The following is a 72,089-nucleotide window of genomic DNA, read 5'->3' as shown; positions in this document are numbered from 1 at the left end:
GATTTAACGAGGTGTTACACTTTGCAAACTTGTAAAATTTGGTTACCGTCAGGATTTCCGACAGGATAGGTGTGCTACAAATTGCGGAATTATCTGATGGGTTGCGGTTCCATCACATTAAATATTCTACACCGCTAGAGGAAACTTATTCCCTGGTACACAGGCCAAAGTTTTAAAGTATGAGAACTTTCTAAAACTCTAACCCCGTATGAACTTGATGCATTTCGTCTTTGCGTCTGGAATATTAAATCGAATATATCACAATAATTTGCTTTTCTCGTTGTTGGTTTTGGTTCTATGTGCAAATTATCCGTTCAAATGTTCAAAGTAATTTACACGCATTATTCTGGATCACGGAAAGTGAATGCAGAAAAGCATTATGCACTGTTTTAAACAAACAAGTGGATTTAAACGTGTGCTTAACGCTGTAACCGCTAATCCAATAAATAGTGGTTTTCGTGTAAAGCTGATTTACTTTACAAGATAAATAAAAAGTGTGTGAATATTTTTTTTTCTACAATCGATATCCAAAGTAGGCATTTGCGCTCGTATTTGACAACGCAAACGTCATAATTTTCGAGGAATGTCACTTTGTCGCTTATAAGCGACAAAATAGAAAAAACGCTCGCTCTCCCAATTATTAACTATAAATCAAATATGCATTGCTCAGAGTATCCAATGACAACGAGTAAATGACATCTTTCATTTGGGCATAAGTTTAAAATGATTTGAGTGAAAAATTTAAATTTCTGGAAATATGTGAACTGCTCGATTGTAGAAAAAATCTTGTGTGTAATTCGAGCGCAAATTGATTGTCGATTTCAAGAGATTGCCGCGCTCCTTCGTCGCGCGTCAACTGTCTCTTTCAATCGACCAATATATCATTTTGCGCTCTTAATACACAAATAGCTATTTCCGAGGCTATTTCGTATTCCATACACTAACAATTGTAAGTTATAAGTTTAAAGTCAATGTCACTTTCTGAATGAGCCACATAATCAAACAATGTCTAAAAGTCACATAATTTTTGTGCTACGGTATCCCAAGCAGCACAAATACATATTTTGATCGCCATTAAACCGTTTTGCTAAACACTTCATACCGTTAAAAATGCGTGAGCGACATTACGGAATTAAAACGTTGTATTTGCCGCTTCTTTTTACTGAAAATATCGGTAAATAAAAGTTAATATTACTATTATACGTTTTTTAAACGTGATATTCACAAGAATAATACCAAGGTTGTAAGCGTAAATTTTAACGCTATTAAACGAAATTATCACTTAATTAAACTTTTTTTATGTATTTTGATACCACGTTTATTGCTTATGCGACCCCCTTCCCGCCGCTTTCCATTTCAGGGTATATAATTATTATATATAGGGCTATGGAGTATGCAATACAGGGTGTGAAATTAAATCATGGTTTATTATAAGATCTTTGAAGCCGTTGAATAAATTTCAGTTTAAAATAGTTTATTTTCTTTTTGTATAGATGGAGTATGCATACATTGATTTTAATTTTAGTTTGGGAAATTTTGGGTGATAACATTTTTCAATTTCAATAGTTTTGTTGTGGTAAAGTTCTGTTGCGTGTGAGGTGTATCTATCTACAGCGTCGTCATTAATTAAATCAATTAAATTAAAATTAGCCATCCTGATCTTTTCCTTTACCTCGCCATATTCTCCTTGCAACATAAGAAAAAGAAAAATAGCGATTGAACGACGACAGGTGGGTGCGATTTTTTTCCTATTTCAATTAACTTAAAACAGATCAAAACGCTTCTAAACAATATTCTGTATTACGCTTTTACAATTTAATAGTGTAGTATCTATAAAGAACAATTTTTTAATCGTGTTAGTCTTAAAATAACCTCCATTTTAATTACCTTGAATACTAAGTTTTTCCTAGAACACTTCCTGTACTGTGTGTGGGTATACCAGCTGACAACTTTCACAATGCCCCAAAAGGATTTCAATGCAAAAACTCTATGAGCAATTATTGGTTCCCATAATTATTTTGAGCAATAATTTTCGTAAGTTCTCTTAAGTTTCTAATTTTCCTGGAATAAAATTGAAAATCATACCTTGGATTGGTGGAAAACAATTTTCCGTAAATTAAAACTATTACATCAGTTATTCGTCTAAATTAATTGAGAGACCCAATAATTAGCTGTTAAGAGTTTTGCATTGAAATCAGGACGATGGATTGTCAAAGCTATCAACTGGTATTCAATATACCTACGCATAAAGACATTTTGAAATTGTGACTTACTATATAACAAAAAAAGTATTTTTGAATGTTTCTTTCTCTCCATGGACTATGCCCTATTCTGTTTTTCAAAATTCCTATCGCGAAAGGACGCATCCCTACTTGGGGGTGCGAAAAAAATTATGATTTCGACGAAATTTGGTATCTGGGGATTTTTGAACATGAAAATGACGAATCTGGAATTAGTTTTTGAAAATTCGAAAAAAAGTTCCACTGCAATTCTTAGCCGGACAACGAAAACGGAGAGGATTCCACGAAATTTGTTATGTACATACTTATTATACGCATATAGTTCGACAGGACTGTATCTAGGAACTTTAGCCCACTAATAATAGAAACAAACAAGAAAAAATCGAATCGAACTGAGGAATTCCCATTACAAGTTGAAAAAGACTGTCTAGTGGATGAACAAATAAAAATTTCCTGTTCTGCGTATCTAATCGACCAGTTAGGTCTTTAAAACAGTCACCAAAATACCAATTTTGCATCATAATTTATAAACATGTTTTTAAACAATTGGATAATGTAATGTAAAGATCTTGGTAGAAGAAAGGGAAAATTTGGACACTGTGTGCAACGACATATCATTTGTTAATGATTTTTCTAGAAAAGAGAGAACTGGCAAAAAATCCTGTCATTTTCTGACGAATTTCGAAACGCGAAGTACTAGATTTTTAAACGCTTAATTAATAAGTCAGGTTGCTCTTGACAACGTGCGCGAAACCGTCAACAATGAAAAAAAGTATTTCGCACACATGACAAAGTTGAACTTGAACAGCAAATTTAATTAACAATCGGTTCAGTTGTAGAAAAAATATTGTATATAACGCTAGCGCAAAGTTATTTCGCGCATTTGAATGATATTTTGACTCGGCTACGCCTCGTCAAAATACCTTCGGTCTCAATGCGCGAAATTGAACTTTACGCTCTTGTTATATAAAAGGTATTTAAAAAGAAATTCAAGCTGCTTAAAAGATGCTGATGTCTTGTATAAATAGCGTACCACCGGCGGCTTCAAAGTCGTGTCGCTCAGGTTTAATCCAAGGATGGTTTACTTATAATTTCTATCAGTCTATCAGGTTCGGCATTATAAATATTATTATTACGCAGTTTATTTATTTTCCCGAATTCTTTAATTAACCGTACAGCCAAACAGAAACCTGCCAACGGCTAATTTATTTATTTGCTTTTCTACTACGTGCATATAGAACACCGACTCTATTAGCCTTTTATTTCGGCGACCTCTTTAAAATTCTGTTTGGGTAATCAATCAAGGAGCATACGTGCGATTTGTATAAAACAAAAAATAATGATATGGAAATGTGATTTTGCCTAAAAATACGCAATATTTATGAACCGAAATATAATAAAGGGAAAGAATTCAATACAATTTATACAACATTGGCATGTAAATATTTACCACAAAATCCAATTTAGATTTTACGGGCTTTCCTTTACAATGCACATGCGAAACTCAAAAATTCTCTCATAATATAAAAAATATTTAGCTTAAAAAAGATATCGACATAATATCAATTAATTTTCATTTATAAGTCGTCCCGGGCAGCATATTTGTAAACAGCATACATGCCAAAATTGAAACCCTTCCCCCCAACTATTTCGGAACGCGAACTCAGTTTTGTAACGATTGAATGTGTGCCACAATGATCTAGTAGTAAGGATACTCGGCTTGCAACCGGGTGGTTTGGGTTCGATTCTTTGCGTGAAAAGTTTTATTTTTATTTTTCCACACAAATGCGTACCCACTTCAGCAGAGCTGGCCATCAGGTTATTTGTAGGTTTAAGATCGTCTTCACAACTTTTTTTGAAAGGCAAAATGCAAAATGCTTCGTAGTTTTTCGCAGGAAGAATTTTTTGTCTTAATTAAATTTACAAAATGGCTGGTATAGGAAATTTTATACGTGTACCGCTTCATAAAGAAGGATAATAGTCGAACTGTGACAGTGTTGCCACGATCTCACAAAGTTTCGTTCCGTTTTGCGAAAATCCGAGCACGTGGCAAAAATGCGGGATTTCTGTTGGTCAAGAGGGCACGCTTTTCACAAAAGTTGCGTTCAGGAAAAAGGGGGTCGTTTCGTAAATAGATTCGGCGAGGTATTTAAGTAAAAATTTCGTGGGAGAGCGGCGTTCTTACTAAAATATTCGAAAAGAATCTATGCCGGTAGAGCGCTATTTTATCGATCGTGCCCATTCCTTGTTGAAGTCATAACTAACATTTTTTCCGCTTTTATCTCCGGCCTCCTGTTTAAAATTTTTTAATTCATCACATAATATAAAATTCATTCTAGCAATAGAATCCAACAAAATCTTCTATTTCCTTGACCTTTCCATTGAACATACTCCAAATAAACTTGATATCAGCATCTTCAGAAAACCTACTCATCAATATCTTCCTTTGCCTCCCATATTGAAAATGTTTATGGTTTCTTATAGATATGTGGTATATGGGTATAAAGTTACGAGTTTCGTTCAAGCAAAAAAAAGACAACGGTGTCGCAATAAGTGATGATTATACCGTACTCGACCGTGATCGGTAGGTAAAGGAAATGTTGCGGATACTGTCGATACGGTACTTACTTACGAGCATGTCACGACGCTGACTATTCAGAAGGGTTTGCGTATGCATTTACATATGGCGTTATACGGTTGTAATTTCCAAGTCTTCAATAAAAATTGTCAATCTTTTTCTTTGGGAATTATTGGCGAAATTAATTGAAAAAAACCTTTTCGTTTTTATTCCTAGGTCCGAAAATGTTGAGTTTTGTCACAGATGTTACAATAATTACTTAATCTTCATTAATTTTAATTAAATTTGGTGTGGTTCTTGTTAGGTAATCATATGTAAATATGGCTAGCTGCCAGTCAGTAGTCTAGGCTCTTAAAGAAACGGGTAAAGGGATAAATAATAATTCAATATTCTTTATTAAAGTATGAAACCGTTCTTATTTTCTTTAAGATGTCTCATAGCTGCAATAGAATAACATATTAGTACATGGCGGTTTGAGGCGAAACAATCATGTAAAACAACTGGTTGAACGACATTCGTTTCGAAAAACACACCTTATATCGATAGGAAATCGTCAACTTTATTTATAAATGAAATAAACACACTGTATAATGAATGTCCATCAGGTGCTAAGCGAAAATTAATTGTATTTTTAAACAAGCTCTATCCTACGTTAAGACAATAAGAATTTTCAGGAGCAAGTCTGAATTTTACTGGCAACTGGTATTCAGAACCAACTTTCTGCAAAATTGCAAGAAGGTGGTTAAATCGCCTTTACATATGTAGGAATGCTTAATCAAATAGCGATTGAGCACGAAATTCTCTTCCATAGTTTTTAATATAAACAAACGGATATTATGCCTGAACTCCCTAGCGAAGTGTTTAAATACCGACAATTTCTTTGGAATTGAAATTGGACTGGTTCCTGCACGGACCGGTTATAGAATCCTATGGCGTGTTTCGCCGTGAAAATTATCACCTATCCTGTTTTCTTTTTCGGAAATGCTGAGAAAATTTTCACCTCAGCATGACGATATCTAGATGCAGATGATTTCTCGCTCTTAGATTAATTTCTTTCTTCTGGATCCACCTAGTGGACGGATCAAACTTAAAAATTGACAAAACGCGCTCTGCGACATCGACCAACGCAGATTTAGCACTGCGTATCGCCGCGTAACGAACTTTAAATTCGGGTTTGATAAAAAATTATTTAAAAAAAACAGCAAACTTTCCATTTTAACGAGATAACTATGTACCAGTATTAAATCAACGATGATGTGATGTTTCACAATTAATAGGTTTGAAAATGATACCTCCACGTTTGGTACGCCAATGATGTTGATTTTTCTTACGGTCTCATTACCTTGTAGTTGCCCCTATTAACTTATTAACTCGTTGCATGATTTTACCTTTGTTGCTTTGCCTATACATATCTAATACCTGTATGTATTATGTGTTGATATGTCTAAAACTTAATTTAGATACATTGTTGATTATACAAATTTGGAACGTTGTGCTTACATAAAGCCCCAATTTTAATATCCCCTTAAAATCAAAACGATACGTTACCCGTATTATATCTTCAAGTCAATAAATACTGTCAAATGCAGGTTATACATCGTCTGCCTTATTTATGATGCAAACGTTATACGTTACAATGTCAACAATATAAACATTTCAATGTAAATTTAGAATCGTAAATGAAAAAATCGTTCTAAAATTTTGGTATACAATTTGAAACAATTTGAATTCTTACATTATTTTCGACAGTCTTAATTGCTTTATGTTTTGTCAATTTAGCCTGGGGAAATACTTTTTCAACAAACAATTTGTTAACTATGAATTTGGAAATGATTCTTTGTAATTCCCTTAATGTTACTTTTTTACCTTCGATGATTTTTTACCGATCTTCTAATTTAATAGACGCTATGGAATCAAGGCAGAGTGCCAAGAAGTCAAATCTGTACGCAAGTAGAGTGACAGCATTGCGGTAACTGAATGTGTAACTTCCTCTTTGAGGTGCCATTTAGTCTAATCTCCGCTTTTATAGCAAATTGGCGTTGTTGTACCGAGAAAATTACTCAGTAGAGCGAAAATCACACAAAGAAGTAAATATTTCCACTTTGACATTACAATTACGCCTTCTTAAGCGTACAATTGCCTACCCTCGTCAGACGATTTAATTTGTTAGACCCGTAGCAGCTTTTTATGCTAAAAATACCACCCTTCACCCAGTCCAGCTTTTGTTAAGGAGGCATAATGGAATATGTAAATCCTGTAATTACGCCATATAATGGATTATAAATAGAGGCTGCCACGTTAATGCACCAAAAACTCTGAAATAAATCCGCCTCGTCCGTTAAAATTGATTATTAATACCTTGTAAAAACTGATAGGGATGTAATTACCGTCGTTTTTGCTCCGACAGAATCTCGGACATCTCTTGTAACGAGAGATGCCATTAGAGTATCTCGAATATCGAGTCAAGTGAAATGACCCGACAATATATCATGGTGGATACAGTAGGATTGTCATCTTGACAAATCACTGCCCATTTTAGAGTTGCGGAAACCATTTAATCATGCCGTTTTAATTCCGCTAGCTTTTATTCTCATTGATACACACCATTTGCTTCAATTCCGTTAGTTAAAATCGTTTTTTTCTTTCAGAAAGGATAGATAAGAGTGTGTGATGTTTACAGCAATTCCCAATTTGTTCGATTTAATGGTTTTTCGTCGTGAATCATTTGTTCATTCAGGTGCTTGCTACAACACTCATGGCGATTCCTCTGTTTGCTATATACCTATATTAGATATCATACGCTGCTTGAGGGTTGTTCGTGTTTCACTTGTATTCGCTTAAAAGAGTTTAATGAAAACTAGATCCCTCAAACTAATTTTCAAGCAGCATGTTTTTATTCTCCCTGATGTGTCTGTACTACCAACTATTTAAGCAAAGAAAAGTTTGCTGAAAGCTCTCTTTGAAGCAACTACGCTCGATTTATTTTTTTTTAATTAAGAAGCACTGCAGATGTGTACTAGTTTTTCCATTATTACAACAATTTATCGTTTTACTAGTTTTTGCTTACAAAATTAAAACGCCTTTCTTCCGCTTTTTATGTGCAATAAGTGCACTTTAATGCTTCAGCTATTCAAGCAGACAAGTACAGTCTATAGGAGAGATCCAAATCAAGGCTGTGTTTTTATTCTTATATAAACATCGCGAGAAACAACTTAAGCGCTCATTTACGCTTTTCAAGCTTATAACAAATTGCTACCTACCTCTTTATTGCTGAAGCAGGTGTACTACGATTTACCTTATATATTTTCCATCCTTTCTTTTCTTATGGAATATTTAGCTCAATATGAACCGTTAATTTCACAGCTTCGGGAAAAAAATGTCTTTAACAAAAGGGGCCAAGAGAAATCGCTGGAAATGATATTCAAGTTTCTAGCTTCGCTGCTAGAGGGCGTACGATTCATGGTTAAGTTAAAGTCGGTTAAGTGAAATATACGCAACAAACATGCATAAAAAATACATGCATCAAAGGTTCTGTCAAGGGACATTCTAAAAAAGTTCTCCATTCAAATATCTATTGGACAGGAATCTGAATGGTTAAACAAAGTAAAAATCAATTACAACAGGGTTGAGGAAACGCAATACATTGATCTTCCAGAATCCACCGTCTGCAAGTACACCACTACCAAATCAATCAGCTGTGAAGAAATGAAAGAGCTTGGTGGAAGGAGAGGCAGCATCACGTCCATAATACGAATCACAGCTTTACGTTCTTTTTATGAAAAATTCAAAGAGTGCTAATACCGTCCAACTCAGTGGTCCATTGAAAATTCATGAGTTAAATGTTGCTTTCTACTCCATCATCAGGAAGCTACAATCAGGCATGTTTCCTGAAGACATAAGCTAACAAAGAATCGTCGCATTTGTCGGTTGATACTAGAAAAGGAACGCCGTGATCTTCTGGACGCCGATCTTGCACAAATACTTTCAAGCAGCAGAAAGCGAGATTTTGGATACTCTCAGGAACGGATATTAATAATTTACGAATATCACTATGTTACATTTGTGTATATGCATGGGCACAATATGTATACACTTGTAAACTGTCAGGGTCCGACTGTGAAATAGAAATTATTGGAACTACGCAAAGGTACGACCACTAAACTGAAAATGTAGTGGCCGTGAAAGATTTCATAATAAAAGGAAATAAATACAGTGCGTTGCAACTATAGTGTAGTGAATACATTGCATCGATCGCGGGATTAAGTGCACTAATGTTAACAACTGCGTTTCACCATAAATCAATAACTTTCCATTTATGAATGGACAGGCCTTGGATAACTTTAACGAAAAATTCGGGCGTTTGGCTGTTTGTTGAGAATCGTATATCCAATCAACACTATTTGACTTCTATTTCTTGAAGGAGGTGGGAGTTTGACCTAAGACGAGGAGACAATTAACTTGGATGAATTCAAAAGAGATAAGGTACTGACAATCTTTTTTTATTTCCGTTTCGTGAAAATTATTGGTGAATGAAACCACGTATATATTGCGTCTTACTGAACGTTATGTGCCTAATGATTTGAATTTGATTATTTAAACATGTTTTAAGCTTAATTAGGAATTACGATTTTCTTTTTTGGAGTGACTATAAGAATTTATTTGATTTAAGTATTTAGTCATAATAAATTCAGTAGTATTCCGTTTGAGGGAATCTCTTGTAATTTTGAATAGATTTATAACTCCTTTCAACGGTTTTCGTTAGGGCGTAAGGGTTGAAAACCCCTCTTGTATAAAATAAAGTGGAAGCTTTACGGCACTGGCATAAATTTTAATATAGATCGCACACAAAACACCAAAACAAAAACCTAGCTAGCTCTTTACCTTCACTTATTATCACGGCACAAAGCTTCTCCCCAGTACAGAGGAGAGATTCGACTCTGCTCTCAGTTAACCTGTTAACTTCTAACAGATAGTGGGTCAACTCAAATACTTTAAACTACAAACTGAACTGCAAAATTTTGAATAATTAAAATGGACCTTGGGCAAGCATCCAATAAAAAACACAGGTAAATTAGAAATGTTACACGCGGAAAATTAATGTAAAAATCACAAAAGTGCGATTTAATCTTAACACACAAAATGAAAATGGTACAAAAACACAAACAATTATTACAAATAGACTAAAAATATGACTTAACTACATTACTTGTTCGAGAATTGGAATATCCAAATAAAAGGTGTCCGTACACAGTTCACACAAAAAATTTTCATTTAACACAAATGAGCCTTTACACTAACGACATCGGATAATCACAGCATCTTCTCTTCGGGTAGACAAGGACGTTCCTAAAAACTCAACTGAGTCACGTTGAAAACACACTTAGGGAGGCGCCGACAAACACCTCTCCTTTCAGCCCCTTTGATGGCCAAAACTTCAAAAAGTAGAAAAATAATTGGCCGCTAATTCGGCTTCCGGTTTCACACACGACACTTTTTCAATCTTTAACCTCACATTGGACGAATAAATCTTTCGATACTGGCCGTGGCTTCAAAACAATTAATCAACGACGGAACTTGCAAGAAGCGAATAAATTCTTCAACGAAACGTAATGCTGAACTTAGCAAAAAGCCGATTTAAATTTTCAAAGAAACGTAGTTTTGGGTTGACTGTGGCAAAAAGCTCATTTTAAATCTTCAACGGAACGTATTTCTGCGTAGACTGTGGCTAAAAGCGACGCTTTACTTGTTAACGATCTATTTAAGGCTAAACGCTTCTTTCAAAATTAAAATTACATCAACTAATCATACACAGTTGAGAACAAAGAGAGAAACAAGACTATCTTATCAACGAACGTTACTAGGTCAAGAAATTAGAGATAGATTAATTTTTCTAAATCAATTTGTTATCAGAAATTAAGAGATAAATCCAAACTTAAATTTTAGGAAAAAATAAAATTTCATCTCTCTTAACTACACAGAAAAGGCAATAAATCACACCCACCTGTCAATTAAATTAAGCATTTACATTTGATAACAGATAAAGACCTAAACAAAATTCCCGGAACTTTATACGTTTAAATAAAATAAAATGTAAACAAAAATAACCTTGACCGCTTTCTCGTTTATTCGTATGAATGGCGAATCCAAACAAACCAGCTTCTAAATTCGAGAAAGTAATACTCCAGATCGTGCTTATCTATGCACAGAGGTAACATGTCAACTGTTCTTCTGTATTGACACTAAATTTTGCCCAAGTTATTAAAATGCATAAATTAATTGTCTTCCCTGCCACGTGTCGTTGTGTACAAAATGTTATTTATCGCACAAGGCCCGAATGTGTCACTCAAACATTGAGAAAGTTGCTTGTCCTGTTTGACGTAAAGGTAATCTATCAGGTAACTCGCACATCTAATTTTACTTGTACCTTTTTAAGTACGGGATTGGAATTTAGCAAGAACCAGCTGGTTCTGTAGTTTCATTCAAAGGGAAACTGGTTATACTTTACAGTAACCATATAAATTTGTCCGAAACAACCGTCCGCAGCGCCTCCTGGTCCTGTTCTCCGCAAATCTTCGTAAATACGTCAGATAAGACTTTTTATATTTAAATTGATTCATGTTTGCTTTTATTATGGTTCACGAAAACCAACTCATGCACAAACAGAGTGTAAGTGATCGCTGGCGAATTGGTCACAAATATGAGAAAATAAAGAAAATTTTCGCACACATCTAATACGTGCTACCTCTTCGAAAATCTAACCTCGTCTAACTAACTCGGGAGGACTCTAGTGGTTTATTTCAAAAATACACGTTTTTATCGGAAATGCATACGTTATCACTTTTAAAGTCTAGACATATTTTTGTTCCTGTTTCGAACGAAGCGGTATCGTGTAAATTTTCCTACGTTGACCAAATACAAATTTGAAAGAAAATAAATACTTTTTTGGTAATATCTCCAAATATACTCGAGTATTTAAATTTTTCAATATTCTGCTAATAAATTTGAACTATTGAATATTAGTAATCACGATTAAATTGGCTTTCAAATAATGTGCCATTTGCCAAAGGATTCCGTTTAAAATTTTAGGGGTTAAGCTCCCTACGTAGAGGGGTGAACACTTGGGTTCGTGATTTGTATTCCAAAAGTTGTCCCCCTCGAATACAAAATTGACGTGTTCGAGGACTTTTCGAAATTTCTAAATTTAATACCCTAAAAGTCCTTTGTATATTTCTCGTTGGGCCACTCTGTATTTAATTGAAATATGTTCTAGCCTGGTTCTAGCATATGTAGGTTTCAATGGTTTCAAACCAGATCTGTTACAAATTGTATTTTTGGACGTGTCTTTACTTGTAAAACTATTATCTGCACCATTGTACAAAATGTGTAGTGCAGAAGTTATAAACCAAATTCATTTTTAATATCTATATAGATATCTAAGAAACTAAACTACACTCCCTAAGACTATTGATATATCAATTCTTTGGACAAATAACTTTGGGACAGCAATCCGGGTATGGTTTGCTCAAATCTGTAGACCCAACATGACATGGTGGCTTGGTTAAAACGGTTCCGCATCTGTAAAACGCGTGAATTTAAGTTTCTAAACTCTACATAAGACCTAGAATTACCCAGCCTTCGATACCATTCCCCTTTCACATGTTGCCCTTATACATTGTTTGGGATGTAGTGATTTGGATTCCCCAACTCTAAATCTTCCTATTGTCTCGTGAACGCAAACATCTGGATCATCTGAAATTAAGGTTAGATAAACAGATGAAGCGTATTTGTATAATTACTTGGATCCATCTCAACTTGTTCCCTTGCGGTCCAGCCGTGCACGATTAGACACATGCTGAATATTACGAAGGAAATCTGTAACAATTTCATTCTGTTAGATCTGGGTAGGTAAGTACTGGTCTTATGATAGCGTTTGGGGAACTAAATCACAAGTAGGTGCCTAAAGTTATATTTATAGTAAACGTGATAACCTTCCGATCAAATTTTGTAATTGCAAAGTTCCAAAAATTTAACCTTTTAAGCACAATATCAAAGAAAAACATTATAAATCGCTAATTAAGCGCTTATAATCATGCGGATATCCCCGGGTTATTTTTTAAAAAATTAATAATATCAAATCTCAAACTTTTTGATAATATTGTAACGGTTGAAGGGGCGCACCTTAGTTTAAAATGTGTAATAATGAGTTACATGAATTATTATGAAATGGTTTTGTACAGCAAATTCAAACAGTTTTCATAGTTGATCTGGTGCCATAAACAAGTACCATACGTGAAGAGAGCTTCCCAAAGCTTTTTATTATTAAGCAATATTTATAATTTAAACAATGGTGATCACACAAAATGATTATCAAACCTTCACACAGTGGGTTGTCACTAACTCAGAAACAAAATTGAGCATTTTTTTCGAGATCTACAACAAATAACATATTTTTTTCACGGAACTTTTTGTATTTGCGCAATTCCAAAGAAAATTGAATTCTGGACAAAATTCCCTTTATGTGATGGTTTTGTCAGTCTGTCCGTCTGTCTGTTTCTCGAGAACGAAAAGCGACAACGATGTCAAACCTTCCCTAATCCATTTTTACGAGTTCAAGGGTTAGTGCTATTGAATATGAGCTGGATCAAAAGTCTGGTTTCCGAATACGAGGAATAGGATGACAAACAATTCCCTTACTGAAAATCGTATGCGATTCTTAGTGTCTTTTCGTTTCACGTTTCCTTGAAGGTCAAATTTCCCGTTATATTTGCCTAAAATGCCTTCAAAACTTCCCTTTCTCTCAGTAACAATTTGCAAATTACAGTGTCCAAATCTAAATGGACATTCATAATTCTTATCCTTTTCTTTGCTGCTAGCGGTGAAATCGAACACCGGTTATTACAACGTTACCACATTGTTGCCAATATCACTTTTTTTCTCACACATGTCGTATATTTAGTGAAAACGATATAACATCTCGTTTGGCAATTATTAGGGCTTGATCTTTTAGTTGCGCCACACTGTATAGGCACATGCGTAGTATGAATTCTAGAACATCTTTCCAAGTGATAAAGAAGTTCGCATGTATAACCCCTCGTATAACCCTGAAAGAAATCTGCAGCTAGTTCCAAAAATGAAACCTCCTCGCAATAAACAATCTTTTAGATTACATTGTTGTTGTCGATTCTCCCTGGGATTTTGAATCTCTTTTTTGCCATTAAAAATTCTGCAATTTGTAAATTTACGGTCGCTCGTCGGACTATAAAATGTATTTGCGGGGATACGTTAGTCCTCACTTTTCAACGCATTGTTTTGAGAATTTAAAAAAATGTGGTACTGTTTGAGTTTTGTCCGTCCGTATGTCTATCGGGACCCAATTTTGCGATTTTCTACTTTTAGGGGGTTCTAGAGTCCTTGAATTTTATTGGAATAGCAAGGGTCGATATAGAGTTAGCGCTGCGTTTTCTAAAACCCGCCGCATAAACGGCTAACTAGCTCAGGGTTAAATAAGAAAATACAAGGTTCAGATCTGTCACAGTGGTAGCTTGTTCTGGGAATTTGATATTCGTCCTTTGTTACACTTACCAACAGTTGAGCGCCACTCATTTTCTAACTTAACTGCCCCCCTATGAAATTGAGACGGTACGAGGGTAGTAATAACAGTAACAATCAATTTCAGTACCATTAGAAAAGTAAAACCCAAAAAGAAATCAAAGGTAATCTTCGTCGGTGATGCCATAGAATGTAGAGGGCTAGTTGTAGATGAAGCACCAAATTTCGATGGAAAATTGTATCACACAATTATCACCCGAACTTAAAGAAACGTACACTTCAATTACGGGAAATGAAACTGGCGCCAATGGCGGTACCTACGATAAGAAAAAGAAATCCTATCTTCTTCTATCTTCAATTCTATCTTCACTATTGGAGGTATATAGGTGAATTCGTCCTAATTATTGCGGAATTCCCAATTAAGAATCCAATCGGCAGAGATTACTATATATTGATGACGGCAATTAAAATTCCATGCGTTCTAACTAACGCGTTCAACTGATTGAGTAAAACGATGTGTAACTGGCTACCGTTTTTGACAGAAAGGAAGTGAAAATGGACACGCACTGCGCGGTAAAATTGCGTTGTTAATTTTCAGCAATAGCTATCTATTCCAAAGTTATGAGGATCTTTCAACAAGTAAACATACCGTGAACAATAATGAATGCTTTGTCATGAAGAAAATAAATCGTTACAGTTCGCAACTCCAAAGGAATACCAAAATGTAATGACTGGGCAGCAAAACTCGGAGGTTCATGAACCACAGTATTAAGATTTTTTTCTAAATTCGGAAGTTTTCATTAAGGCAAAAACTAATGACAGTGTCTCATTTTAGGGAACAATGCACCTTCTTTCAGAGTGTGACACCAATCGACTGGCGTAAGCTATCACTTTTCTTTCGCCGTCAATGTCTTGATAAAGTTGAGCCCCTAGGCCGTAATCATAGGCGTCAACCTGTACATAAAAGCGCACTCAGCAAACGAAGGGTAAACACTACGGTCAAAGTTATAGTCCTAAAAAACTTTGAACCTGCTTAAATATGCCGAAGATGGCTTCTATTGGACTAGGATCCGGGCTGATTCCATACTGCATCACTAAATATCCTAAGTAGGCCATTTCCTTCTGAAATAAGGTGTAAACCGAAGTGAAAATATCTCCAGAACGGAGTATATTGCAGGAGGGTACTCCCAAAGGGTGATTGGAACGTCTGCTCAAGACATATCTAATGAAGATGTGAACCTTAAGTATGAATATTGCGGAGATTTTCTCTAACGGCTTGATTATTCTTGCAAGTTATACAGTAGATTTTGAGTAAGAGTTCGAATGGGTTTTGGGGGAGATTAAAAGCTACCCAAAAATGAAAAAAAAGATTTAGATCCGTATTTCAAAAAATCAAATTGATGTTGGTATAATCATTTTCTTAAAAGCCTTAAGTTGGCTTAAGTTGATTATTCCACATAATAAAGCTATAAAGAAAGCAAAAAAGGAAATCCCCCTAGCTCTTGGTTTTATCGAAGGTATTATATTTCAAAGCTGCACAGAAAAGCGCGAACGTAGTTTACGTCGTGGTCAGATGTCAAAAGCTTTCAACAGGAAATCATTTTACCTGAAATATCTCGATTAACGTGGAGGTATTAGGAAGACTGACGATATTTGTTACATGCGGAAGTTTTAACAAGTAATTTACTTTGTACCGAGCTGTAAGAGGTTGCGCAAGATTTTCAATTTTCTCTTCAAAGGAAAATTTTATAAAGAGTAGGTAACCGTTCTTTCGCTCTCTTCAAGTGGATAGGTATCTAGAATTAATTGGCATACACCGACGTGGTCGGCTAAGTGTAGGTTGGATTTAGGCGAATTACGAAAGTTGCAAACAGGAGGATTACCCTTGATTTAATTAAAGTGTAAGCTGCTACAACCTGTCAATAGAAACGACCATGTCGATATAATCACAATGGGATTAAATCTGAAAGATATAGGCCCGTTACGCTGTCGATTTGCAATTTCCTTTTTCTCGTTCACATGTTCCCACTCTCTTCATGCACGTATATAAACAAAAATTCGTGATTTTTACGGTCTTAGGGGTAGGTTAATACTAATTTAAGAGCTCCAATGTCGATAATTCAAGCAATTTTTATGTTCATAACATTGTAGCCCGAAGTGAAAATCATAACACAAATAAAGACATTCTCGTAAGTACGTAATACGAGAACTCGTTTCGTAAAAAAATTGAAACTGATAAAATCGATGGACTGTCAAAGGGGATGCTTCAATAAAAATGGCCTCAACGTCCCAATCAATAGTTGGCAATGTCAATACTTATCGCTAAAAGGGAAACGCAATCTACACTAGAAAGCTCTGGCAATGATTTTACGATGGAAAGCTGTAAAACGTTTCCGCATAAATAATAAAGTAGAAAACGTCATAACAATCTTCATTAAGGGAAAACTAGGAAAATAATTACGGAAAAGGTTCCAGAATTTCGCTTCAGTCTATGTCTTAACATTGTCAATATACTCCCGCGCTCATAATATTTCTTACAGTTTTGGGCGCCACCGAATGAAAATTACGACGATATAAACCGGGTGGAATCTCTAATCATGAAATTGCGACTAGAGCCCCGAGGATGTAAATTTGCCCTTCCGCTCGTATGCACGCATTTACTTCTTGGAACTGGAGGCCTATAAACTTTAGTCATTCGCTGTTGGAATTACAGACGGAATCGGTACGGAGATAGATATGGGCGAATGATTGGCGTAAATTAACTTCATCGTCTTTCGATTAGTTCCTCATTAAGTTGAATTCACCGCCAATCAGTTAATGTACAGGCGGAATTAGACTTTGAGATTTCAAAGTTAAAATACACTAAACTGATGCAAATTGGCGAAAGCCCTATTTTCTTGCCTCAAAGTACGAATTGTGTGGATGGAACAAGACAGGAAATATCAATGATGACAGGGTTTTTTTACAATTAAAACACAGTTTGCATGGAATAAATAAGAATTTAATAGATGCTATGTTAACAACGGACCCAAACGTCAGAGATAACGGTAATAACTTGTTTTATGCACAGCAATTGAGATAATATAATGAAACAGAATACACAAAGGCGTGCTTTGACTTTCATTTTTTTTGTAAAAGTGAAAGCTTTCGAACTATACGTATATTCCTGATTAAAATTCCGTAGAATGTTCCTCAAATTAATGAAAGATTCCTTTGTATAGCGAATAAAAATAGTACCAAAAAATCCTTTCTGCTACCTATAATGAATGACGTTTGAGAAAATAGATAAAAAATAGATTGAAGCATTGAAGTCATACAAAACCAACCCTTTGTAATTTATGGCTTACTTAGATCATCAAAAATAAGTTGATGAGTGTGCAATGTTCAAATCTCTCAATGTAGAGATGCATCATTCAGATTTAGTGTAATCTTTACCGTATGATTAGACCACCTTTGACATAGAAGTCCAATAGGCGACGGCATACGAATTTGAATTTTCATGAAAACCTGACTACATGAAGTTAGGTTATAGGACAATATTCGCGCCGAAGACACCCATGTTAATTACGAAACCGCGGTATCTTATCAAGGCATCTGTATACCTGATGGCGGTCATGTTGTGAGGCTTACACAAAAGCAAGGTGAACCCGCACTCAACCAGAAATCTCGACACGTGAGCGTACATAAGGAACATTTCATTGGCACTGAAATTAAAATAAGTAATAATAATAATAATTTATTTTATTTTATATATATAATATAAGTGTATACGGTTACAATAACATTGCAAAAGAAAAATAAAATAATAGTACCCACAAAAGCAGAGCTTGTGCGTGGGGGTTCAAGCATGGTATACATCGAATTGAAACAAAAAAAAAATAAAAAATAAACATGTACCAAATCTAAAAATAATGACTGACTGATGCTCAACCTTTACCCTATTATCATATCAATAACAACGCTTATAAAATTCTTTCCTATTTAAAATAAATTTTTTGACACTATTTTTGAAACTATTGAAGGAAGTTTTTCTTTTTATATCCTCAGGCAAATTGTTAAAAAATCTAGATGATAAATAAGAAATAGATTTTTGACCAATCCTTTTTCTGGCTGCACATGTTACTATATTACTCCGGTGATTTGATGGCTTAATATGTCTCAGCGTAGAATGTTGCATTCTCTAGTTCTTTACCATAAGGTTATTATCACCCAAACACCAAGTTACCTAGCTGATCGTTTAGAATATAGAACGAGCTTACATAATCTAAATTTGCGCCATAGAGGTCTACTAAATATCCCTTTCCATCACACTGCTTACTTTGAAAAATCGTTCACATATAATATATGTAAGCTGTATAACATGATTCCGTCTCCTCTTAAAAATCTTCAACCTCTCGGCTTCAAAAATAAAATCAGACAATATCTGAAACTTGAGCTACCCAAATGAACTGGTGTGTCTTAAGATTTTAGTACTTATACTTGTATTTTTATTTTTGTTTTCTTTCCTCTCTTTGTATTCAAGTATTAATTTGTTTCTGAGTGCTAGCGTAATTTAATTTATATTTTATTTTCCTATAACGAGTTGGGGTTACATGGAAGAACAGGGTTGTCAAAACACTGAATGTAGTCCCATTTCCCGTATACATTATGTGTTACTCATTTATATATATTATATATTTTATACTTATTTGGTTTTGGTATTACGTGGAAATAAATGTCATTATTATTATCGGTGTTTCTTGTGAGAACTCAGGTCTAGCCTGGTTAACTAATCGCACGGATTAAAATCAAGTAACGATTAGTGTCTGTGTCTGTGTCTGGTGAAGTTATGTAGGGTCCTTAAAAAAAAAAAAAAATCACACACGTACATTGGACATCTAGGGATTATTATTATTATTATTATTATTATTATTATTATTATTATTATTATTTAATCTAGTGAAATGCGGATGGTAGATAAAGTTTGCTAAGTGTTTTTCACGGAATTGTTTCATTACTATTTTATAGAAAAAAAGTTGTTTGATGTCGTATACACCCGCCTCTTCGTATAACAAACTAGAAGAATACAAGCGACTCTTTTTATAGATTATTTTAAGAAACCTTTTTTTGTAAAACTTCTAACGTGTAGAGTAACGTTCGGGAAGCGCTACCCCAGACGACAATTCCGTACGAGATTCGCGACTGAACTAATCCATAATAAATGGTTTTCATTTCCAGTTCGTCTAAAAAATTGGATAAGTATTTAAATTTGTATAGTAACGGCCGTAAATTGTTCAACACGTGATTAACATGGGTATTCCACTTTAAGTTCGAGTCTACTGCTATTCCCAAGTACGTGGTGCTAGTCGCAACCCGAATGTTTATCATACTGCCATGATTATTAATTTGAGTGCTGTCAAATGTTGGTAACGATTTAGCATTGCAGGAAAATGGGGTTATCACAGTTTTGTCATAATTTATTGTTAATAATTTATGATGAAAACTATCAATAATTTTATTAAAATCATGTTTTACGCAGTTTTCAAGATAAGTCCAAGAAGAGTGGTTGTACAACACAACTGTATAATCAGCAAAACTAAATACTTTACCACTAGTGTGAATGTCAAGTATGTTATTAATATAGATATTAAAAAGAATTGGTCCCAGCACAGTTCCTTGGGGAACCCCATATTGCACTACCTCTGTGTTACTCAAACTGTTACCTATTTTGACAATCTGTCGTCTGTTCGCAAGATAAGACTGCATGAGACTAAATGCGACACCCCTAAACCCTAAACCCGACAATATATTGAGCAGCTGAGAGTGACAGACCGTATCGAAAGCTTTGGCTAGATCCAGAAAAATACCAAGCGCATAGTTACCTTCATCAAGTGCTTTGTGCACGTCATTCATTACAGCACACATTGCATCCTCAGTAGATACTCCTTCACGGAATCGAAATTGATTATTTGATAAAATGTTGTTTTCCAAGGTAACTCTCAATTCTTAATTTGATTAATTTTTCCAGTATTTTACCAATGTTGGATAGCTTGGATATAGGCCGATAATTACAGGGGTTTGTTTTGTCGCCCTTTTTGTGTAGGGGTATAATTACTGCACTTTTAAGTTTCTCGGGGAAAACGCCCTGCTCAAATACCTTATTAAATATGTAAGTTAACGGTTCGGATATTTCGTATTTAATTTCCTGTAAAGTTTTTACTTGAATTGAGTCTATTCCCCGGGCTTTTTTTCTATTAAATGAGTTTATTAGTCGCAATACTTCTTGTGGTAGTACCTAATTAATTGAATATTTCCTCTTCAAGGAATTGATACTGACAACTTTCGTACAAATTTAGATCAGAGTTGCCCTGTAATTCATAATTTGGTCAACACGTCACGGATATAGATATATTTTGAACTTAAAACTTTTGAATGTCATTATTTGGTTCGTAAATTATTGTGTTCTTTGTGAACGCGTCATTCTTTTAATTGGGTACACTGCCTTGTTTAACAAGAATGTGCATGTTAACGATTTTGAAGCTGGACCAAGACCCATCAGGTATTAATTCATTCATTACCGAGAGATATGACTCGGGTTTTCGGTTTTCTATTAGTTGTTTTAGCCTGGTTCCGTTGGAAGAGAGAGTTATTTTCTTGCGACAGCATTGACTTCATTGAAGGTAATATTTTACCACTTTTATACTGTTATTTGTACCTACTTTAAATATCGATGCGAATTTGTGGTCGAGATATCATTTTACTTTTTGTGAACTTACTCAATTATTTTTGAGTTAGGAGATTCATTGGGGGTTACGTTCAATTTTCACGTAAAAGTTTTGATGTATGGATTTTAATTTTGTATGGGTAACGAAAGTTTAATTTACATTTAATTGAGTTAGTAAATTGGTTTTGATTGTCGTTGAAATAGTATATTAGAAACAAGTGTATAATCCAGTCTTTAAAGCACGCGCAACGTGCAAGTGCTTTAAAAACCACTTCGCGTTTCTCATAGTATTTTTTATTATACCTGCAATTTACTTTAATATAATAAGGGAAATAAAATGAAATTATATTGACGTTGTACCCGGATACATTTTTAATTAAGTGGGCTGATTACTTGTAATTCGATGATTGTCATGGAAATGTCACTTGACGTTTGCTTATAAAAATCACCGGCTTTGTAAATAAAATCACATCGGTTGAAGATCATTCCTCCATTCAATGGCTTGTTGCAGAAGCAGAAAAAGTTTGTACCGGCAAAATTCAAATGCAAAAACCTATTACAAAGAATATGAAAGGCTGTTGGCGTGGAATCATTTAAAGAAAGTCTTAAATGCATAGTTAATGCTGGCATATATGTAGAAAATATCAAACGTATTTTAAAATCTTCTACCCTTTGGTGCGTTCATTCAAAATTTCATTTAATATTGCAACTAAGTTTGAAGAAAGCGATCTGAAAAATTTTTTTTATTTCAGTCCTAGATTATAAATTCATATGTCATATTTGATGGCCAGCTAGTGACGGTGCTCGAAACTTTATCGAACGATCAGTATACCGCGGACTTTGTACGTGCTCGGTTGCTCAACAAGAGTGTGAAATGCGCGAATAGTGGATTCTTCGGTCCTAATATTGACTCGGCCGCATTCGTCGTAAAAGGGAAGCAGAACAGGAAGAAGAAGTTTAAATGCTACATTTGCGGAAGAGTTGGACACAAGTCGCCGGAGTGCTCTGGCCGAGAAATGTTGCAAAAGACACAAAGAAAAGTGTAAATATAGCAAAGGAAAATGTAAGAGAAAATGAAGGAGTGTTCATGAATCAGTTCACCCGAACATGGCAAGAGTCAAATGCCCTGGTGTCTGAAGAACCATGAGCAATAGAGAGCTCTGGTACATGATCTTTGACCACATCGGAAGAAATGGACACTTGAAGATGGTGGACAACGGTATAGTGAAAGGCTTTGCGCTGAAGAAAGGTGAATTGATGGAACGTGAGATTTGCGAGCCTAGTCTGAAAGAAAATCAGACGAGGAAGCCCTTCACCGAGATGCCCTTATCTCAGAGTATCCGTCCTCTAGAGCTGATCCACAGTGAGGTGTGCAAAACCATGACACCAACGGCGTGGAAAGCGATATTTTGTCTCCTTCGGTTGACTATGTATACTTTTGAAAAAACCGATCAAATGCATGGGAATCATGATACTAATAAATAAATAAATAAATAAATAAATAAACAAATAAATAAATAAATAAACAAATAAATAAATAAATAAATAAAAAACTAGGCAACGGATTCAAGTGATCGTCACCCCGTTTCCGGTTATGTGTCCAAACGTATTGTGCAACAACATCTTGGACCACAAAGAACCAACGTACGATTACACTAATACGAAATGTAGTGCTTTGGCGGATTGTTTGTGTGAAGCGCTATGGATCAGCGAGTACTGAAGATCAGTGAGAAGCATCCTATCGTCGTGTTTGAAGATAACCAGTCAGCAATGGCCAAGGCTGAGTCAGAAGCGCCCTCTACAAAACTGCAGCACACGGATGTGAAGCGGAAGGTCGTCGTTCATTACAAACATAGCGGTGGCCAACCGGCGGATCGACTTAAATCGTTAATTTTTTGTTATTTGCGAGATTTTCAACTAACCTAATGCAAAATTAGACGACTCACTAGTAGGCGGGGGACACTTTTTGAGCCAAAGGAGAAAGGACCAATCTTCAAATCAGCATAAATCTGAAATTTTGAAAAGTGATTTTAAAAAACCGTTCGACAATTTTGTTCCTTAACTCATCAAGTATGTACACAACAAATTTCGTGAAATTCTCTCCACTTGCGTTGTCCGAGTTTTTAAAAACTAATTTCAGATTCGTGATTTTCATGTTCAAAAACCCCCAACTACTAAATTTCGTTGTATCAACCACGTTTAGGGGTGGGTTCGTGGTAAAATTTTTTCGCAAAATCGGAAAGAGCATATCTAAAAATCAACTCAAAGACGTGCCACCAGTCATTCACTCTTATAATGGTTGCCGAGAAAAAAATTAAAGAAGAAGAAGAAGAAGAAAAGAAGAAACCTCCCAACTTTTTTACATACCTGTATTTCATCCCTGTAAAAGGTGCAAGTAACTTTTTCCGCTGTCAAAGTGGCAATTGCATTACAGCATTATGCGATTTTTTATGCATGAGTTAAATCGTCAGTATAATCAACTAGTAGCAAATAGGTAATCAGTGTAATGTTGACTGTACTGGTCGATTTAAAATTTTTTTATCATTACGATTGACGAATGGAACCGTTTACAAAATAATCCCAGATCTTAATCGATCACTTCTTCAAAAATGCCACACCAATTTATTTAGTTGACTTCCAACTTTCCAAGTTTCAAGTAAAATTTAAAAATCATCCCTCATTACTCATGAGACATCCACTACTGCTTGATAAGCGTACCTAACTGAAAAACTGGGCCTTCCTTGTTTCTTTTAAGAATAGCAACTCATTCATGCATCCGGCCATAAAGTTATGTTGGTATCTCAAGCATCATTTGCTTTTATGGAGGGCGTTTTGACGTTTTTGAATACCCACAAGAGTTCACAGATTGGAAAATAGTACATGGAAATCTCCAAAAAAGCTCTATAATATGAGTGTTTTAAACATTCGCGGTGTTATAATAGAAATTGAGATGTCGTGTGCCGAGATGAGCTCAAAACATAGGAGCTAGTCTACTTTGGAATTTTAGTTTGTCAGAACTGGCCTAAAGAATGTACTTAATGCATTTCTTCCAAGTTCATTCATGAGGTAACCAATAGAGCTTAATTATCTAAAAATGCTCAAAATTAAGCTCATACTTGTCAATCCAACTTCAGGAACGTTAAATTCCGGTCGAAATGTAAATATAAAATAATTGACGTTTGTGGCGGTAACCGAAATGTTCAATCCAGAATTTTGTTAATAAATTAGAATATGCCGTACTAAATATTTAAATAATTCATATCAATTAAAACACTTGAACTTTGCAGAGCTACGAAGGTAGAGTAGATAAATAACGTCGCGAACGTTATTGGCGTTCCATCTACTTCTTATTTTTCGTGCCGTTAAATTAAATCTGTGTTGGTTTTAGCGAGCACATTTTCAATTAAATGTCAGAATTAGCAGCTTGTACTGGAATTCATTATTAATAATACACATTTGATGAACTTGATCAGATTAAAACGGTTATGCACATAAATAGATCCCATTCTTGTAGTAACAGTAAACAATCAAACTTTGAGAAAGTATGCATTATAAGTTGGTGGTCAGGAAACATTCACCGTGTCCTGTTATGTGCATAATTCTCAAGTTGCGTTGACATATTATGCTCGGTACCTCTGAAGGGGTGTGGTTTTCTTGGAAATTTACTTGTATTATAATCAAATACCATCAGCGATACATTTAACTTTCAGTTAGTTACCTTCTCCGTGACTGCTTCTTTGCTTTAAATGTTCAAATATTTTAACATCCTACACTTTCAGCGAAATTTTAAGCTCAAATCAAATTTCAAATAGAAATGTGATTCCGTAGTAAAATTTATTAATGTTTAATCTTTACGCAGAGTTTAATTAAAATTTAATTTTCGAGAAGATTTAATTTCAAAGTTTGATTATTTTGCTTTTGAAATTCATTCCTTTAATTGATTAAACATCAACTTCTTTCAGTCAGGTTTGATGAGAATTATATAAATTTAGTACACTGTTTATTTAGTCAGTTAATATCTGTTGAATCTGTTGATCAATATCATACATCAGTGAAATTGCCTCATTAGAAATTGACAAATTATACGACAGGAAAACGTATTGCTAAACATTTTTCATTCGAGATAAATCACGTATTATCTTGTACTAATATTGACATTTCATTTTTTTTGTTTGAAGGAAGAAAAGTTATATTCGTTTATTGTGTTTTGTTTTTTATCGCTGTAGAAACTGATGATTTATTGGTATAAAAAAGTGCTTGATTGGTTTATAACAATCCGAATCCGAAGGTATTTCGTCAATTTTTAATATTCAAATACAAATTTGGTTCTCACGCAGTATTTACAAAAGGATATTTAGATCAACTTACTATACTACATATATAGTAACAATGATTATCCAAAAATAGCGATACATCTAGAATATTATCTATCTTTCAGTCTGAAACGAAAACGAAAACCTTCACTTGTTTTAAATTTTCAATTAAATTATTTAAAATTTCGTCTTTATGATTAACTTCTTTATTTTTTTGAATTTTGATTTGTTTTGCTATTATTTCTTTTTCATTTTCTTCTATTCTGGTTTCCTTCTAATTTCTTGATAATCATTTTTAATGTAATTGGATCATCTGAGGGATTAGTGGAGCTGCTAATCCTCTCCTTCGTACTTTTTGATCAAAGTGACAATTGTATTACAGCATAATATGCGATTTTTTATACATGAGTTAAATCGTTAGTGTAATCAACTAGTAGCAAATAAGTAATCAGTGTAATTTTGACTATTGGTCGATTTAAAATTTTTTATCATTACGATTGGCGAATGGAACCGTTTACAAAATAATCCCAGATCTGAGCCAATCTTCAAAAAATGGAACATCAATGTATTTAGTTCATTTCCAACTTTCTTATCTATTTCTTATCTAATCCCCAAGTGTCGAGAATGGCTTAATGGCAGCTCGACAAGATGACCGTTCTCTATCTGATAAGAGCAAACAGGTACGCTGTATATTTGGTTGGTATGCCTTCAAACTGTAAATGGAGTAGGTCAGCAAAAAACCTTCTATAAGTACTACATAACACACCCATCCCTAAATCCCAATCGCACTTACCTCTAATCCACGAGATCAACTGTCACATTGCAAAAGTCTAAAAAATGCACCAAGGTAACACCGGTAGGCAAAATGGCAGGATACTCACCACGTGTGAAATTTCCAAGTTATATCCTCATAAACGAGATAAGTGTAATTCGAAATATAACTCAATTTTGGAAGTAACAAAAATACAGCTGAATCGTCAAAGATAGAAAAGCTTCAAGCGCTATTCAAAGGAGGCAAATCGACAATCATATACCTCTAAAACAAACCTAAATTGATTTCATTAAACAAAACATGTTATTAAATTTTCAAACTTTACTAACCCTGGTACGATCTCAACCCCGTAGTTCACTTAGGAAAAAATAGTTTGAGTGGCGCCCAAAGTGCCACATAAGTTCAGGGAACCCACTGATGATATCCGTAAGAGTCGGCGGTGCAGGTAACCATTTATCATCTTTTATCTCACGGTACATACTTCGTGCAATAAATAAAAAGGTTACAAGTTGGAACCTTCTATCAAACCGCAGTAGATATTATGGGGGTTCTCCAACAAGTAATAATACCGCGAACCGTGTTCTTCGTAATGGAAAAAATAAATCGTTACCCGTTTTTGAGAACCGTTGCTCGTAACTACTCGCGTGACTGGGCTTTTTTTAATTGCAGACACGTGTTACTCGACTTAAAACGATACGATATGGTTAACTGTCTAGTCATTTCTGAACATTGTAAAGCTGCATTTTTTGTTGATAACACATGCTTGCCTCGCATATCTTATATGTGCGATAAAGAGCAACTCTATTCTTATTTAAAAAAGTATAAGCGCAACGCAATAATTGCATTGTACAGTCACTCATAACGCGGACACATTCTACTGAACTGTAATTATTTCTATAATCAAAACGGAAAAAACACAGATAAACGAATCCAACTGTGCATTTGCTCATGGATTCTGAAATGACGAATAAAAGAAAATAGAATTGAATAAAATTTGCCTCGGAAGCACAGCAATACGTAAACTGTTGGTATGAGATACAAGGACTAAAATTAGATAAGGCGTTTCTAGAACCTCGGGCAACAACTGAAATGGTTATTGAGCAGGATAGCATAGAATAACAACCTTAGATTATATTCGACGCGAATTTTTCAAAAGGATTATGACCAATACAGTTTTTCTTGTATTTTTGACAGAGCATCACGAATTCTGATAAATTAGGATGAAAGCGAAGCAGATAGCCCGAATGTGAAAAAGGCCGAATGAGTTACATTCTAAAACAATGCACGAACTCGAAATTCGGAATTATCGATTTTGGATACCTACGTCGCAGAAAGCAAAGCTTGCGTAAGAAAAACGTGGGATTTTAACTTATTACTAGGATTTTCTTAGTAAATTGTGTGCACTTGACATATAATTACGCTCTACGAATTCCAAATAAGGTTAAAATCGGCCCCTCACTTAAGGGTATAAATGTTATAAAAACATTTGTTGGCAGGACTGGGTAGTTCTTGCATTGAAATTATTTGCGCATTACTTAAACTCTTTAAATCACAGTGCTCTAACGATTTATAAAGCAAGGTTTGCAGTATGAAGCAAGTAACGCTTCAAACATCATAAATTCATAACTAAATTACGACTCACATGAATCAGTTTGTCCACTGGGTATGGAAGCGGGAGCACTCGGTATATTACTAAAATCAGAGACGATTTTTACTTCGACTATAATATATCTTTTGACTTGGCGCGTTATTTTTGTACAATTCGAGTTATTTGTTGCCGCAAGCAGTTTTAAAAGTGAAAGGCTTAGTGCTCCGGTTACTCAGTTACCTACTAGAACGGGTAATTGGTACTCCAGTCACAGAAATTTCTGTATGTTGTTTCGGGCGAGATGTAAATTCACCCTCGAACTAGCAATTCACTATTCCTAGTTCCACTTTCTCTTATTCAAATAAAACAAAATATATAACTTTTAACAGTTTAATTTCGCGTTGAACTTCTTCAGCAACTTTTAGTGGTCAGTTGTGTGTGTGGGGGCAGGGTAAAAACGGGTTAGTCGGAAATATTCACAATGAAATTAAAAGGTTCTGGGAAGGAAGACAGGGTCTTTGTTGAATTCAAGAAAATTCTTAGGAAAGGTAAATATGGGTAAAGCTTGATGGACGGAAAAAGGATTAACTAAAATACATTTTCTCGGAAAATCTGTTTATGATGCGTTGAGATATTTTCTAAAAAAAGTTTGCGTTAACATATAATAACCAAAATGGGTTTACTATATTAACCTCCAAAAATTATGCTTGTTCTACTGCAAGAAGAATAGTATTCAACAGCACAATGTATGTTTTAAAGTACGTATAACACTTTATTTTGTAATGAATAATCGTAAAATGAAGGTACTTGAGAATACGTCCTCTTAATATGAGTACTATTCGTTTTCTTAATAAGCAATTTCAGCTCACAAAACGTTAAAAAGGAGCTTTAAGGTATTACGAATGCGAAGTTGGAAACTGCAATGGCTTGTTTTTTTAGCTGCAACGTATAACAACCCCCACGAGTGTGGTTAAACTGGGAAATAACGTAGAATTATATGAAATTTTGCGTTTCTATGTTATACGAGTTGTACTTTCAGAAGCACAACAGCACTGTGGGATAATAACGTAATATCTGAATATTTTAACGTTGCTATCTAATAGAAATTAGACAGGCAATCCTGTTCATTTAATTACTGTACGTAAATCATTTTTGCCGTTTACGCCTTTCTAAAAGATATCACGGGAATACTCTGTAAAGCTGAATTAAAAATACCACTACAGACAAAACAGGCACTTTCAAGAATATTATTCCATGTAATATTTGAAGATTTCGCACGATGAACTGAAAACATCTTTCCACTACATCGAGGAAAACTCATTACATCTAGTACTTCATTACTAACTGTAGCGGATACATTCAAATTGAAAAAATCTTGCATTCTTTTTAATGCAAATGCAACGCCATGGTCTTCCAAAGTTTGGAATGTTGTTGCAGATTTTAATAATTGATCAGGCTCGCCGTGCAGATAGCCAAATTCTATTAAATATTGTATATTTTTTTCATTTTCACTAACTTCATTATGGACATTCAAAACTATGATAAGAATCACAGTAACATCTTCATTTGATATTTCCTTTTTTACAGACTACAGCCTTTTATTTAATCGCAATGCATTATACAGGGTGTTACATGACCGTATGTAAAAACAAAATTGGGTGATATAGGGGATCAAGACAAGCACTTTTTCCAAATAAACCGAGTCCAACGAGCCACCCCCAAAGAAGAGTTACAAAGATGGGTGGCACGCCTTTGCATAGTCAATAATAATGATAGTTTTATTATAAGATATTTTTTGTTTATAATAATAATGCTTACTAAAATATTACTTAGATGCTATCAGTTCCACATAAATGACTGAAATGTCCATATTATGATACAAACATCATTAATGCTTGAAACCCCTCACCTCTTCTTCTTTTTCTTCTTTTAATAATCTTCCTAGTCAATGTCGACTGGTACTAGTTGTATGTTGGAAGAACGTTATATAATCCATACACAAGAATACCCATTTTTGTATGTTCATCATTCAATATCACAAGCATATCATCATCGATTTCCCGTACTATTCGTTGTAGTAAAGATATTCAGGATTCAATATTCAGGAGGTCTAACAAAGGTAACAAAATATTTATGGTGTAAAACAATTTGAAAATGGCGTACAGTATCGTCTAGAAAACAATAAGAATTAGCTTTACATTTGTTTACGTTTGTAACTAACTAATTTACATACTTACGTCCTTACACGAAGGTATGTAATACCGTTGTTTAAGATAAGCGTGTCCCGTCTGTCGTTGTAATGGAAGCTATGTGCACAAGGTCACAGGAGTGTAAAGCTTTGTAACATTTTGAGTAATTGTTTTTGATGCTTTTAAACGTTGTTAGGTAACATTTAAAAATGGCCAAATTATTGTCAAACTTACTTAGATTTTCATTATGAAACCAGAAACGATTCCTTTTACACTGACTTGATGTTTTTTCGAATAATACCAAAATGTAATATGATTTCTGATTTAGTTATCAAAATTCCCGCTATTTTTCTAGTTTGATTTACAATCTGAGTGCTCATTTTTAGAGGCAGTTTGTATTTTTACTGAAATTACTATTTATATTATTGTGATAAAGCATACCTGATAATAATAATTTTTTGCAATAAAAATATCGGTCGCTATTCGTTTTCACAAACTGAAACGTATCCCCCTCTGTGAAATGTGATTAAATAAAACCATTGAATAAAAACACAGTATTCAATGATAAAACTCAACTGTTCGTCATGCAATTCCTATGGTGTATTTATATAACTATTACCACAGACAGTGTTAATCTGTGCTATGCTATCACTGATGACCCCCTTCTCATAATCATCAGTGGAATCTTACATTACAAGAAATACAAACATCCGTGCTTTAAAATTGCCTGCAATCTCGCAAACAATCTTGAATAGCGTTCTAAAATTAAAACTTGTTTGTACATTACTCACGAGATGACAACAAAACCTTAATTTCTTATTACCCTTTTCATACAGCCCCTCTGAACATCACCCTCTAACTAATAATACAATACAACCTACATAATCTACAACCATACATAAACACAGCCGCGCTTACATTTGCATTGCAATTGTTTTTCCTACTACGCATATCAACAAACCCCCCCCGCACATCAACAAACCCCTACACTACTGGAATTCACTACAAGTTAATGCGCAATTGCATATTGGGAAATGGTTGTCTTTATTAGTCCTAAGGGTCGAGTCTTCTGGTATTGCAGATTAAAATGATTACATGGATATATTACCATGGTGCATTTAATCCATTACAAAATACATTATCTTTCGACATTTGGCACACCTGGCCTGTCCAAGCATTGTACCATGTAGCAGGTGGTCGGTTTAGGCTAACGATTTTTTTGTTAAATTTACAATTTATTGTTAACAATTAAGAAAAAATGTGTAACGCTTCATAATAATAATGACGACTACTCCAAGATAAGATAGTATCATTGTAAGTTTCATATTCAAATACTCTGGAACCAATGTATGGGTCGTTTCTAAAGCTATGCTACAATGTATGTGCTGTACAGCTAAGACGGTGGTAATTGCCTCTTTTCATTGTAAGTCATAATTTGTTTATTTCCAAAACGGACACAATTTATTAACAAGTTACAAGTTACAAGTAAAGAAAATATGCAGAAATATGTATTGGAAGATATGCATGAGTTTCCGTTTAACCTGAGAGGTTGTGCCAACTATTTGGAGCATATTTATTTAGTTAACGGATTAGAGAAATAAATAATATAACAATATAATAATAATTCCAGAAATAAAGTGCTTTAAGATAAGAAACAAGTGTTCACTCAGATGAAAGTCGAAACGTCAGTGTGTAAAATGAAATTCTTCCCCAAACTGCGAAAGTGAATATTGTGATTTTGTATACACCATTTTTGAGATCGCTGAATGGGAGAATCGTTGACCTCGGACGGAAGACGGGGTGACCTCATTCGCCAGCCTACCGGTAAAAAGGTTCAAGACAATTAATTTAAGTTTCTGTTTGCTGTGAAAACCCGTAGTTACCAGGGTACATTTTTTAACATTTATACATTGCGGATTTATTACTGTGATAACTCAAAGTTCTGGGACGAAGCTCGCGCACAATGGGTGTGCTTGAGGAATAAAATAACTGTTAGTAGAAGAATCATTCCAATTTCATTAGAGAAATAAATAAACAAATTATGGTAAATAAATACAGCAGCGGGAATCGGCAGCAACCAGTTGTCGGTGGGATGCTGGCGAAACGGCGGCAGAAAACGGCAGGATTGGACGAATGGACGGACTCAAGCGCCACCAAGCGAAAATCTCGTTCTGGTCAAGGTCGACGGTAGCTACGGACCGGAGAAATTTGAAGAATTCCAGCAGATTGACGGCGGTCACTTCGGCAATTTCAGGAAAACACGCAATAAACCCCCCCCCCCCTACTTTTATAATTAGGAAAACGGAAAGATACGTTACCGCGGCAAAAGCAAATTCAAAAATGTAAAAGCAGAAAGGCACTCAAATTGGCAAAAGATAATTACGGAAAATGGCGGTACTTCCAGAGCTCACTAAAATAAGTTACTTACGGCAAGAATCCAAAATAGCAAAAGATTAAATTTACGGCACGCAAAATGGCAAAAGATCCCCACAAAATCCAGCGTTTACCTTATAAATAAATCCAAATTTTTGTGGAAGTGGAATAGGGCATTTCCAGCTCCTCGCTGTATTCACGCCTAAAACGATTCAAATTAATTCGGTTTTTAATTAATTACCCGTCCTGAAATTATCCGAAAAATATAAGATTGACATCGGACTTCTCGTCTTTTAAGCGCGCTCGTTTTGATATAAGTCTGCACGCCGTCTGCCGGTTTTTCTATAACTCATTAAAACGTCATTCATTATCAATGCTTACCCAATTAAGCGCATTCAATTCTCATTAATCCAATCAACACCTAGGTCTGATTGTAATTTCCCGGCGCAACAACTGTTGTCGTTATCTACACACCGGTATGTCTGCAAAACTGATAACGTGTAAACAACACGATTTGGAACCCGTTTTTTTCTTTTTACATTTTAACATAGACGTTACTTCCGATCAAACCAAAAATGACGTGGATATGGAACACAATCCGAAATTCTCCACTAATAGCTTGGGCACAAAAAGCTTCTAAATAAGAAAAACGCTATAACTCCATAAAACTAAAATTTCCTGATAAAAATGCTACACGATGTTCTTAGCAGACCTAAGGAATAATCGGGATTATTTTCCTCTTTCTTATCTATTGTTCTTTAGGTAGTCTAAAGTGTCTTTTTTGATTTCTGTCTCGGAGTGGAAAATTGTTAATTGAACGTTTAAGTGCTTGCGTCAATTTGGGATTTAAGACTGACGTACTTTTATATGACATTAAAGTGAAATCTTTAAAATTCAACCTTAGGCGATTGTATAAAGTGCCTCGACGCTATAAAATAAATCAATAAATAATATAAAAAGGGAGTTCTCACTTGTTGCTCAGAAAAGCACTTAGGTTGATATTGCTTTTTGAATACACTTTGGATGAAGTAACGAATAAACAAGGTCGGCCTTAATACGCTTTTAATAGCAATAAATTTTCTCGCCCGCGTAATGTAATAAAAAAACGCAGTTGCGTACGGCCGTATACGATTTTATTTCGTCATTCTTGTGTGTTCTGAATTTAAATAAACTGTTTGAAAAGATTCGAAAGGAGTAAATCATAATCATATAACGTGCATTGAAGTAACTGTATCAATCACTCATGCTGTTACACAATCACGAGTTTAGAAGGGCGTAAAAGATCAACCATTCCATTTTCGGCTCGGAGGTTATTGGGTCAAGTATTGTCGAAAACATGCATTTCTAAAAAGTATGTGATTTATGGCGCTCTGTCCTGGAGAAGTTGTCGAACATGAGATGCGTCCCTTTTTTCCAACATTCCCCCCCGAATTCCGATAAATTTGCGAATTTTTTCCTGCACGCTCAAATACCTTGCTTTGACAAGAAGCAATATTTCAGCGTGTAACAAATTGATTAACTTGCAGGCAATGTCACCAGTCACCTTCTTGCGTTGTCGGTTTGGGGCGTCCAAGCAAATGACACGTGTGGCACCACGGTTGAGCGCTTGTTGGGAAACTCGAATGCGTTATTATATCCTTCCAACATCATTTGCCAGCAGCTTATATGGAACAGCTCAATTTCTTATAAGCTTTTACAAGTCGAAGGAAGAAGGATGTAGAGGGGTATAGAATTATATATAACGCAGGTAAATTTAATTTCAGAAAGCTATAATGATCCACTCCTACGCATACCAATTTCTGCAATGTAATTTTTGAATCAGCATGCGTGAGACATACGCTTTTGGCGTCCCTTCGGGAAGTCTTTTTTACCTTTACGGGAGTACAAATAATTTATTATCGTGAATATTTGGTTGCGCTACTTTTTAAAGGTAGGTAGTTATGAAAACAATTTTCCTTTAAGTTACATATCTTCTGGGGGAAAAAGTAGTAGACGTGGTTAATTTGATTAGTAAAACGTTAACGGGATTGACATAAAAGAACCAGATGTCCTTCATATTCGGAACTGCCCATTTTAAAATCAGCCTGGGCTTCTTCGCAAAGCCTATTATAAATCCATTTGGAGAAGTATTCCATTGAACGGGGTATATGGTCACCTGGTCTTTTGCGTGAATCGTTGACAGGTTGTTTCGGCCTGAAAATTAGGCACGCAGTTCCTCCATAACGTTTCAATGCCATACTCCAACCTTAAATTGGCATATATATTATCATTCTCATTCCATAAAAATGTCATTTGTGGTCTGCATAGATATATACAGTGTTGCACATGAGCTATAGCCCTGTATGCAATGTGCTGTATAGAGCATCACCCATTTTTTTAAGAGGACCATTACGACTTCAAAAAAAAATTGGGTGGCCGTTCTAACTCGTGGTAGGTTTTGAGTTATGACATCATATGCCTTAAATACGCGGTTTCATTTAAATCATTCACACTAATCCACAAATATAGCTGTAGACCCAGCAAGTTGCATATCAAATGAGATATGACGCTACATGATGTGGGGTGGCGACTTCTGGGCACCATTCCCGAGTGTGGTGTACGAACGTGGAAATTTTTTCCGATTGTGTCCAAATTGGTGTCCTCGGAAAGATCTTTTAGCTCGCACAACTCTTTCGTGACGGAATTTTGTTTTTTCTCCTAGGGGCGAAATTAACAAGCTTTGGCAAGGCGCGGGTCTTCGAGACGTAGTCGACTTTGGTCGTCCAAAAATTTCTAAAGCTCGAATCGCGATCTCTCTTTCTCGTGTCGCTAGTAGAAGCTTGAGCTATGAGAAGTGCCCCAAAAATTGGGTAATATTTTGTGGAGGGTTTTTTTAGCGAAATCCATTAAGGTGCGAATTGCGGGTGAACGGGTCGTCGGAAGTGGGTACTAATACAGGGAATGTGATAGCCTTCGAAAACATCTTATTGACGGTGGAGTCAAAATTGGCTAATATGGTACTGATCTTCCACACAAAAATGCGCTGGAGTCCCTTCGATCTCACAGGAGAACATTGATAATTTTTTTAAATTCGACGTCGAAGTTGGCTATGACAATCTCATTGTAAACACACAAACATTACCTTACAGCACAGATCTACACATACACAGATTGCTAACCTTATGCATTTTTTGGGAAACAAATTTAGGTATACTTAAAAGCGCCCTCTATTGCGGAGCAGTATAAACATGTATCGTTTAAAACTGTAATATGACGCTTATGGATTTATGCGTTAGATGTCGCTGAAACAAAATTAAAGCGCTAAAGTTTGCACAATTCGAATTCCTTAATATTCGTACTATTACAGTGGTATGATATGATAGGAGGTACGTTGAGCCATAATTGTTTAATTTAACACTGAAGCTACTCATTCGTCGTAAGGGAGATATTAAAAGCGGGTCCCTGTGGTCACAGATACACACGAACATAGGGCAGGTTCTTAAAGAATCGTGAAGGTTTTTTGAAGTTGGCGGACACTATTTGCGGCTTTAAAGGTCTTGACAAATTGCTAACCGCAAAGGCATACTTACAAACTATGTATATCTCTGCCATCATTAACGTTACACTCTTTACCACGCCGATAAGATATAAGATAGGGAGGTTATTTTCGAAAAGTTGATAGTTTTCGAGTTGTAAGCACAAAACTGCTAAAAAAATATCCTTTTCAACTTTTTTTGTATTTTTTTCAATGTTGCGTCATGAAATTTTGTTAGCAAACCTCAGATTCGGATTCAGCACCCCAAAAAACATATAGAATCAAAGAAATCAAAACTACCCCACAACTTTCCTGGTAAAAATACAATTAAACTGGATTATATGCACATTTTACCGCTTTAAATTTTTTGCAGCGACATCTATGCATAAATCCATAAGCGTCATATTACAGTTTTAAACGGTACATGTTTCTACTGCTCCGCAATAGAGGGCGCTTTTAAGTATACCTAAATTTGTTTCCCAAAAAATGCATAAGGTTAGCAATCTGTGTATGTGTAGATCTGTGCTAAAACTAAAGGATGTAATTCAGCTAATAGGAATGAATTCTACGTAACGACAAAAATGTAATGGGCTCTTACATTAAAAAAGTTTGAAAGCTCCCTTCGTGTAACAAAGGTTGGAAATTTTGCACTAAAACTGTACAAAGTAAAATGAATTATTGCTGGTCGTCGGCTAATCAATACTTAGTACTTCCATGTGCATTTTCATTTGCGCATGAATTGCTCATCAGCTATCTGCTACAAAGAAAAACCTCAATATTTACTGAAATTCATAATTTGGAAACTCATCTTCCGAAATTCCAAATAATATATCAAGCAAATTGTTACCAATAGCTGAAATAAATCTTGGATATGAAAAGAAAAACCTGTCTTAAAGATTCTATGCGGGTCGGACAATGGATTCGAATAAAGACACAATTAATTGATTGGCCCCACTTAACTAACTTTTCCAGAAAACGCCTTAAACTTCTCACAGAAATATTACGAGAATGAGGAACAACGTCTTCAATCAAATCGGGCGGACAGTCTGAATAAATAACGTAAAGTTACATACACTCTCTTCCAACCGTCGCGAACTAGTCCCTTTTTTTCGTTTTTGACAGTATTTAATGGAACACCTCCCCAACCAAACAAAAAACCCCTTCCAGTTTTTAGAAATAATGTGCCAATTACAACAAGCCTTCATAACGTCACTTTCAAAGGAAAGCGCTCCAACTTACGCCGAAAATAATCTGCACCAAAATTGTCCACCTGCATCTCTTGTTATTAGTACTAAAACCCGTGCGTTAATTAAATTGCGTCAACCAGATGGGCTCGATTTCGGTGCTTCATTTTGTTTCCGGTTTACCGGTAAATAGAACTACCAAGGACGTGCTTTGCGCACACTCCGTTTAATGAACTTTGTCACTATTTACTATAATGGGAGAAAATCCTCAGTGAACACCTACACAAAAAGATGATTTCAAAGACTCTCTCACAATGAGACCGATTGCAATAAGTTTATAATTGAAAATATCGACAGTTTTAGTTACAATTTCGCCACTCGACAGGGTTTTATAGAATCTCTCATTATTTTAGTGGATCATACATACGAACGAAAGTTTTTTATACCGTATTCAAAAAATGTCTTTATTTATTTAGGTTTGCAACTTTACACTTAAGGAGTTTTAAGTTTACTTTTCGGTTTACCACAACATTAATACTTTGAGTATATTAAAACGCAACTTCTTCACTCGACGCAAAATATTACATTGCAACTAACTTTTTCCGAACTGTTCTTGTTATTCGAAAAATTTAATTCGAGCACTCAACTAAACTCAACCTATTCACCGAAAATGTTCATTTAACTTCCCCTTTTTAATAATGTCTTGCGACCTCTCCTCGCTTGCTAGGTGATTCAATCTATTTTTTCTGAACTAAACTATCGCCTTTTTAATTATTGAAATTTTTTACAGGCACAAATGGCGAATTATCTTCAAAATGGCGATGTTTAATTTCTCATTGGTTAGTGCCTTTCTTACTACCAATCCTAAACGGTTTCTTGGTCTTCCCAGTCAATTCAAAACCTGCAAGTTCGTTGACTTTATTTCATGATGAGTTTAATAATGTAAATTAAAGCGGATGTAATCTGAGCCCTCTCACACTCCCGGACGGGACTGTCGGTAAGGGCGCCCGCACACTAGCGGTCAAGTCTCGCGACTCGAGTCGCGTCGACCTAGTCGCGTCACTGAAAGTTTTAAAGGTTTAGAAGAAGGCACCAGGCAGTGAGTTTCCCCTGGTTGCAAAATGATTTCGATCCGCCGCTGCTGAAAGGCAGGTGCCTCTTTGTCCGTCTATAAAGATCCTAGTCTTGTAGATGCAAAATATGGTAGTCAGAAAGGGCCACAAATAGCGACAAAGGCATCATAAGCACGAAAATTTTCCAGGTCCTTAATCCCGAATCTTCTATACCTAATTCCTGTCCTATGCTTCATGTCTTCATCCACTTGAGGTTCATCATCAACTCGTCAAATAAGCTCTTGATTAATGTTGATTAAATTAAAAGATATCGAAAATAACGAAAGTGAATTGTGTCTAGCAATAATCTACGATACAGAATGACAATACCACAAATGCGCGCGTAAAAGGGTTGATTTCATGAGACTGCAGAACTTACTTTCGGAACTTTGAATGGCACGTAGAGTGAGGCGTCGCTTTTATTCCTTCGAATGGTTAATCGAATAACTACGGAACTCATTATAGGTGTCCATATTAATACCTGTTGGACAATAAGTCGATGACAGGGGTTCAGGTGATTGTTTATCGGCTCCCGGGAGTCGTGGCGAGCCCTTCTGGGACGTAGGGCACTATTGATCGGTTCCACTTCTCAAGACCGCAGTCCGCGCGGTCACCTGCACGTACATATCGTGGTCTTGATTTATACATATGTAAGATTCTGATCCTGTTATACCTTCTATGATGATCCCTACACGCTTAGGTCCATTCCTTGAACGCCACATCGTCTAGTTCTTTACAATATTTTTACACACAAATGCGGTGTTACCCATATCACGATCGGTCTTTCTTTATGGTCATGTCGTAATGTCAATCTCTCCTTTGGAAAGCGGTCGTATGTTGTATCTGACTTCGTCTTCGCAATCTTTCTTTGATCCTGCATAAAATGCCTTTGTCGCGCTATCACAAATACAGCCCTGCCGATTACGTACCCTTTCAGTTCAAACTTCAAATATTTTTCATTTAAAGCAAATGTATGGATTTTTGCGATCGTTTGTCACCCGTCTGTAAACCGTATTTACGGCACCCTTAAAAAAAGTTTGTGTAATTTGAAACGTTTTCCTTTATAAAAGTGCTTTCCCAGACGAAAAAATATTACCTTTTTAAGAATGCGTAACCAATTGTGTTTTTAACTTCGGTGCATTTTAAACATTAATCAGCTTTTTATAAAAGAAAATTGAAAGTTTTAATATCGTTTAAATGTTCTTACCGCGAATAAGGTCCTTACTCGTTAAGAGGTAGTTAAAATGAAATTGGGGATACCTACTCATTTGGCATCACGTGAACACAAATTTAAGTTTTCTGTAAAATAAGGTGATTTCGAAATCTCTTTTTGACAAAGGTTGGTTTTATAGAATGCTGGGGATGGTCATAAATAACAAAGCAGATAGACACTTTATAGAAAAACGCTTTGGGAACGATCGCCGAGTGGTTATATAATAGGTCGCTTTTATGTTTTATTAGATTTTCAGAATGGCCGACGTGTAAACCCTAAAGTTTATATAAATAGGTACATAAATATAATATACGGGTGTTGTAAGAAAACTTAAAAGGTCATCAAAGGGGCAACTAGATTTGTTGAGCCACGACTTACCTGTAACCTTCGCCTGCGGTTAGCAACTTGATCCAGTCGTGCAGTTATTGGAATGAGATTTCCCTCGAGCACCACCACTGCGATGTGTGAATGCGGATTTGAGTCTCGGGCCCCCGATATGCGATGTTTAGATGCGATAAACTAATGCTAGTGTCCGATTTCTTGGGGTAGGGATCAGTTTTCATATGCGTAACTTCATTTAAAAATTAAATAACCGTACCGAATTGTTAGGTTAATGTCGCTTGAGGGCATCGTAATGACGTGCCTCGCAGCCCGTTAACCCATTACGCCGCGTCCCATTGTATGTGGAATTTAGTAGATATTTGTAATAAAGTTACGTACGGTTGTGACTGGTTTGATAATTCGAAATGTTTTATACTCTGATTGCAGTAAACTGACCTGAATTAACGTTTTCATATCTAACCTTAATAATAGTATTTTTTTAGATTATTTATAAAATGCAAAAATTATTAAAATTTGTTTTAGGCTTGACCAATTATTAATTAACTACATTAGATACATCCCCATAAATACTATATTGCGTATTTAACAGTAACATGGCCAAATAAGATAGTTATACGAAAGCCATACCCATCCTATATTCCTTAAAGCACACATTAACCTGGAAATAGACTAGGATAGAGTACTCTAAATCCGAACAAAATGACGTTAGGACAAATAAATCTCTTCAACGAAAATCTCGAGTAAGAAGTGAAATTAGATACTTAAGCAAGAGGGATTGACTTCGGGTAATTAATACTCGATCACATATACAAAGTAAAAGGAACTCAAAAACTACACAATACAACGTTTTGGATTACTTAATTTCGGTTAAAAAACATAAATTTCACATATATTTTAGCAAAGATAACTCTTCACCAAAATAGCGGCTCACTGTCGTGAAGTTACAGCTGATTAGTTCGAAAAGATGGCAGCGGTAAAACCTTCCAAATGCTATGAACTATTCGGCACTCAATTTAGAAGAATTGACATACCTATCTCCATGAGGCCAAGTAAACTGACCTCGCAGCTGATATGTCTTGGCAGCTTGTAACGATTTATTTTCTCCATTATTATTGTTCACGGTATATTTACTTGTTGAAAGGCCCTCATAAGTTTTGAATAGATGGCTGAGCTCCCTTTATTGTTGGAATTTAGCAACGCAATTTTACCGCGCAGTGCGTGTCGATTTTCACTTCCTTTCTGTCCAGAACTATATCAATTTACACTTCGTTTGACTCGAAACAGTCAAAATCGTTAGTTAGAGTGCATGGAAATTTAATTCCCATCATGAATGTATAGTATTTCTGCCGAAACGAAAGTAATTAGGACGGATTCACCTCCAATAGTGAGGATCTAATTGCGTTTTTTCTTTCTTATCGTAAGTACCGCCATTTGTATTTGACGCCTTACGCTTATTATAGATGTAATCATTTTTTATTTGTTATACAATAGTTACTGACATACCTTTACATTGTATGAATGGCAACAAAGGGTTCAATAAATTATTATTATTTCAGGTAATTGAAGTGTACCTTTCCTTAGGTTCGGCTGATATTTGTGTACTACCATTTTCAATCGACAATTGCTGCTTCATCTACAATTAGCCCTCTTATTTAAGAGGTATGTATTTTATGAAGGGAGTGTTATCTTTGATTTGTTTTAGGGTTTTACTTTTAGTTTTAATTGTATGTACCAGTTTAAATTCCGGATACGTTACAATGCTAAACTGGTTCGATGTACAAGTTTGTAACCTTGGGTTAAATTCACCGATACCTACGAGTGCCGACGGACACAGTGCAAATATCTTAGGAGAATATTTAATACTGGTCATTGCACGATCGGATTAAAGTGCTCGCATTTAAATAAATTGTTACCACGAAAGCGTTGGGGTCCAAGGTACAACACGTTTCATTGTGTTATATTTGAACTGGCACGTTACGTTAAAAAACTTAGTCCAGTACCCTTATACTTCAGACCTTGCTTCAAATCCAGTAGTTCCAATTTTTCTGCCTTCTTTAGGATGTTGGCCCAACCAATAATCCAAAGACCCAATAATTTCCGAGATACAGCCTTTTAAAAATGTATCATTTTTTCGAACTTCGCAACTTCAGCAGTAGTTTGTCATTCTGAATGAATTTTAACCCTTTCGTTATATTATCGATTTTATTACTACGTTTTATGATGCGATATTAAAAAGGGAAATACCAGTGGATTTTGTGTCCTTTCTTATTTCCTCTTCCGTGAATATTGACATTGGGATTGGTGAGAGCTAGTATGTAAAGAACTCTCGCAAGTATTCATTCGATCCTTTGTGGATACGCAACCTGTGAAACAGTGTTACCTAGCTGTTTATACAGTAATAGTTTGCACGGCTGAAGAAAGGGTACCGCACTCTGTCGGGGTGATTGTAACTACATCGCTCGGAGGTTTAACTGGTATAGTTCCAGGAACTTCTGCTAGTGTTGGCCGAGTGAAATGTATTGCGTAGGTATCATTCAAAACTAGTTCTTTTAAAATCGCCAAAATCTGAAATAAATTCGAACATTTCGCGATTTTTTCGATCAGAACTACCGGATTTGACTCCCTTCCAGGCGACAAGGTTGCTGGACTAACCAGTTTATTAATCCAAGTAGTCCGCCTAATTTGTTTACACGATGGTGGTAATAACATTATGATTAAAAGGGCAACCGGTAAAAAAGTTCAAGACAATTAATTCGTGCTTTTGTTGGCTGTGAAAACCGTAAGTTTTAAGTGTAATTTTGAACATTTTGTTACTGCGGAACATTGGTAACCATTCCAGTAAATAAACCAAATTAGAACTAATAAAATTTGTGAAACCTGAAGCACGGGTTTGTTCTGAATTCAAATTCGTCAACCATCTTTCGATATTCACTTTCAGACTTTTACCTGGAGATACAAGAGGTCCGATTGTATTGTAAATAAGGCACATCTAATTGTCCAACTTGCTGCTACCTTTCCAAAGTAGTAAATCAGCTGTCAATGGGAGAATATTTCACCTCATCAATAAAATAATGTCAGTTAATTGAATTTTCTATTTTGTATCAAAATATGAATCGACCAGTTTTAAGGATTTTGTACAAGGAATTTACACTTAAAGTCATTCTAATATTCCTGAAGGGATCGATTTACGGGAGTTTATCCCGCGAACCAATTTGTGTATTTTTTTAAAGAACGATAAGTGAAGTCAAACCAAAGACATTGGTAGAGTTTTTCTCATTAATTAAGTGCTCTAAGCTCTAATCTGGGTACATCAATCTTTACCTACGTACCGTACGTTTAGAAATGTATCCGGATATACTGATTTAAAATTAACCGCACTCATTAGTAAACTTTCCTTTGCAAACGAGAAGTTATATCGGTTTATTTCGACTGTAGTTTCATGTTACTCATTAGTGATACACAGCACTGAGCAACAAGACATCGTACCGCTACAAACTAACGTAAATGTTTGCAGGGCATCATAAACAGCACATAATTATTTGTTAATTGCACATTCTTAAATTTTCAACATTCATGGGACGAGTAGCTAATTATAAATGCTGAAGTTGCGTTTTCAAGCGAACGATGGCACACCAGTTTTTCTCTTGCATTATATTTATCACAGTAAGCATGTACTTTATACGGCAGATGAACCGGTAAATTACATCAGGCCCCTCAATCCTTGCAGACGGCTGCAAGGCAAACTGTTCCTTCAATATCCGAACAGAGTTACATTTCCTTGTTTATATTCGATCACTTCTCAAGTATATGTTTTAGTCAACGAACGAAGTTGAATGTATTCATTACAGACTGAATGTGAAATTCAATATAATCAGCAGTTTCTATAGATCGTGTAAACAAACAGAGTTCAAAACTGGAATAATTAAGTTAAATTAAATAATTAAATTCGGATTCAAGGTTTCCTTTTTGTACCAGCGCGGCACTTCTACGTATCCGATACGTGCTAATGGGTAATTATCTTGTCAAGTCAACAAAAACAAAAGTAAAGGTTGGATACAAACGGCGTTTTAAATCCGGATTCAAATAAAAGTTCATAAAAGCGACACGGAATCCACTGCGGTCCAGCTGAACACTGCAACAGGTAAACAAGGGCGGATGAGCGACATGGATTGAGTTAGATACCTTATCTTACTTACGACAAGCAATTCGTAGTGCCCTTTCTTTGGGTAGGCACAACTGGAATTCCCATCCCGTACGCTTATTCCTTCGATAACTTTCGAAAATTTTTAATTACGTCTTAAAAATACGAGATCGGTGTCAAAAATCAAGTTTTTTAAGAGCGCCTTCTTTTGAGATACCGCCCAGCCCAATCGGACGGGTTTTCTGAATTCATTTTCAATCGTTAATTTAATTATACTTACTTAATTGAGCGCATCCCACCTCCAATATTCGTTAATCTAATTAATATATTTTTTATTGCAATTTAAGTGGAATCGATGGGGTCAAGATAGCACTCTGCTTATCTGCTTATCGGAGCTTATTTTGTTGAGCTCACAATTGCGTTCCACGAATCATATTATAGTTAATGAACACATCTTTTAAGTAAGTAAATAACGCGTGTATTAATCAGAATAGATCACCGTAGTTTGCTTTAGCAATATTGTAACTGTGCCGTAACAAAAACATTACTAAATGTAGAAATATATTCCATTCAATTATCCCCAACGGTGCATGATTAATAAACCATTTGCACATAATACTCCCGACTGCACGGTTAGAAATTCGGTTCAGATGTAAAATTTTATCAAAATGTTTGTTTATTTAGCGTATTTGCAATGGTGATCATATGCTATAATAGGTTAAATTATAATTGGGTTGTTGCTACTTTATTGTTTTGCTATGGTCGTATCTGTACGAGATAATTATATTGATACGGTAAAAAAAGAGCGAAATGCACACACGTGAATAGTGAATATAACCAATTTCTAATTTAAGAGAACACAAGGGAAATTAATCGCCTTTTTTATTTGAAGAAATAATACATTTCATTAATAACAACATTGCCGGTCATAGATTTCTGATAAATTTTTTAGCGGTTCATTACCCTTTATAGTATTGTCTAATATATTATGTATTCCATTGTATGATTTAGTCAATTTTATTTAAGCTGCGGTCGTTGGCTTTAGATAAAACACGTGCCCACTGAAAATTCGCAAACCATATCAATTGTGTTATGGATATTAACTTAATCCTGACGTATCGGATCTCCCGATCGATTGTAATAACGGAAAAAGATTAGGAGAAACTTTTACTGTTATTAAGTTTAACTTTTCTAGTGGAGAATCTGTCGTCACAGTTGAAAAACATTAGAAGTCGTATATTGAATAACAAAAGTTCGCGGAAGGAATATGAACGTTGCAAGTATTGTTTGGAGTAAATTTTATCGTGCCCGCAAATAATAGAATAAACTGTCGGCAACAGTTTTAAAAACAAACAAGTAAATCAGATTACTGCCCCATGTTAGGAATTTCTCTGCACGGTTTGAAGTAGGTAGTATTACTTTTAACTTGATTACAAAATGTATCAGGAAACTAGATGAGTGGAAAATTAGATTAGAATTAAATTAACTAAAAAATTAGAATGATGATGGTGTGTCATTTTATCGTTAAACGTCTTTTTACCACTAACGTTTGGTCTCAGTGGTTTTCTAGCAACGCTAACAGCTTCCATCATTAGTTACCAGTGAGAACTCGTAAGCAGGGGTACCAATCGTGCGACCCAGCAAGATTTCCCTCGTTCAGACGTTTATAAATTTACATGCAAAGATTATCTTTCTTTGGACGCGGGTCAAACTAATAATCTTAACCAAAAATCATCCTCATCCTAAACTCCGCCCATTTCTTTTCAATAGACTACTTACAAGATCCTCTATTTTTGTAATAGAATTTTAGAAATGAAAGCCATTCATAAACAATTCATAGAGTCCTCAATTCCCTTTGAACGAAATTCTGGGTTTTAATAAAAACCGTCTTTTCCTGGATTAACCCCCTTGCTTTAAGAGCTTGCAACCTCTGATTTTTCATTTAGTTTCAAGTAAATTTAATTCTATCCGACAGTGGTAACTACTGCCAGGTATTTGTTATCCGGTCAATTTTCATTGACACAACGTAAATTATTTTAAAAAGCAGTAACCCAAATAAGCTTTCATTTCACCTTGTGACGTTTTTTTAAATTTTATATTCCATTTAGTGGCCGTTATGCCATCTGTGTATTTCTCGTGCAAGTTCGTTGTAGTTCATTTTGTTGATAAGGTTTTCACTTCATAGTTTTCTTGTTCTTCCTCTAGAGGTCACCTGAATGTTCCTTTCTTTCACCTGAAAAGGGATTTGTATTGGGGATTATAATTTTCTTTGGGGATTTTCGGTCTTTCTGGCGTAGTCATGGTTGGCTTACGCCATCGAATACGCATTAGCTTATTTATGTGATTTACGCCGTGAGATATGTACCAGATGATGACGTAGCATTATTTTTACGTCGCATATTTTTTTAGGGTTTTGTCTTCTCTCCCCATTCTCTTCGTCGTTGTTGTCTACGTGAATATTGCTATCTACATTGACATCTCAACCCTCCCTTCCTCCCCCTCCCATGAGTGCGTTCCTGATATTTTGAACACCCGATGTAATTATTTTCATTGTTTTGTTGCCTCGAATAGATTTTGTTTTGTTGTTTAATTCATCAAGGCTACTTCATTAAAATATAAAAACCGTTGATATAACTGGTATCTTATTTTCAATCTTATGCTATGATGGCTCGTTGAAAAGAGAATTAAAAAATTCTATTTAACTTTAGAAAGTTGGTAATTGTTCCTTAAAAGTAGCCATCTTCAATTTTTGTTATAAATTACCTATAATAAGCATGTCAAAGACAGTAACTTTTATATAAAACTTTTTTTTTGTATCTCGTATACTTTCAATGAGATAAAACATTCAAGGAAATGACCGATTTCAGTTTTTTTTACATTACGTCCAACCTACTCGTCATTTTGAACTTTCTCAAGGGAATTTTAAAAGCATCTAAAACTAAAAAAATATTGCCCATTTAACAATTCTCTATATTTAATAATAAGAAAGTTACCCAAGGAATCCCACGCGATCTGGGACACACTGTATAGATCCGTAATTTGTCGCCCCATTAACGGACACTTGTTCAATCGTACAGACGTGTTTATGTTTTGTGCTACAGATATTGCGAATAATTCAAGATATGCCAACATGTGTATGTACAAGAACTGTCAATAGATATGAAGACTCGATTGCCTGTAAAGGTACCTGTGGTAGCCTATTCCATCTAGGGTGTGCGGGTATGTCTATTGATAAATATAATGAATTAAACCGAAACGGAATGCTTAACAATTGGGTGTGTAAACTTTGTTTACCTACGGAAAACTCTAATCAGACGACCTTGCCTTCTGCGTTAGAAGTAAATACCGTTGATAAGGTCGATCGAACTGAAATTGATTATTTAATAAATAGAGCCGTTACCGCGGCTCTCGAACAGTTTAATAATACCATTGTAATGCCTTTGATAACTGAATTAAACATAATTAAACAACAAAATAACACTTTACTGAAACACTTTGATTTGCTCAAGTCAGAGAAAAACAATAACAAAGCGGTCTCGGCTAAATTGGCGTCTAACTACGCAGCTAAAGTAAAAGGCGCAGCAATTAAAGCTAACAACAGCCCTCAACCGGTAAAGGTCCCCATAAAGGAAACGCCAACAACGGTATCTAAATCTCAACCTATTAAACCTCAACAGGAGACATTAAATAAAATAATAAACTTAAACAGTGATCTCACCTCTAACAGCACACTAAAATCTAGCGCTCCGTCTGGGTCTACTGAACATTCAGAGTGGCAGGAGGTAACCAGCAGAAAAAACCGAAAAAGAACTACACTAACCACTGGTACAGGCTCGAGTAACGCATCACTACAAGGGGTGGTTAAAAGGATGAATTTTCACGTCTCTCGTCTACATCCAAGAACCACGGCTGACGATATCAAGAATCACTTAGTCAATATTGATATTGTTGATCCCTACGTTGAAAAACTAACTTCCAAGTATCCTGATTCATACTCGTCATTCAAGGTTTCAGTGTTACCCGAATTCAAAGATAAAGTCTTAACATCGTCCAATTGGTCTTCTGGTATCTGTATAAATAATTTTTTATGGCGGCTCCAGAAACCCATCGAGAAAACCTAACGACTAATTTCACGCTGTTTCACTTAAATATTCAAAGTTTAAAAAATAAATTCGAGTTACTTGAAGCGTTTGTAATTGATAAATATAATTTCGATGTCATCTGTTTATGTGAACATTGGATTTCTCAACGCGACTCTGTAAGCAGTTTACGCATCGGGGAATTTGAACTATATTCGGCTTACTACAGAGTCAACATGTTGCATGGTGGAGTTATGATTCTGGGTAACACCGCTTTAAATTTCAAACCTCTGGTGGCAGTTAATGAAATGTCGATCGAAATGCACTGTGAAGCTTGCGGAGTGATTTGCAGCAACCTTAATATAGTAGTTGTTACCCTCTACCGGTCACCTTCAGGGGATTTCGAAACCTTCCTATGTAATTTGGAAGAAATATTAGAAGCCTTACAGAACTATACCAATGTCATGATTTCTGGTGACTTTAATGTTCATTTTAACACAAATGACATTAACGCTAAAAAGTTGTGTGATATATTGATATCCTTTGGTTTTGTACCAACTGTTTCGTATCCAACACGTAAAGACAACTGCCTAGACAATGTGTTCATAAACTCATCATTAAATAGTTTTAAATCTAGTGCTGTCCTTACAGGGTTCTCCGACCACCTTGGACAATGCGTCACCATACCACAGACTTTTTTGGACAACTCAAGTATCACGCGAGTGTATCGCCCACTTACCAAACACGGTAGTGCCGTTTTGTTCGGGATATTAAGTGAGTGTTGCTGGGACTACTTGGATAATAATAACCTCGACATAAATTATAAATTTAATATTTATTTTAACAGTTTCTACGATGCTTTCAAAATTGCATTTCCCCTGAAATCAGTTAGGAGCCGCGCTAGAGACAGAAACATAGTTTGGTTTAATGACCATTTAAGACTTTTAAGAGACAAAGTTCGACTTATAGGTGAACTATTTTCTAAATATAGGACTGCCAATCTGCTATACATAAAACGTCATATAACCTCCATATATAGGAAAGAAATATCTATGGCAAAAGTCCTTGCAAACAGCAAAGCCATTGAAAGGTCTTCCAATCCAGTAGGAACAATGTGGAACATTGTGAATTCGTTTAGGGAGTCGAATAAGTCTTGCAAACACAATATAACTGCCGACGATTTTAATACGTACTTTGTCAATGTCACTAATGACCTTCTCAACAGTTTACCGCCGACGAAATTGGGCGTAGTGCCACGTATACAGCTTTAAGCACCATTCCGCAATCATCATCTGTATTCACTCCAACGTTCCCCATCGAGATCAGAGAAATTTTGGCTACACTAAAAAACAGTAACGCTAAAGACATATTTGGTGTAAGTGTGAACCTGTAGCCTGTACATATGTGTCGCCGTTAGTCAAATTAATCAATGCGTCATTGGCTAGTGGAATTTTTCCGGATATTCTCAAAACCGCTGTAGTAACACCTGTTCTTAAGAATGGCGATCCTGGTCAGGTCAAGAATTACCGCCCAATTTCCATTTTACCTGTGTTTTCGAAGGTGTTCGAAAGTTATGTACAAACGAATTACAAACTACTTTGAGAGTCATGGTTTATTTTCACACTAATCAGTATGGATTTAGAACTGAAATGGGTACTACTGACGCCATATTATATTTGGTAACTACCTATCTTCTTTTGAGAATGGTCATTTCATGAATGCTAGATTTATCGATTTTACTTGTGCGTTTGATTGCGTATGCTATGATTCACTTATTCGAAGATTGGATCTCTATAGGTTTGACATGAACAGTGTCTCATTAATAAAATGCTACCTAAGCAAATAGACATCAATGTGTTCGTATCAACGGCAGTAACTCCAAATGTCTCTCTTTAGTTAGAGGAGTACCTCAAGGAAGCATTCTTGGACCACTTCTTTTCATTATATACATATGATCTGCTCCTCCTAATGCAAGTTGTTTATTATATGCTGACGATGCTACGTTGATAATGGAAAGTAGCAATGTTCATAACCTGTTACTTGAATCCAAGTGTTGTCTAGATTCCATAAACGATTGGTGTGCTCTGAATAAGTTATGTATAAACCCTACTAAAACGGAATCATTGTTACTAACTTTAAAACACCACGACATTGTGAATCCAGAATTCTAGGTGTAGGTATATCTCGACGAACAATTGTCATTCCGGTTGCATGTTAATAATATTTCAGCTAAACTCAATAGAAACCTTTTTGTTTTACGTCGCTTACAAAAAAATGTATCCCAGTTTGTTTTACGTACCTAATGCGTACTATGCACTATTTCATAGCGTGATGTCTTACGCTGTTTTGGTGTGAGGCAATTGTTCACATGCTAAATACATTTTCAAATTACAACGTCGTGCTATTAGAGTAATCACTAATTTAGGATATCGTAAAGACTGTCGTCCATGTTTTGTTACATTAGAAATACTTACTTTTCCATGTGTGTTTATCTTAGTGTGTGTATATGTTATAGATATAAAACAAAATATTAATAGATTTCAACAAGAAATACCACATAACTATACAACTAGAGGTAGGATGTTGTTACCGGTGCCGTTCCGTAGACTTACCAAGTCTCAGGAAGGAACAGAAATTATTGGCTTAAAATGTTTCAATCACCTGCCAAATGATGTTAAAGAGTTAGCATTCCCAAGTTTTAAACTGAAGGTTAAGAAATTCCTTAAGGAAAAGGCTTTCTACTCTGTTGAGGAATTCCTTAAGATTACTATACCTACCTTAATTTAATTAATAATTAGATGTAGTTATCTTCAATGTATTGATGTTTGTTGTTTTTGACTAGTGCAAGTATTATTTTGTTTTGCAAAGCACGTAATATATATTATTATTATTATTATTATTAATGTCAATATTTAAATATAAATTAATTTTTAGTAAAAAGGGGATCAATACGTAGTCAGAAAAAGTATTTATATCAAAACAGGCTTCCGCAGAAAACAACAGAGATATAATCGTGAAATGAATGCCAAACAAAGCTACGAATTACAATTCCATTATGTCGAAAACGAGTGTGCAATCAAACATTATATCACGGAGTCGACGAAAAATAAAAATTACGTTTGAACCTCGGGCCGTAATCTTGTGCGCTAGAAAGGGCGCGTTCAGCCTTTTGTGTAACGGAAAACAATACAACAAACAAACAAGAGGGGTTGTGAATAGCGCGACACACAAAATATTGCGTAAGAAATGCTAACGTCTGACACTGAGGCCAATCTGATACTTAAACGGTAATTAACACTCAAAAAGAATCAATTATTCGAATAGCTGTAGGTACATTAGCAAAAGCAAAATTTTGGCTCGACTACGAATCTAAAAAATGCAGACACAAACCCACCAAACAAAGAAAATTCATCCTTTTAGTCCTAATGAATCGCATAAGATTCACTGCCTCGTTTACAATTTGTGTATTACTTAGTAGGTAGACATAATTCTTCGACGGGCTTTTTTGGGCGACTCACAGTGTTGGATGAGCTTGGTTGATATTGAGCCTAGGATTCAGCTGTTGTTTCCACTTTTCACATGTAACAAAACTATTATAACCGAGATGCTCTGCCGCTTTTTTAGATCCACTTTAGGGGTTTATTAAAAATTCATTACATATTATATTTTGATTTTTGTGCCTATTTCTATCCATGAAAATCAGTGAATTGTTTTATTTTTTGTTGCATTTTTCTAAGTTTTGTATTCAAATGTGTGAAACTGCAAAAGAGGAGCAAGATAGAAATAAGATAAAAATTGTAAAAGAAGAATTAACCAAAGCATTAAGGCATTAAGGCCAGGGAAGATATTGGCGAGGACTAAAAACCTGCTCATCTCCGCACTTGATCACACCATGTTTCTCCATTTGTCCTATCCATTTTTGCTGTAGGCCTGTAGGGTCTTGCTCAGTCACTAATAGAAGATGGAATAATATGGAACAGGGACAGCAAATTTTTTAATCGAGGCATTAAATTAGCACATGCTATGCTGTAATCCTATGAGGAACACCTTCATATGGATTTTCCATTGAAATTAACAGAGCTACGTTATATTAATACCGTGATTAAAATAGCAATGCCATCGCTAAAGATTGTCCTCTGAGAAACATAATCCATATCGTGACATTAATTAAACAAAGTAGAAAACAAGTGATATTTTCGGAAATTTAGTTGCAATTTTGATGAAAAATCTATAATAATAAAATTTCAGATCAATAGTGCTTTTAGCCAGAACGAACGGATCAAGTGGAAAAACGCGTTAAAATTACTGTGATGTAGTAAGCCCGATCATCTCCTCAAGGGTGATAAGATTTCATTTATTTACCATGTCATAACAACTAATGTTATTAGATGTGCGTATGAAACTAAAATGTTAAGTTCAGCGTAACAAACCGTTTCAATCAAATCAGAGCTCCCTGATAAGTTTAAAATCCAATGAGCACTGTCTATTCATTTAATACGAACTGAATAATGTCATTACATAAAAGATTTCATGAGGGAGAAGCGAATACCACGTTAATTACGGTAAAATCGACCCGAGCCATCTTTTGTAAAATTCATTAATTTTTTTTATTACGCCTTAATCGTTATAATTGAGGCAATTTCTTATCCCTCTGAATATATACCCTTCCAGTCGCTTTAATTTTTATACAGTCTCAATAAATTTCTATAAAGAGTTTATTGCAATAAAGTTCTCTCCTCCTGCAATAATATAAATTCATTGTTAATTGCTTGCATTTAAAACTGTCATTTACTTTGCGCAGTAAAGCGAAACTAATTTGGCGGAACAGTTTAATAACAGACCAAAGTCACTGATCAATACAATTTCCGAAACCTAATGAGGAAAAACAAACTTCTTTGCAGCGGAAAATTTACGTTTCTTAAGCAAAATTGAAATTTAAATTGAAAGAGAGATTAACATCAATCTACTTACATTTCAGTTAGTAAAAATGCTTTCATTTATCTTTTCGAAGCAGGTAAACCTTCGCGTTAAGGTATGTATGGATACGGTAACGAATAATGTATTTCATGAAAATATTTCTTTGAATTTTATTTTATTCCCAAATCTCTGGGGATGTGAGCGTTGGAAAGTAAACAAACATCCAATATTTGTTATCTTTCCTGTTTTTTAAATTACGATTCGTGGGGGAAAAAGTTCCAGCTCTTACAAAATTTTGTGTTTAATCAATGTTTTGGCGGCCCAAGGTCCGTTCGCTATTATATATCTCTGCACGATACGTTTACATTGAAGTAGCGTGGAGGGGGGCATCGGCACTTTCGACGTGCTACTGTCCGCTGATGATGAAAGCTTTTCTGCTGAAACAAGTTCGCTTTTGTGTTTAGTAATGTTGCAGCGTTTAGTGCTTCGATTCTACCAGGACCATACTGGAACGCAGACTTGGTCTTGTGGATGGTGTAGTAATTCTTCAGCTGTAATAGTAATAAATGCCAACTACCCTTTGATTTATAAGCGGTTCACTTCAATGCTTAGTTAACCTTGCGCTTCACACTCATTTATTTCACGATTTTATTTCTATTTGCCTTAAACTAAGCTCTTCTCCTTCCTTCGGTGCCTATAAAAGAAAACACATTAAAACTTCATTATTGTTTTTCTTATAGCGTAAGTTTACGTTTCGAAGTTTAAATTCTCAAATACTTATAGCGGTATCAAAGATTTCGTGCATAATGTATTGATTTACTTTAAAAGTCAGATAAAATTTTTACGCTCTTTGTTGAATTTGCAAGCAATTGCGAAAAGTTTTAAGGCAACATTTCCAGCATATTTCGTAAAATCGAAATCGGGGAGTATTTATAATAAAGTTGCATCGAACTGCATTCGTCTCGCAAGCTTCACAGAATGTAATAACTTATTTACAAGTTTAAGCAAACGAGAGAGTTGGTACGTTGATGAAATTCGGTTATAGGATAGATTCTAATTGCACTTACATCTCTCGAGGCGTAAATACAAGTTTGAAAGTCCTGATGCATGTTTAACGTCGAACTACTACTAGTCCGTTTCTGTGTACATAATAGCAATCATGTTATTACCTTCTGTCTATGGTAGAATATACACATTTTGTCTAAATATTTACCTGTAGCAATTCTAAGCGCTTTCATCATTCCACTTCTGTTGTAACAACACACGAATGTTGTATTTGGCAAAGGCGCCAAATATTTAGTGAGGATGCATTTGCAGCCCGCTCATCAACCGTCCACTAAATTTGAGTTATCTTCGTTTATTAGTATTCGCTTTAGCATCCGTCTGGTTCATATCGCTGCCGGATATTAGGAACTGTATTCCAGAGATGTCTGAATGAAAGTGTCTTAACACATCCTAGCGTATTTTATGTTTACATTGTTTAGGTACTACTGGTACTTATACAGGATGGGCCAACGAAAACGAAGCAGACTGAATAACTCGTAACACAAAACAATCCTGAATAACATAAACCATGAGAAATCAACATAATAAAACCTCTTAATAACCCTGCAAAATTTAGACTCGTAAAACTGGTAAAGCTATCCCTATTATGAACAACTGATTGAATTATCTAATATGTCAGATTACAATGTTTTGGATAGCTCGGTTTCTAGGTACTGATGGTAAAATACTGATACCATTTTATTTCAGTGAACCAGACGAAGCCATAGAGTCAAATGTATCTTCCAAAATAGTTGCTCGAATTTGAAAACTAAACCATAAGCGTGCAGGAAATTAAGAACCCTTTCCAATGATGTGTCACTCGACTTAACGTTCAATTTAAATTATTGAAAGGGTCGCAACCCTGCTCAGAGGGTTGACACCAGGGGTGTAAATTTTTAAGTAACAATGTCCCCCTTCCATCCAAAATCGACGTGTTTTTGCGTTTTTCCAAAAACTACGTTCTTGCGAGTTATTCAGTCTGTTTCGTTTTCGTTGTGCCACCCTGTATATTGCTATATCAACCACCAGGTAGCCCGATATGACCCACGCAAAACTACAAAATAATGAAATGACACGCAGAACTTCAGGGCTAAGACCCCACTGTTAGTCAATGAAAATTACGAAACGACTTCAAAAGCCAACAAAAACACCTTTGGCTTGTTCAAAGACTGAATTTACTGAGTTTGTAAACACACGTGACAATTACTGTACACAAAGGTGTCCCTTTTACACGAAAATAAAACGTAACAAATGATAATAAAGATAAGAAAAATTCTATACAAAAACAAAAACTACTGCCATCATCTTACAATGTCTTACCAATTTAAACAAAAGCACATTTTTAATGCTCTAAATCACTTTAAACGAAAATACGTACCATATGTAACGTAATCAATCTTTATCATAAACATAAAGTAACTTCGCAAACTAAAATTATGCTGGGTGTCACATAATTCACCGCCCCCCCCCCCCCCTATATTTTACATAGAAAATGCTTGACTTTACAATAGTTATTTTATTTTTATATAAGAAGATAAAGGGATATTTTAACCATTCAGTGAAAGAGGAATTCAGGTGTGGCACTTTAACCGCACCTGTGCATAAAGTGAAACGGGTGATTTTGCATTCTAATGAGAATCTATCATTCTTATTACAAATGAGACGCGGAGCACGATTTAAAATAACGTTCAGAACATAATACAATGACCGCGACGACAGAAGCTAAGCTTGCCGTTTATACAATTCAATTCAGAATTGTCAGATTTACAATGATTTATTTGAAATTTGAACAAAATACATTTCACTGTACTAACAAAATAAGTTTTCCTTGTTTTCTTTTGGTTTTTTTAATACACCAATTCTCATTATTCTTACTCTTTTTATGTACATTCGCTACACTGTAACACGTTTAACTCCTGAAATGCCTCACTCTCCTGTCAATATCCTGCCACCCGAAATCAAATTCATTTCATCTCTCATGTTGGTCTTTCAAACCTTAAATTCCTTCCTCTAAATCTGCTCTAAATTTCTCTCTTCTATCTCCCTCTCGTTTTGGATTCTATCAAATTTTTCTCATTCTTATTCTGTAACTCGTTAGTATTTTCAGGTTGGTTCCTAAACAGTCTCGCCCTTTATATGTATAGGAGCGATTCTTGATTGTTCAAGAGTGTTTAAATTGTGCGTACTTTCAATTTGTTTAAAACGTTTCAAAATTTTTGGTTTTCTCATCTACCGTGTCGTACCAAATGTCCGCATCCCCTTTCATTAAACCCTTAATCAAATTTCCTTCATATCTCGTAATCTGTGGTCCCGTATGTTTTTTTTTAAATCATCATCTTTTCCATTGTTAACTTTTCCACTTTTTCGACACCATTCCTTAACCCTGACACAAAAAGTGTCCGAAAAGTCCGAAAATTTTAACGACTTAGCGGCTCCCGTTAGAACTGCAAGCATTAGTAAATAAAGACATTGTTATTGTGTTTATTTAAGGATTTTGGTCTCTTTTGTTTTGAATAAATAATTTTTTGTTTCTTTCTTTTGCAGTGAATTTCAGACCTGTCATCCAACCATACAATCATTTAAAGTCTGCGACGATCTTGATAGGTCTGCTTATTAGGGGCGAAAAGACTGCACGATGACACCTTCATCATCTCAGATAACTACCCCATGATCGAGCGCCTGTAGCATATATATCAATAGCTTTGTATATATCACATTTAGAGCTATTTTACCTGTATGTAAATAATGAATTTGTTAATAGTTAATACTATTATATTAATGGTTACCTTTCGATAAGTCTTTCAGACTTGAAATGAACCAACAACATACATGGAAATAATAAATTCAATTCAAATTCAATTCAATTATTATCTTATTGTTGCCGTGACCGTGACCATAGTCCAGCAGCCACTGCCTTTTTTTTCCTTGATTAATAACGGGCTGGATCTTCGTGACTAGGTTGGGTTCCACGAGAGTTTCCATTTAACCCTTTTAGAACGAACAGGTGCCAAAATGCGGCAGAACCCGCAATTGGCCTTAAGTAACCCTAATAAAGTATTCCATATTTCAGTTCAATACACTTTTCTACATATTCCATTCAGTTCGAAATTGTTTCTGGGCATTTCAATAGTAAAGTCCCATCCATGCGATATAACCGGAGGAATAAATAAAGTCCCTTCGTATACTAACATGAAATGTATGCAACAGGGACGAAAATCACAGTAAACGGACAAAGCGTTACATAAAATTACCGAATCACATTCACCAATTATTGCAAAGATGATATAATATATCTTTGGTTTTAAATTGGTATAATAGCTACACTTTGGCGGTTAAACCGTAATTTAAAAAAAGTGGCTTGTTGTTTCGCTTCATTTAATACTTAGTGACTTGTATAGTAAAGAAAGTTGGCGCAACTGAACTTTATACAGGCAATGATGCCAAACCCTTCTTACTGACACCTGACACTTAATTTAGTTCACTTTAGTTGAGCAACATCACGTCATAAAACGTTTGGCAAGTATGGGCCAACATTACGCCATATAATGAATGACCTGAAACGTTTGTTCCATCGTTTAAACTGTAAACCTACTACCTAGTTACCTACATCTTAAATTCATCGTGTGTTAGTGCGCTGTTTTAATTAGTACTAATAAAATAAATTGTTCCAAATATCTGTTTTGTTTGGAGTTTAATAATATAATCAATGAATGAATTATCTTCTTATTCCAATATGATATGAAGCTCATCTAGACTTAACACCGTGGAGTAAATCAACGGGAAAATTCGCAACTTAATCGATTACAATGATAAACTCCAAAGTCTAAGAAAATTGTTCGAACGTATTTTCCTCGTATCGGTAGGTAATTTAAGCACCGCGTCGAAGAAAATTATAAGTTACAATCAATTTCCTTTATTAGGTTATCTACGGTATTATGTAAAGTTATACGAAAGTATACGTACAGTTCAAGAGATTAAGTTGTCTTTAGCATATAGGGGTAGATAATACGGTTGCATAATAAGTGAAGTTTGTTTGGCTACAAGCAGGTGCGCTGCACTAGTGTTACCTTAAGCTCGGCTCTAACATAATTACTAAACTTTTTCAATTTGACATTTCAAAGTTTTGGTGAATTTTTATATAAAGGCGTAAGTATATTAAAAGCGACCGTCGTCATAATTTAATTGGAATATTAGAATACTTTGTAAAGGCTCTACTTATCAAAACGCCCCTTAGCTCGTTATTTTATGAGGCATACACTGTAATTAAGACTGGGTGTGGTTGGTTTCCCCCGTCTAAGGTAGGTATAAAATCTCTACTGTTTCGTTAACATAGATCTCGAATTTAATGGATAATTTAATGGATTTTGTGTGATTGTCCTAAAAACGAGTGAAGTTCCGTACCCCAGCGTTTACTCATCGTAAAGTGTTGGGGTTATTGCCGAAATAGTTGCACAGGTGCAGGTGTACCTATTACAAACATTCGAGCCGTTTACTTCGAGGGCATTATGGGATACTTAAGGACATAACACCTGCATTTGCTGATGGCGAAATTACAGCCTATAAAAAATCGACTTCTCCATTTTGGATGCAATCCACAACAACTTTATCACAGTTATGCCTTGAAATGGCAAGATTCCTTTCAACCTTTTTAAGGTATGATTTGATCATTACACAAAAGCAATACGCAAACGGAAAACACATGTCTCGTTAAATTAATTTTCATATCAACAGTGGCACTTCCATTAGCTTAAATTTCCAGGACATACAACATAGCAGTAATGATTTATTATAAATATTAACAAACATTCCGGCTTGCATATGGCGAAGGAATGTATGAAAACATGAATTTTCATTAAAAATGTATGTTTTTTCTTTATTTACTTTACCTGTATTTTATTGTTGTTGTCGATATCTGTAATTCGTACTCAAACAAGTTGCTAGTGAAGCAATTTAGCAACACGAATTTTACTGTCAGGCATTGAACAAGTTTTTATGCAGTAGATTTTTGAGGTCAAAGTTAACATTTACGCAGTGTATAGTTGAGCGCCACCCAGTTTCGTTGAATTAGGTAACCTTCCTCGTATGAACCTGGGAAGTATTGAATTGATGGATAGAATAAAATAGGTGCAATTTCCCCCAACGAAATAATCCAGATTTATTTGACATTAATAATTCAAAAAAATTAATAGTAACTAACCGTTAATCTTGTCCTACATTTAAATTTTGCTATCCCTATCTTTTAAAAACGAATCCATCATGTATCAAATTTAATTTTTTTAAGTTAATTACTATGAATTACTTTTAACGTTCAAAGACGTTGATATATAATTTATTGAAGAAAAATTACACATTGATCTCAAATTTTATCCACTCAATTTCGTCAGCCCTACCCAGGCGTTTTTATCTCAGATGAGATGTTGCCGTTGGATACGCATCTGCATTCCCTAAGTGAATATATGGCGGACAGGTCAAAGTGCAACGGACAGGTACCAATGATAATTAAAACTCGCAGCTGTAATTGAAACGTGACGTAAAAACTTCAAATTGGAACTTGAAACAAGAATTAAAACTAAAATCCCGTAAAGAAATTACATGTCAAAGTCCCTTCAAACACAAACAATTTAAACTACCTTCGATTAATTGGACGGGTATTTGGAAAGTAATATACGGCAACGGTTTAAAAGTAAATTGGTTTAAACTCCATATGAAAGGTATGGTTACAAAAATAGCGGCCTACTTACGTATTCACCAAATCCAATTATAACCTCCACAATGAGAGAAATAGCGTTTTGACTGGAGAGTTCACCACATCCGGTTAATCGCAATTATATAATACTTAAAGAGTTTTTAATTAAACCGCATTATTAGCGATGATCAAAATAATAAGAGTTAATTGGGTTTATTCTTTATATCATTTTCAAAAGAAACTCTTCATTTACAACCCACACAAACATTTGGAATGTTTGTTTACATGGAAGATCGTACTTAACTCCTAAAGGCGACTATCCGACGGGAAATCCCATGCCCATTTATGCAAATGAATCACTTACCCGTGAAAATAGAATTTTGTTCAATTTTTGCAGAACCTACAAATCTAACAATGCCATCAGGTTTTTGTGGGGGAAGCATGGCAAAATATATATGAGAAAAACTGAAACTTCTAAGGTGTTCCAAATTACTACTCAAGTAGATGTCAACCAAGTGAAGTAATTCGATGTAACCGAACTGCAGCAACGAGTCTCCGTTTCACATTATCGAAGCGGATATATATAGAACTTTTTTTGCTTTTCTTTTGTAGTCTTTTACAGTAAAAAAAAACAGAAACTTTATTTTTTATTTCGTTCACGCATACTCATGTCTCTCAAATTGTTTCATATTAATGTTAGATCCCTGATATCTAACTTTTTAGCATTTTTAGATTTTGTCCGATCAACAGACTATGACGTCATTGGGGTAACGGAAACAAGATTGGCACAACATGTTTCCTCCAACCAAATATCGATTACTGGGTACAACATTTTAAGAATGGATCGAAATACGTGTGGCGGAGGACTTGCTCTGTATATCAAAAGTAATTTATCATATCGTAAGTTACAAACCAGCAGCTCTATTGAACAACTGTGGGTGACAGTTAGCTATCTAAAACATAAATTGGCGATTGGTGTATTGTATAAGCCACCGTCTACTTATTATGCGGACTTTCTTCAAATATTCGAAACTACAATTGCAGATATCGTTCCTGTTTACGACCATTTGTTTTGCGTAGGTGACCTTAATATAAACTTGTTTAGTTTTGACAGTAGAGACGTTATTGCTTTAAATGATCTGTTCGATAGAACTGGACTGACCCAGCTTATTAATGACGCTACGCGCATCACTTCAATCACGGCTACCCTCATTGACCACATAATAACGAATAGTCCTGGGCTAGTAATAAACTGTGGTGTCATTCACGTCCCAGAGATAGCTGACCACGAATTGATATGGTGTGAGATCGAGTTCCCTAAACCACCTCAGATTATACTATATAAGACTTATCGGGATTTTAGCAATTTTAATGAGGTTCAGTTTTATGACCATTTGCGTTCTATACCATGGAAAAACATATATGATATTGATAGTATTGATAGTAAGGTTCAATTTATTAATGAAAATATAACTTCACTTTTTAATTTGCACGCACCTTTTAAAAATGCAAGAATAACAAAACGAGCTTCTCCTTGGTTAAATAATAGTTTAAAGCTCATGATGAGTACCAGAGATAGAGCTTTGAATAAATATAAAAAAACGGGACAGCCAGAGCACTGGGTTTTTTATAAGAGTGTCCGCAATGCAGTTAACATAGCGATCAGAAGGGAAAAAAAAGCTTATTATGAAAGTAAGTTTAGGGCAAATGATTCTAAAACACTGTGGTATAATTTAAGGCAGCTAAACTATACTAAAAAATGCAAGGATGACTCCCGTGTACTCCCTTCGCACTTAGCAGATCCAGATGAGATTAACAACTTCTTTATAAATAATATTCCCACTTCAACTATTAACAGCTCTGAATTAATCCAGTATTATAATAATAATGTTAGAAGCACAGTCGGATCTAGTTTAACGTTTCGTAGAATTGAAGAAATGGAAGTGCTTAAGTACATTTCCACAATAAAATCCAACGCTGTAGGACATGATGGCATTGCCATAAGCATGATTAAACGCTGTTTGCCTTTTTTGTTACCATTCTTGACACATGTTTTGAATTGTTGCTTCGCAAGATCTGAATTTCCTGCCACATGGAAAATTTCACACGTTATGCCTCTGTCTAAAGTAAATGTACCTAGCGAATTTAAAGATTTAAGACTTATTAGCATTTTGCCCGTTATGTCAAAAGTCGTGGAAAAAGCCATCGAATCCCAACTCAGAAGCTACCTCATGCTAAACAATATTTTACCTGAACATCAATCTGGATTTAGATCGAAACATAGCTGTACCACAGCTTTGCTTAAAGTAACAGACGATGTATTACATGCAAGAGACGCTGGAAAGGTTACCCTACTAATATTATTAGATTACTCTAAAGCGTTCGATACGATCTCGCATGAGGTTTTGCTGGCTATACTACATTATATTGGGGCTTCGCAATCTGGGATTTCACTAATTAATAGTTATCTGAATAATCGTCAGCAATCAGTATTTTGCAATGGTCAGGCATCAAAGTACTTAAATATTAAAAGAGGGGTCCCTCAGGGATCCATATTAGGGCCTTTACTGTATTTAATTTACACACATGCTATCCCTTCTGTTCTAAAAGATTGCCAATATCACCTATATGCTGACGATACTCAGATATATTTTTCGTTTTTTCCAAGAGACATAGTGAAGGCGTGTGAAACTGTAAATAGTGACCTACAAAACATTTTTGAAACATCTACAAACCATTGCCTCAACATAAACATGAGAAAATCAGTTGTTATGTTATTTGCAAATTCTAGTGATTTGGAGATTTTGTCTGCTCAAACGAATATATATGTAGGTGGTCATAAACTAGTAATTCAAAGATCTGCTAAGAATCTCGGTGTAATCATAGATAGTGAACTGCGATTCACTCAGCAAATATCAAAAAACATCCAACGGGGTTATGCTGCTTTAAAAGCTATTTATATTAATCGCGATATTTTAAATATAAAGACTAAAGTGGTACTGTGCGAATCTTTGGTCCTGTCGAGCTTAGATTATTGTGATGTTGTGTATGGTCCGTCATTAAAAAGCATAGAAATAAAAAAATTCAAATCTTGCAAAATGCTTGTTTAAGATTAATTTTTGGAATCAGGAAATACAGTCACATTTCGCATACGTTGGAAACGGTGAAATGGTTAAGCATGAATGATCGCAGGATATTCCATGCTGCTTGTTTGTATCACAAAATTATAAAAGATGCTTGTCCAGCATACTTATATAAAAAAATAACTTTCAGGACAGATGTACATCATCTGAATTTACGTTACAGAGGAATATTAACTTCTCCGTCGCACAAACATGAATTTTTCAAGAGATCCTTTAGTTACCAAATTGCACATCTGTATAACAAGATACCATCTGATTTTAAAACATTAAGCCAAGTTAATTTTAAAAAAAAGGCTGAGAATGCATTTCTTATATAAAAATTAATTTTTATACACTTAATTGCTCCCTTCAGTTGAATCTTTGCTTGTTTTCGTGTCCCATTAATTCCAATAATATACCTACCTATATATGTATATAAATAATTATGTACCTTAGTGTTCACTGGAGATATTCTTTCTTTAATTTTTTACATGTTTATGTTTTATCTGTGGCCATATCAATATTAATTTCATTGCTGAACCTCGCCCATTCCTAGTGAATAAAGGCATTTATTATTATTATTATTACTAGACGTCACTCATGTTCGATCGCTCGTTACTTAACAGCTGGATCTCTGATTAATCAGAAATGTGAACTTTACTTGGAGATAAACGTAACTGTCACTATTACTAACAAATCGAAGCGAAACGGGCATATTTGTTTAGTTGTCCGCTAATTACTTACCTCCTAACCAGCTCACAAACAGCAAGAACTTGTGCATCTTCAATAACTTCATTCTGTTAATGAAACTGATTTCCTATCGACATTCTCCAAAAAATTGGAAAGGGATGATGTGGAGGCAATACGTTTCGTAAGTTGACCTTACTTTTAAATTCCGTGTTTATTGAAGTTGCTACGGGGTTCCTTCTGGATTTGAAGATTACCATCGGTTCCGCCCGGCAAGGCAAACGTCTTCTTCTTCAACTCCTACTCCTCCCTTTCCTTCCCCTCGTTCTTCGTTAAAGACATAGGCACATTGGAACCAAATAGATAATATATTGAAATGATATTAGAGATACAAACAATTTACAGGAATCTAGCAGTTCTTCTCTCCTCCTGGTAAAAACCACTAGCTTAACAATGACAACTAAACTAAATAAAAAATCCTATCAGGTGAAACTAATTTACTCAAGGGGTGGCCATCCTCTACAGTTTGAAAATTGCAACAACAGGTAATCGTTTTTTAATCCAGCGTGGACTGAGACTTATTTAAATAAACACAAAAATTTATCCTACTCTTTGGTAATCGTTCATTGGACTTTAATAAACAATCAAATCAAAATTTTTTTTACTATAGCTTAATTACCAAAAAGTGGAATTTTACAGAATGTTACAAATTTAATTAGACTAACCTTTACAACATTTGTACAGCCGATCTTGTGAACTGCTCTTTCCTCTGGTACAGGGTGGATGTGATGAAACCTGGCACTTAGGTCTCTGTGACTTCCTAGGGGGTGGCTTGAATTTAACACACGGAAACAAAAATCCACGGTGCCTATCCTTCCTCGGAACGAAAGCAAAGTTTAGCGTTTGAACTGAAACTTAGTCCAGGAAATCCTTCGCGTGGCGAGTGGGAGACGGCTAGTTGCCAAAGTTTCTACACAGCACGTGTAGTTAATTTTATTTTATTAGTTTATTAGCTTTGACCGCCTGCGGGAGACGGATTTTTGAGTTAGCGGTACGGCAGAACACAAACTTTTATGATCACTATCCGACGGTAAACCGCGATGGTTCGACGTATTATTTCACCAGCTCTTCTTGGGGCAAATATCTCTCCGAAACGCAGCGCTCCTTCGACAAATGACCGTACGGCACTAGTAGGAAATTCCACCTGGGGCGGATCCCGAAATTCTGCGCCTTGAGGACTAGGGCAGCACTTTGACTTATATATCCTCGAGAAATCACAACGTATCCTAACGCGATTCACTGCATCCAAAGTAAACTGGGGTGAAGCTCAAGGGTTCGCCAAAATATCACCTGATTGGAACCTGGGTCTTCTTCGCCAAAAAATCAACGCGAAAAGAAAATAACACTTCGAAACGGGTGCAAAAAGCACGCAACTGCGAGCAACCGAAATAAGCCGGTGGCTCAAACCGCCAAGTGTACCAAAACGATCGCTCAAGGTACGTGTTGACCGCTTGACGTACTAACTGCGAGTCTCCTCAAAACGCGATCACTCAAAGTACGTGTTGACCCCTCGACGTACTAACCGCGAGTCTCTCCAAAAACGATCCCCTTCTTCAGAATTGAAATGAAAAAACCACACCCAAATTACCATAAAACAAAAATGGCTCCCGCTAGAAATTCTCCCATTGGTTTAGATAAAGAAGACTTAACCCACTCTAACTTCGTCGTCAACCTCCAGGAACTGCTGAATAAACTGATCTCACGGTTTTCTGCTGACGACGTGAAAACTCCTTATCTCTTGATGGCTCGGTGCTATATCCGCTCCTATTCTCGGTCTAGACGGCGCCAAAGTTGATAAACGAACGACAAAAAACTCGCATTACTCATGATGACGTCAATCAGCTTTGCACTCTTCCCACGACGAAATTAAATCTGAGCGAAATTAAATCTATCGGACCATAGTCTTGAGCGAACCGAAATGCCCAAACACAAAATTTCTAACCGGAACAAATAATGAAATATACAGGGTGACCTTCACTATCATGACAAGAAATTTCGAAATTTTTAATGAAATTTGGCGCGAAATCAAACCACTCGTTACAAAGTGTGATATCAAAATAAAAGTGTTATTACTCTGTCCAAAATACCAATCCTATTTGTACACCTACGATATCCGGACTTACTAAAATCATCCCCAATCCCAGTCAGAAATACTTGTAATTTACCTGTGTCTTCGCTCAGTGCATTGTCGAAATGGTAATTACACTATTAGTAAACACCCAGTTGAGGATTTAATCAAACGTTGGTATCTATATAAGTTTTATCGTACTCGTAAGTACTTACCATGTAGTCAAATTTTCTCATTTGGTAACTGCTCGTGCAAATCAATGAGTAGGTACGTATTGGGAGGCGTTTAAAGTGATTGAAAACCCTCACCCTGACCTCACGAGCTTTCAAGCATAGAATTGCATAGCATTTTATTAAGAAAAGTAATTTGTATTACAATAAGAATGAATGTTAAACAAACTATTATAAAAATAATGGCACATACCCTCACGTGAACAGAGTATGCGAATGGCATGACAGTGAAAAGAAAGTAAAAACGATACGTTTTTCCAAGTTCCCCTAACCACCATATGGAAATTCTTCTGCGGTTAAGGCATTCCCTTTAAGCCACCGTACTTTAATATAATCACTACCTTTTTCCCCTATCATTATAGTAGGTGCATTGGTATTACCCCTGGGAATCTTTGGCATTATGGAAGCATCAATAACACGTAAATTTTTAATGCCCCTCACTTTCAGTCTAGGATCGACAACAGACGTTTTATCATTCTTGTGACCCATTTTACACGTTCCAACCGGATGAAAAATTGTAGTTGTATATGACATCGCGACGCAACTCCAATACGCGTCGCTGGGGAATTTAAATTTACGGCACGCAGGCAGTGGAGTGTTTACTAGTTGTATATGTAATTTCTTAAATGTTTTCGTATGCAAGAGGTTCAGACTTTGTTTAACTCCTTCGACAATTCTTAATAAATCTACTTCTTCTTTAAATGTGTTCGCATGTATTAAGGGTGGGCCGAATATTGGATCCGTACTGTTGAGCTCAATGTATCCGCGACTTTGTGGCGATAACAATATAGGACGTACCATTAACCCATCGTAATAGGCCAAAGGAACTACATTTGTTTGTGCAGTTAAAATGGGGTCGCTAAAAAAGTTTTTGATGTTAGTTGCGTCGAAGGAATACTGTATGTCGGGCTTATTGGAACTTTTTTCATATTTAGTTTGTACCATAGCGCTTATTTGCAGTGGCCCTGTTCCAGATAATGAGCCTCTCCGCGTCTTTTTATAGTAGTAGACATCAGAAGTCATCTTTTTATCGTCCACTATCGTGGCACTGTGATTTGTAAGCGCAAATGCTACGCCATCTATCGTGGTGTGATCCTGTAAATTTTCTCCAACTGGTAGGTCTTGAATAATTTCAATTTTATGACGAAGTAGACGAGCCGAAGGCCCAATTCCGCTAAGCATAAGAATCTTGGGGCTATTAATCGCTCCTGCTGAGAGTATAACTTCCTTTTTGGCAAACGCTCTTTGCACATATCCATTGGAGTAGTATTCAACACCGAAAGCTTTTTTAGTTTTATGATCTATAAGCACTCGGGCCACATGCGCATTAGTGGTGACGACGAGATTCTCTCGTTTTTTTCGGATTGGTCGTATAAATGCACCATTAGTACTGTGTCTTTCCCCATCCTTTACAGTGGCTTGAACCAGGGAGACCCCGATTACATCCTCGGAATTTTGGTCTACTTCATCCAACCCCAACTCTTTAAACGCATCAATGATGTGAATCACATTCTCATCTTGATATGGAAACACCTCCACGCTTTGATAGCCCTTAGTTCCGTGGTAAAACAGGTCCACGTGACCCTTGTTTTTGTTATGCTCGGATTTGAGGAAGTAAGGCAAGACATCTCGGTAGCTCCATCCGTGGTTGCCCATGGCCTCCCACTCGTCGTAGTCCTCGGGATGGCCACGTATGTAGATCATGTAGTTGATCGTTGATGAACCTCCCATTACCTTTCCGCGAGCCCAATAACATTGTCCTTGCGGTCGGGCCAGGCAACTGTGCGGTGATGGCTGGGTGAGATAAGCCCAATCGATACTCGATCTTTGAAGTAGTGGCGCGAAAGATGGAACCTCTGCTACTTCCGGTTCTTCACTGCCTGCTTCTAAGAGCAAAACCTGAAATTAATTCACGTAATTAACAGGTGTGACAAAATTGCCCTTTATAAAGCAAACAAAGCAATCCCATTATTTACAAGATTTGCTTTATGCTAATACCCAACAACTTTTATACAGGGTCCGCCAGTAAAACGGGAAGATTTAAGGGCTTGCATCACGCCGCGAAGTGGTAACCTTGCTTAAGGATTGTAGAAGGAAAATTTGTATTCCCTTATTGAGGATCATTTTAAAGAATACTTTGTGATCATTATTCTCTGGCCTTCCTGATATACAGGTTGTTACGTATAAATATGTCAAAAAATTGGGAGGTAGAGGGGACCAAAACAAGCAATTTTTCCAAATAAACCGAGGGTCCAACGCGTTTTGTTTATGAGCCACCCTCAAAAGGTGGTTAAGTTTGAATTACTTCTAGTTTTTTCTCATCAGCAACCGTATAAGCTACAAAGACTGGTGGCACGTCTTTGAATAGGTTTTTGGAATGTAAACTCATACAAAAATGTTTAAGGAATTCAAAGGGCGCGTGACACCCAGCAGTGTTGGAGACTAGGATATTTGTAGGTTTTTGGTATTTTTTCAACCGCTCATCCGAAATTTGAGGGGGATATACGATTCCAGTCACAAATACCGAGTTCATACCAATGCCGAGCGAGCCGAATTGTTCTTTTGTACTGTCTATAGAAATATTTTCTACTTTCTATTCATTACTGTCTCTGGAATTGCGGAAGACAACTAATTACCATTGTAATATATCTAATTTTACTATAAAATAATTTTAATACAAAAATAATACCTAATATATAACAAATGGTTTCCAAACGTTGCAAATTGAAGGTGAAATATACGAGTCAACATTTAAACTCAAAAGTAATTTATAAAAAGGGTCAGAAAAAAATTAGGTAAATATAATTCCGCAGGAATAACGAAATAACGATAAACAAGGTGCATTTAAACGTGAATCTCACGAACTACGACGTAATTAAAATATTACATTTGAATCTGAATTCAGACGGGCGCTTTGTGCTAATAATCTGCAATCAGATAAAGCAACAAAAGAGTGATAGCGCGGCATATAAAGTGGGAGAAAAATCTAACGTTTTCCACGGCCGTCAGATCGAGCAATACTGAAATTGTAATCAACACTTAACAGAAAGCAATAGAATAGTTCAATTTACGTTAGATAGCAAAAGCAAAGTTTTCAAAGGGTCTAGCAGTTCAAATTCTTCGTAGATCGGTGTTTTACAAAAGGATGTCGATGTAGATAGCCATATTCAGCATGACAACCAGTACCAGGAAGAAAAGGGAATGAGGATAGAAGAAAAAGTATCTAAGAGAAAATACGTGTTGAAATAATGGCGAGTCATACAGCCAATACAAATCCTTTTTCAAGTAAACATAAGTCAAGTAAAGTAAAGGAGCAACGCCCACGCGAAGAAATAAGGAAGGTCAAAAATACAAAAATACAGAAAGGTACATTCGGATGACATCTAGCAGGTGAATACGAAACACTAAGGAATGAAAACTTTACCAACTACAGCCAAGTTTGTAACGTTTTCTTTTCTCATTCCCTTAGTTCATTATTTATGTTATTATTGATTTCTTATTACAATAGTTCTTGTTTTGCCGTCAGAGGTCGTCCAGAGTTCTCTTTAATTCTTTTCGGCGCACGCACTTCTTTGTATAAAACCATACAACCAACACCACTATAGTTGTTACTTAACATTTTGGTCTGCATTTTGGGGTTTATTGCGGCTGTATAAGTGTAATCAAACTTCTCTTATTATTTTGCTTTTGACATTTACGTTGACGATATTTGCGGATATATTTCACAAGTTCTAAGGCCGGTTTCGGTATGCACAAAAAATTACGCATTACCTTTTGGCTTTAACTAATCGTTTTAGGATTCTTACTTCTGGCTTACTTATTTGTTTATGTAACATAATTTATTAGGTATACCCTTAACTTGAGCGATTTCGCTGTTATACCCTTTCTTCCTCAAAATTTGAATGTTTTTCGAATTTTTTTAGAGAGAAACTAAATCGCATCGGGGGTTTAATTTTGAATTGAGCCATAGGCTAAGACCTCTTTTACTTTCACATAATTTTTTTTGGTACTTTATCGAAAAAATAAAACGTATAATTGACCTTCGCCAAATGTTATGTTTTTTTTTATAATTTCAAATGGCACCAGCTTAGACAAATTATAGTTCTGAATAGCTGAAACTACAAAATTTGCACTGATACCAAAAACCACTCATTCCATGAGAAAATTTCAAAGAATAAAGGCGAAATGGCAGTTTGCGGTCACTCCACCTCTCACCCTTGAATCCAACTTACTATGGACGGACAATGGATGAAGAACAGTAACAAAGGGTTGATTCAAGTGAGAATTCCCTTTCATTCGCAATTTAATGAGTGGTGTTTTTCGACACCGTGAACTTTGACCTTCGGTATTTAAAGTGACAGGGGTGCGCTTCTGATACCCCAGGTGTTATGGTACTAGAATCACTTGTATAATCATGGGTGTATCTTAATTAAAGATCCCAGTCTCATTTGGTGACCGAATTAAAATAATTTTTTGAAACTACTTCGGGATCATGTCCAATTTTTTTAGTAAAATCATTATTTATTCACAAATTTCTCCATGGAAATGGCATAACATGTTATACTGATGAACAGAATCCTGCCGTTCTCTTCAGACATTAGCCAATTTCTTCTAAGAAATAGCAAAATACAGTGCTTCGATGGATAGAATCGACATGTTAATTACGTTAGTTAACCTTCGAATTCGGACACAAATTAATTATTAATGAATAATTTTTTTATTCAAGGCCTCAGTTAGAGGCATGGCATGGAATGCATTTAAATGGTTCATATACTTTGGTACATGATTTTTATTCCCCTAAATGATCTCATTTTGTTTTCTAATTTATTGCATTTGCGCACATGCAAATAAAAATTGGATTGTTAACATTGATATTATGTCAGACATATGGTATAAATTGCTAAATTAAGGGAAATAGTGCGTGAAACGCGACCTTTACATTGTTCGTTTGTAAGGCTATGCTACGTAAGGCAGTTTTCGTAACAGCAATCGATTACAATGTATTGCATCTAATAATCCACTTTCAATTGCTTTTTATCTGTGAAATATCATGCACACACAATTGAATTCCCAATAAATTTACGTTCAGTCATGCAATACAAAGTTAGTTTGGTAGACGTTTTTAAAGTACGAGATCGTGCCAGGCGAATAATGTAACTGATAAATTTATTCAGTCCGCAGTATAAGAATAACAAATCATTCTACTTCTACACTCGAACGGGTTTACCTACCGTTGTCTCTTACTTAATTTCTTTATAAAATGGTAAAATCAATTTTTGCGGTTACGCTTGATACAAGACGAGGCACCTCTTTCTCGTTCTAATGAGACCACGAAGTTTACTTTCTACACGAAAAACTGCTTCCCTGAACCTACTGCAAAAGGACTTTTTTCCCCTTATACTGCAAGGTATGAGTTAAAACGCAACAAAGATGTTATAAATCTGTCTTGAGCAAATAAGCTAAATAAGGCACTTACTCGCCATTCCGGCACTTCTGATAAACGGTTCGCAACAACACATCCAGCACTTCCAGCACCGACCACTATAAAATCGTATTCCTTATCTTTCCTTCTCTTTTCCAACTTTTCTGGCGTTTCATGGTATTCGCTGCCAAAATCGCTGTCGAAAATAAATCGCGAAAATTCGTAATAATTATCACTTTTCGTGGACGAGTCACGTGACTTTCCAAATAGGCTAACTACTAAATTGAGAAAAATCAAACTGGAGGGTGCACACGTCGTAACTGTTGTATGAACGCGACATACTTCCGATAAATCTGGTGGCGTCCAAGACATTCTAACACTAAGTACGCGAAATATAATTTAGACTGGGCAAGTAAGAGTAATTATTGCACGTTCAGCATTTGAAAGTTGACCGAATTTAAGAAACAACCCTCCCAATTTCAATATGCCAGCATTCATTTACGCTAAATTTGAATGAACAATACAAGTGTATCATAACTTATGATTATTACCAGTAATTTGTATTTATACTTATTTACTCTTATGTAATTCGGATGCTGTCTCATTCATACTAGGTATGTAGAGTATACAAAATCTCCGGAATGAGTGCGATTTGTAAAATGCCGGCTTTCCCATTGCGGTTGTTTTCACTAAAGAGCAAGAGCAACTCGCAATGGGAATACCACATCTTTTCTGCATACCATACGTTAAATATCACTTCTTTCTCTTAATACCGATGGATTTCAAAATCAATTTGACATTGAAATACAAATCGTTATTGAAAATAGTTACACTTAAATCCACGAAAGGTGGGCCCTGCGTAACTAGCTTGTTAATTAATTTCCTACTATGTATTTCAAATTGTTACCATCTCTTTCTCGCTCATGTGTTGATATGTGATAGATAATAAAGAATTTGTTTGAA

General features: G+C 35.5%; 1 protein-coding gene and 2 long non-coding RNA genes across 4 annotated transcripts; all 3 read right to left on the bottom strand.

Moving 5' to 3' along the window:
* Positions 1-12,116: 12,116 nt before the first annotated feature.
* On the bottom strand, positions 12,117-30,539 carry LOC116164901. The gene is made up of 4 exons (XR_004144025.1): positions 29,653-30,539; positions 12,615-12,690; positions 12,447-12,567; positions 12,117-12,393 (listed from the first exon to the last, which is right to left on the bottom strand). It is a non-coding gene; the product is annotated as an uncharacterized LOC116164901 (long non-coding RNA).
* On the bottom strand, positions 25,617-27,460 carry LOC116164902. The gene is made up of 4 exons (XR_004144026.1): positions 26,485-27,460; positions 26,265-26,430; positions 26,177-26,213; positions 25,617-26,096 (listed from the first exon to the last, which is right to left on the bottom strand). It is a non-coding gene; the product is annotated as an uncharacterized LOC116164902 (long non-coding RNA).
* A 35,330-nt stretch (positions 30,540-65,869) lies between the features above and the next one.
* LOC116164697 (glucose dehydrogenase [FAD, quinone]-like) lies at positions 65,870-71,498 on the bottom strand. Of its 2 annotated transcripts, none has more exons than XM_031478898.1 (2): positions 71,181-71,498; positions 65,870-67,603 (listed from the first exon to the last, which is right to left on the bottom strand). In XM_031478898.1, the coding sequence occupies exons 1-2, from the start codon at positions 71,496-71,498 to the stop codon at positions 65,972-65,974; spliced, it is 1,950 nt and encodes a 649-aa protein (XP_031334758.1). In that variant the 3' UTR covers positions 65,870-65,971. The 2 variants fall into 2 exon arrangements, with proteins under 2 accessions (XP_031334758.1, XP_031334759.1); XM_031478899.1 differs by having other exon boundaries at positions 65,870-67,590; positions 71,181-71,232.
* Positions 71,499-72,089: the final 591 nt, after the last annotated feature.

Source organism: Photinus pyralis, unplaced genomic scaffold (assembly GCF_008802855.1).
Source record: "Photinus pyralis isolate 1611_PpyrPB1 unplaced genomic scaffold, Ppyr1.3 Ppyr1.4_LG2, whole genome shotgun sequence".
Classification (NCBI taxonomy): domain Eukaryota; kingdom Metazoa; phylum Arthropoda; class Insecta; order Coleoptera; family Lampyridae; genus Photinus; species Photinus pyralis.
Note: the sequence above shows the minus strand (reverse complement) of the source record. Positions and strands in the feature narration are given on the sequence as shown.

Coding starts and splice junctions, on each gene's coding strand:
- LOC116164697 (XM_031478898.1), bottom strand. CDS start 71,498: ATGTCTTGGACGCCACCAGATTTATCGGAAGTATGTCGCGTTCATACA. Junction 67,604..71,180: donor CAGAAGTGCCGGAATGGCGA/GTAAGTGCCTTA, acceptor AATTAATTTCAG/GTTTTGCTCTTAGAAGCAGG.